General features: G+C 44.8%; 2 protein-coding genes and 1 long non-coding RNA gene across 3 annotated transcripts; all 3 read right to left on the bottom strand.

Annotated features, from left to right (window-relative positions):
- Positions 1–25,230: 25,230 nt before the first annotated feature.
- Positions 25,231–29,599, bottom strand: LOC149276484 (uncharacterized). The gene is made up of 2 exons (XM_089503592.1): positions 29,487–29,599; positions 25,231–26,164 (listed from the first exon to the last, which is right to left on the bottom strand). Exons 1-2 carry the CDS (start codon positions 29,518–29,520, stop codon positions 25,599–25,601), a joined length of 600 nt encoding a protein of 199 aa, XP_089359718.1. The 5' UTR covers positions 29,521–29,599; the 3' UTR covers positions 25,231–25,598.
- A 12,787-nt stretch (positions 29,600–42,386) lies between these two features.
- On the bottom strand, positions 42,387–46,531 carry LOC149276483 (uncharacterized). The gene is made up of 2 exons (XM_089503597.1): positions 46,501–46,531; positions 42,387–43,828 (listed from the first exon to the last, which is right to left on the bottom strand). The coding sequence occupies exons 1-2, from the start codon at positions 46,529–46,531 to the stop codon at positions 42,747–42,749; spliced, it is 1,113 nt and encodes a 370-aa protein (XP_089359723.1). The 3' UTR covers positions 42,387–42,746.
- An 11,987-nt stretch (positions 46,532–58,518) lies between these two features.
- LOC149276482 (uncharacterized) lies at positions 58,519–59,487 on the bottom strand. The gene is made up of 3 exons (XR_016279347.1): positions 59,275–59,487; positions 59,094–59,159; positions 58,519–58,972 (listed from the first exon to the last, which is right to left on the bottom strand). It is a non-coding gene; the product is annotated as an uncharacterized LOC149276482 (long non-coding RNA).
- Between the last annotated feature and the right edge of the window lie 11,779 nt (positions 59,488–71,266).

Raw genomic sequence — 71,266 nt, 5'->3', positions numbered from 1 at the left:
ATTCCTCAGGATGGAGCCAGGAGAGTTAACACAGTTTCGAACTGGAATATTTCTGCAGTGCAGACACAGCCTGAGCTGGTTGTAAAAGGTTAGAAGCGCCCAAGTCTGGTTTTTTTCCTCTCTTAATAATGCTTTTACTTTCAAAAACTAAGCGCTTTGTTTTGTTATTTTTGTTGTTGTTTGTTTGTTTCATTCTTGGTAATATGAGATGGTCTGGTTTGTCAACTTCATTCATGCATTAAAATCTCTTAATAATAAAACTGAAGAGACTTTTAAAACCTCCCAGAGGAGCTACTTTTAGCCTTTTGGCGGGGGGGGGGGGGATCCTCCTCTTAGAAGCCAAAGCCTGATGTTATGAAGAATAATAATAATGCTTGTATTAAAACTATCCTCTCCATTTCTGATCCCCTTTAAAACCCATGTTCCCCAGAAGGAGCAGAGCTGTGTCTATTTGAAAAGACACACAAAACACACAAAAATAAACACACTTCCTTCCTTTTGGCCCAAGGAGCCTGGCTTCCTTATCTCTCTAAAGCCTCAGGAGAGAAAGAGAGACCTCTGTTCAACTGAGGCCTCAGAGAAGGTTCTGGAACATTATTCACCACAGTCACAAGCAGCACAAAATGGCCGCCAGAACACAAGGAGGCAGGGACTGGGATTCCAGCCAATCAGGGCCAGGGACACAAAATGGCTGCCAGAAAACAAAATGGCCTCCGGAACAGAAAATGTGAGTCTGGGGCAGGGGGTGGGGTCTTCCAGGTCCTCTGCCCCCATTGGCCAGCCTCAAGAAGAGGAGGAGCTTCTGCTTCTCTATTTAGCTCTGCGTGCGGAAAAATGACCGAGGAGAGAAGCAGAGTGTCAGAGGGAGAAAGAGACAGATAGAGAGACAGGAAGGAAGGAGGAGAGAGGAGTAGAGTGTAAGAGAGATAAAGAGACAGACAGGAAGGGAAGAAGGAAGGAAGGAAGGAAGGAGAGAGGAGCAGAGTGTAAGAGAGAGAAAGAGACAGACAGAGAGGGAGGAAGGAAGGAAGGAAGGAGAGAGGAGCAGAGTGTCAGAGGGAGAAAGAGACAGATAGAGAGACAGGAAGGAAGGAGGAGAGAGGAGTAGAGTGTAAGAGAGATAAAGAGACAGACAGGAAGGGAGGAAGGAAGGAAGGAAGGAGAGAGGAGCAGAGTGTCAGAGGGAGAAAGAGACAGATAGAGAGACAGGAAGGAAGGAGGAGAGAGGAGTAGAGTGTAAGAGAGATAAAGAGACAGACAGGAAGGGAGGAAGGAAGGAAGGAAGGAGAGAGGAGCAGAGTGTAAGAGAGAGAAAGAGACAGACAGAGAGGGAGGGAGGAAGGAAGGAAGGAGAGAGGAGCAGAGTGTCAGAGGGAGAAAGAGACAGATAGAAAGACAGGAAGGAAGGAGGAGAGAGGAGTAGAGTGTAAGAGAGAAAAAGAGACAGACAGGAAGGGAGGAAGGAGTGAGGGGAGTGAAGCGACAGCAGAGGGACACGGCCTGGAACCACTAGGCTTCACTGATGCACTGAGGTCTGTCTGGGCCTGGCTTGGGTCTACTGCTGCTGCTTTTCTTTGGCCACTGCCATTAAGGAGGGGAGGAAGGAGGCCCAGCAGTCCTTCTAGGCATGGCCCACTCTCTCTGAAGTCCCAAAGGGGATTCCAGTGCTTTTAATGGTGACACTCATGCTGTAGCAAAGATGATGATGATGATGATGATGATGATGATGATGATGATGATGATGATTTTATCAGGCCTAGGGGGGAGGATAGAGCTGTTGCCAGACCTTAATCATCATTAATGTCACCTTCCTGTGCCTTCTTGCTTTGCACCACTGTAATGGCCATGGCTCAGTGCTATGGAACTCTGGGAATGTTCTTTTGGTTTGGCATTTTAGGTGTTGTTAAGGTTTGGAAATACTGTTTGAGGACCCTTCCGACTTTGGGGCCCTTTCCTCCTCCATTATGGCTTCCCTGAAGGCCTCAAACTGACAACTGCCAAGCGCTGAGCCAGAGGCATCCATTTTGTGTCCCAGCGGCCATTTTGTGCTGCTTGTGACTGTTGGGAATAATGTTCCGGAACCTTCTCTGAGTCTCAGTTGAACAGAGGCCTCTCTTTCTCTCCTGAGGCTCCAGAGAGAGAAGGAGGCCAGGCTCCATGGGCCAAAAGGAAGGAAGTGTGTCTCTTTGTGTGTCTTTTGTGTCTCATTTCTGAGAGGGTTTTCTTATTACACAGCTCTGATCCTTCTGGGGAACATGGGTTTTAAAAGGGATCAGAAATGGGGAGGATACTTTTAATATAAGTGTTATTATTATTCTTCACAAACATGGGGCTTTGGCTTCTAAGAAGAGGCTAGTCCGCCAAAAAAGGCCAAAAGTGGCTCCTTTGGGAGGTTTTAAAAGTCTCCCCAGTTTCCTTATTAATAGTTTTTGAGGCAAGAAGGAAGGAGACAGACCAGAATAACTCATATTACCAAGAATGAAACAAACAAAAAGAGAAACAAACAACAACAAGAAGAATAAGGATTAGACAGAAAAACAAACTGCTTATATTTTAAAAAAGCAAAACCATTTTTTACAGGATAAAAATTTGACTTGGGTGCCTCTATTCTTTTACAACCAACTTAGGCTGTATCTGCACTGCAGAAATAATCTGTTTCGAAACTGCTTTAACTCTCCTGGTTCCATCCTATGGAATCCTGGGATTCGTAGTTTGTTGTGGCATGAGAGCTCTCTGGCAGAGAAGGCTAATGTCCCAAAGGTAAAATCCCAGGATTCCATAGCACCGAGCAGTTAACGCGGTGTCAAAGTGTCTTATTTCTAAGTGCGGATGCAGCCTTCTTGGGAAAGGGGCTGATGCTGAGGAAAAGAGGAGGAATGCAGAAGGAAAGGAGGATGGACGGACGGACGGAGGGCCACCTGCAGCTGGACTGGCCTCCCTGAGCGGTGAAGACCTGAGCTGGGTTGCGGACGATGGGCACTCTTAATATCAATATTAATATCTTTCACTATTGATTGTAATTAAGGAGGGGATCAGATTCCTCCTTTCAATAGCATCAGGAAAATGTCTAGGTGTTGTTAAGTTTGCAAATCCTGTTTGGGGTCCCTTCCGACTTTAGGGTCCTTTCATCCTCCATTTTGGGTTCCCTGAAGGCTGCCAACTGCCAAGCACTGAGGCAGAGGGAGCCATTTTGTGTCCTGGCGGCCATTTTGTGTCCCGGTGGACTTTTTCATTTCTGTCAGCCATTTTGTGTTCTGGTGGACATTTTGTGCTGCTTGTGAATGTGGGGAATAATGTTCCGGAACATTCTCTGAAGCCTCAGTTGAACATGTCAGGGAATGAAATGGATGTGGCCACTAGGTGGAGCTGTTGTGCACGTTATATACAGCTCTAGTGGCAGTTATATGTGTCAGCATTCGAACAGTGCATCATCGGAATGTTGATGCAACTGTCAACTGTCCTTCCTAACTGTCACTGAGAGACAGAGTGAGACAGTTGGTGTGTGAGAGCAACTGCCTCTCTGTGGATGGTATTACTGTGGCTGCGTCACAGGTTGTGTTATTATTGTTGGTTGGTGTAAATAGTGTGTATTAGAGACAGTTGTCCAATACACTGTGTATATGTGTGTGTGTGTGTGTGTGTATATATATATATATATATATATATATATTGTAAATATTGCAAACGAAGATTAAAGTGAAGAGTGAAGGCTTGTTCTGTGGTTATTTCTCAAGCCTGGAGCTCATGTCCGTTTGTAGTGGTGAAGGAATATTTCCTTCTTGACTAGAATACCTTTGCAGACATCTCCACAGATTCCTTCTCCCTGGCGTCCTGTCGATGTGGTTCAACTCAGCAGGTGGTCGTGGTGGACAAAGCACGTCTTTCCACACGCCCCAACAGAACAGAGGTTCCTCTTTCTCTCTCTGAGGCTCCAGAGCGAGAAGGAGGCCAGGTTCCTTGGGCCAAAAAGAGGGTTGTGTGTCCCTTTGTGCCTCTGACCCTCCATTTTGGGGGGAAGGAAGGAAGGAAGGAAGGAAGGAAGGAAGGAAGGAAGGGGCCTGTGGGGGTCTGAGGAAGGGAGGCAGGACCAGTGGAGAGGCTGGGCTTTGGGGGCTGAGAGAGAGAGAGGTGGGGAAAGAGACCCTCCCTTTGGGCCCTAGCTGGGGAGGGTCCACCGGTCCTTGCCTCCCCCTTTGGGAAAGGAGACCCCCTCAGCCCCTGGACTAACTCCTGACACTCATTCCTAGAATGGCTGGGACTCAGAGGAGTTTCCTAGGCATTGTCACCTTCTGCCCTCCATGGCCATTGGCACTGACCTTTTCCCCATTGCCTTCCCTCTCTCAGCCCTGTGGACCTCCTCCTCCTTCGCACTCAGAGCAACCCTTCTCTACGGCTGAGGAGACGGCCTCTGACCCAGGGAAGCTCCGGCCATAAAGGACTGCAGAAGAGGCCTTTCTGGGGCTGAAGAAGTCAGTGTCTTTGTACTGAAGGTAGGCTTTTATTCCTGGAGCTGAAAGATGACCTTTGCTTAAATGTTTCAGTCCAGAATTGTATGGAAATGTTGCAGCTGAGAGAGTGAGCCCATGCTTTGCAGGCATAAAGCCCCAAATTCGCTCTCTAACAGCATTGTCTTCCCAGAAGGTGGAAGGGAGATTTCCAGACCTCAGACACACAGTGCACAAGTGAGTCCTTTTTATGGGAACTGTGTGTGTATGTGTTGTTTACTAGAACTTTGTGAGATATTAGTTTCACTGGGTTTATAAAATGAATTTATATACGTCTTCACTTACCCCAAATGAGCATAATCCAGGGTGCAATATTCAAGTCATAAACCTATACATTTATAGATATTTGTTATATCAAGTGCAACGTATTCAGCAGTTTGCATCTTTTTAAAAAATATTCAAGGAAAAATGAAGAAATTGTGATTTTAACAATAGATCCATTCAGAAACAATGCACACAAATGTATATGCCTCAATTTCTATGTGGCTTTAGCAAGAAGAGGGAGGAGGTTCATACTTCATGCTCCTGCTATGACTGACATAGGAAACACAGCAGTTAAGCTTAGAAAAATAGTCTCATCTGCAAAAATAAAGTAATTATTTTGACCAGTGTCTAAATGGGAAGGAGGCCATGATGATGGGAGGACATGGATTAGATCTGTAAGATCATGCCCAAGAGCTAGAGCTTCTCCACCTGGGACATAGAGCAGGTGCTCCCCCTCCTCCTCTGTGTGAAAGAGAAGTCAAATTCTCATCAGTGATGATGACACAGCATGACAAATTTGTATTCCTGAATTTAAAAATCTGAGGAGTCCGGAATCCTATTGGTTAACCCTAGAGAGCAGACCCACTGAACCCATAAGTGACTGGTGAGTCAACTTATAGATAAATCCCACTGATTCAGTGATTCTACTCTGATCAGGTTAGGCACAAGATAGAGGCTAGGATTTAGGTCTGCATGTGGCTGGGACAGGATATTCCCAAGACAAGATGGACAGGCAACAATGTGGAAAATGGGCACTCTCCACATGGGCAAAGACACTATCAGAATTGTGACTTCTCTGCATGCAGAAGGCTGCCATGGGAATTGGGTGCTCCCTTTCCATCAGCTCAATCCTCTGGTGCCCCCTGATCCTGGGAGAAGGGCTGGATCCCATGGAAGGGGAGCAACCTGAGAAGAGAGAGCTCCTTTCCTGCCCTTCTTGACTGAGGGCCTCCCTGGGGAAGGGCCATTTTTAGACGCATTCCACCTAGAGCAACACTGGAGCATAGAGAGTTCTGCTGGTTTGGCCACTGGGAGAATGAGGAACCACCAGGCCAGACAGCCTGACCCAGCACAACCCTCTATGCTCCAGTGTTGCTCCGAGTGGAATCAGACTACAACTGGCCATTCAGTGACCCAGGTCCTACCATACAGTTGTGGAAGGCATCCCACATGGCCATTCCATGCCTGTTGAGAGTGTTGCTGTGAGGTATTAGAGAAGCATCCAGCTGTGTTTCTGTAGTCAGAAGCAAAATGAAGAAATCTTCCTCTGAGGGCATTGTGGACCTCTGCAGGTTTCAGCAGATAATGCACTCATTTCACATCCAGCTATGAGGACATAGTCAGGACCCTTTCCAATTCCCCATCCCCTGATCCCCAGCTACTCTCACAAGGCATGGAATAACTGTTGTGTAGGGGAGCTGCAGTGAGTCTGTGCTAGGTCCAGGGGGTTTTGTTTGGTGCAGAGGGAGGAAGGGGATATCCACCTCTGCATCGTCCCATCGGCATATGTCACCTGCATATGTCACCAGCAGGATGCTGTTCTCAGTGTCTTTGAGTGCTGCAGGGTTTCTTGCTAAACCAAGCCTTACCCTGGTCTCTTTTCTCAGGAACTTCATCGCGATTCCCTTGTACACAGCATTGGGACATTGTTTGCTGGAAGTGACCAAAGTGCAGGGCCACCAGGATCCCCCTGCCCACCTGATGGCCAACAGAAAGGCCAAGCAGACGGAGCTGGGCTCCAACAGAAAGAGGCTGCCGAGAGTTAACAGCTCTTTGGTAAGTTGCCATCCTGACTGTTATTTTCATCTGTGTCTGGGCTGGATCATGAAAGCAAGCGAAGAAGATACTGTCCCAGTTTGGCAGAGAGAGTCTTGGTTAATTCTCTGTCTCCTCATTTTTTCAGGGGCTTAGGAAATGTCCTATTTCACTCTCCTCCTCCCATTTCCTCCTTTCTCCTCAGGTCAGTTCAGTTGCTGCAAAGTGCATTCCAGGTTCAAAAGAGTCTACAGCCCATCAATGCAAAACAGGGGAGAGGGGAGGAGAGAAGGGGGCAGGGTCTTGCCCTTGCCAGGAGTCTGAGCCAAAAGCAAAATGCTGTACCCTTTCTCGCTTGTGTGATCTTTATCATTAACAACTTTGGCCATCTTGACCCACTTCTGGTGTTGCTTGTCCACATGTGTGTTGCTTTCCCCATCTGTGAAATGCTGGATGATATGGAAGAATATCTCTGGACTTAAATTGAGGGTGGGCCCAGTGGCCCTCAAGCCCAGAGTACTCCCCAGAACTGTTTTTTAAAAATGAAATTTGCCTCTGAAATTAGGTGAAATATGGCTAAATGAAAACTAATATACATGTTGGAATAGCCAGTATGTTAATCAATCAATAATATTCCAGAAATGGCCGAAATTATATTGTTTATCATATTGTATATTATATTGAAAGGATTCGAGACAAACTGGATCTCAAAGGCTGTAGCTTTTTGCTTTCTTGCAGAATTTAAAGTTTATTTCCTGGACTGAATTCTGAAGTGTTGAAATAATATTTGCAATGCACCATGTGCTTTCCTCCCCTTTTCTTTAGTCACTCTCTGGATCAGGGCTGTTTTCTATTGCAGGTGACCTTTGCGGATGTGGCTGTATATTTCACTGAGGAGGAATGGAAACTGTTAACGAAGAAACAGAGACTGATGTACAGTTATGTGATGATGGAGAATTATGGAAATGTAGCCTCTGTGGGTAAGGAACCTGAATCCATTTCACTTCCTTTGAAGACTGAGGGCCCTTTCATAATTCACTGTCAGAGTGCTATGATTCCACTTTAGAATTATAAAATCAAAGAGTTGAAATAGACCACAAGGAGCATCCGGTTCAATCTTCTGCCATGCAGGAATAGACATTCAAAGCACCCCCAAGAGATGGCCATCCAGCCTTTGTTTAAAGACCTCCAAAGAAAGAGACTCCACCAAACTCTGAGGGAGTATATTCCACTTTTGAAGAGCTCTTACTATCAGGAAGTTCCTCCTAAGGTTTAAGTGGAATCTCTTGTCCCTGTGGCTTGCATCCATTGTTCCATGACCATTAATTTGAAATTAAGAATAATAATAACCATAATGCGATGCCACCATTCGCTGATGGAGTACATTCCACTGTTGAATAGCTCTTATTGTCAGGAAGTTACTCCTAATATTTTGGTGGAACCTTTTTTCCTGTGGCTTGTGTGATCGAGTTTGGATTTATATAAATTTTGGGTACCAAGCGATCAAAAATCATGACCCCTGACTGATCCCATCACAGCCGCCATTATCCCAAAAGCGAGCTGACCACGTAGCCAGACAAGCCTAGCAGGCCATGGCTAAAGCAGAAAGGTAGATTTAAACCTTTAAAACCAGTTCTGGGAGTTGCCATTGTCGCAGGCAACATGAATGAGGACAAAGGAAGTTTGCCTCACCTATTGATGGTATTAAGTACCCAGCCATCTACATAGTAGTCTTCTCCCAAAAAGTGGCAGACCCTTTTGTGTATCCATTGTTTAACTTTAGTCTTAGTCAATAGATAGCCATGAAGACCTTTGTTCTGCAGGTAGCTATAGCCTGAGGATACGTTTCACAGTATAAATAAAACCCAGATTCCAGCCCTCCTTTGGGCTTTCTGAGCTACAGTTCCAAACCTCAACTCTGTTGAGCAATCGCTCCAGAGCTCTCTTGGGCACTGTGCCCTGCTGAAATCACTTAGGCAAGCCAAAGCCCACTGTCTCTTTCGGGCCTCTTGTTAGCTTAGCCCGCTGGAACTTAGCTCCTAGCCATCGCGGTTGCCGCTTGCTTTCTGTTCCCCGCTGCCGTGTTCACTTACCAACATCCCTCACATCTGTCGCTTGGAGAAGACTCCTAAGGTAAATATTTCAACGGTGCCTCTATCCTTTCTCCTTTACCCCCAACTCTTCCCTCCCTTGCTTTAACATTGAATGTGCGTGTGCATGTGTGATCCCTTTTTGGTTGTGTGGCTTTAATAAATGTTTATATTTTATTTGCAACTCATTGACATTGCAGTCTCTGTTTCTTGGGGTTGGACTATATGACCTCTGGTATACACATAGGGACCCAATCCGCTGCGTGCGTTGTTAGGACACGCCTCTTGTAAAGTTGAGCTAATTAAATTCCTCTGATTCGATCCTTCCTAACACTTGCGTCCATTGTTCTGTGTCCTTTGTTCTAGAGCAGCAGAAAGCAAGCTTGCTCCATACTCAGTATCTCTTCAAATACTTGAACAGGGCTGTCATATCCACTCTTAACCTTCTCTTCTCCAAGCTAAACATACCCAGCTCCCTAAGTCATTCCTCAGAGAGCATGGTTTCCAGACCATTCACCATTTTGGTTTCCTTCCTCTGGACATGCTCCAGTTTCTCAACATCTGTTTGAATTGTGGTGCCCAGAACTGGACACAGGATCATTGCAAGTGAGCCCTGACCAAAGCAGAATAGAGTGGAACTATTACTTCCCTTGATCTTGACACTATACTCCTATTGATACAGCCTAGGATCACATTGGCCTTTTTAGCTGCTGCATCACACTGTTGACACATGTTCAACTTGTGCTCTACTACCATTCCTAGTTCCCTTTCACATGTAATTTAATTGCCATAACAACTTCCTGTGGAATCTTGGAATTTCTAGTTTTAGTGAGGCACTATTGTTCTCCACTTTGTAAGGATTCTCAATATCCAATCGTAAACTGCCAATTCTGCAATTTTGTGGGAAGGAGCCATGGAGATTAATGCTTTTTGCCCCTAAATGGTCCTCAGCCCATTCCTGAGCAAGTTTCCTGGCCTTTGTGGCCCCTCTTCCAGCCTTTTGAGGCTCTGGAGAGGCTTCATGGGAAAAAGGCCTCCCTTGGCCCTGCAATGGATCAGAGAGGGCCCAAGAGTGGCAAAATGGCCTCCACTTCCACAAAGGGATGCTGTGGGATATTGAGGGGCAAAACATTATACCATATTTTTAGGCAACACAATTTGGGGTTTCCCCTGAGATCCCCTGGGGTCCAATGTGACCACCCCACTTCCGAACAGTAGTCCATCTCTGTCTTAGAGATGCCTTAAGGTTGTTTTAAGGCTCATCCCTCACACTTGACCCTCACTAATATCAGAAACCAGGTCCCAGACTCCTTGTTCTGCCTTTCCTAATGCATTAGTTGTATATTGATTGTCTTGCCTTTCTCAAGAAATGAGCCTCAAAGTGTCCCTTTTGTGCATCACACTCTGTGGATGTGTGTCTGTGATAGAGAGATGGAGGCAATGTGAAAAACAGAAAGGCAGGGAAGAGATGCTGAAGGTCAAATTGTAAAGCAGTGCAGATGGGCAAGAGGCAGGGTTGGAGAGCGGAGGGAGAAAAGGAAGGGGATCAGGCCTCTGGGATCCAGGAGGGGAAGGCAGGAGCAAAGCCAGGATCGCCTAGCTTGAAAAACACACAAAGCATCACAAGAAGTAATTTGTATTGTAGCAATAAGGGTAAACATCAATCCATAAAATGAAATCCTAAACCTGGCAGGTAAAAATTGTCCCAAATAACTTTGAGACATATAGACTTAAAATAGTAGCTTTGGCACGGTTGCTTAGAAAGTTGTATCCTAATCGAGTATCTCCCAAGCTGAGTTATATAACATTTCAAGCAGAATACAAGCTGCACATGGCGTGTTTATAGTGTTTATAGTGGCAACCCACTCATTAACTTCAAACTTCTAAAATGATTCATATAAAACAGAACAGTCAAATGGATATAGTGCAGAAAACACCGTATACAATCCTATTGATTCCAAAATGGAAGTTGTATAAAAATGTAATAGCCTGACTCTGGGTCATAATTATTTCAAGATATTACATGGGTGTTTCTACATCTGTTCCAAAAAAAATCTGCTACAAATAAACGCAGATGCACAATATCTGGCAACTTTAACAGTTACCTGCTCCTAATAATACAATTATTTGCAAGCTCTCCTCTCCGACTTCCATCAACTTCACCATCCCTTGTACACACAACTCTAATCCACACCAATCCACATGTGAGCTGTATACTGTATTGGTTGTGAGTCATCTCCTGGTGCCACACAGCATGAAGGGACCTCTGCAGTTAGCTTCCATCATGCCTTGGTCTCTGACTCAGGACTTTATGGCAGTCTCACAGGATATAATGCCACTTGCCAATCGAACTATTTCTCCACATGTTTAATAGAATATTTTTGCAACATTCCTTTTTCTGACTATCTGCTTCCAGTGATTCCCTTAAGTCCCCCTCCAATCTCTTCTTTGTTAACTCCTATAAATAAGGATACAATTGTTCCATGGATTTAGGGGCATAAGTAGTACGGTCATCCTTGGGTTACTAACAGAAACTCTCTTAATTTAATCTCTAATAAGGAGGGGTTAATGAGGGCTAAATCATGGGTAACACCCTCCTCTCTTAACACTGATTTTCAGTCTTATCTGTCACTGTGCTTCTTTACAGAAAAATATTTGAGTCATGAGAGAATCCACACAGGAAAGAAGTCACATAAATGCCAGCATTGTGGGAAACATTTTGCTTACAAGTCAATCCTTGTCATGCATCGAAGGGTCCATACAGGAGAGAAGCCATACAAATGCCAGCATTGTGGGAAATGTTTTTCTCAGAAGTCAGACCTAGTGAAACATCAGAGAGTCCACACTGGTGTTACCCATGCTGCTTCATATAAATTTTGGTATAAATGATAACCCTTAATGACCCCTAGATGAACTCTAATAGCCTGTCCACCATTGCCAGCAAGGCATGAGGACATGTACATACACCCCTGAGGGGCACCCACATCATCATATCTAGAGAGTCGCATAAGAGGATTATCATATGACCAGGAAGAGCAAATGTTTGCCTTGCCTGAGGCTCTTGCCCCCTCCCCAGGGTCTGTTGTCCGAGCAGCTTAAGACCACTAAGACAATCAGACAGGGACATCCAGGTGAAAAGCAAGTAATTCAACACCTTTGTTCTCACCATCAAGCACCTTTGCCAGAAGCAAGATTTTGCCTATAAATACTCCCAGATTTGCTTGTTCACTGGGCCAGTCTGGATTTCAGGGGGAAGCTCTGTCCCCTTGAACCCTGACCTGGCTCCTGGCTCCTGGCCAGTCATTCCATGGCTGAGCCTCATGCCATCCTCATCATATTCCATTTGGATTCCTGGAGGGAGTCTACATTCTGGTACGTATCACCCCAGTGATGCCTAAAATCCTATTCCATGCTAACCTATGCTTTTCCTGAGCCTTGTATATGTGTGTGTATGCTAGTGAATCGCATGTGTTTTTCCCCTTATAAATAAATTGGTTATTAATTCTAGAAGTCTGTCTCAGCTCCATTTATTGGTCAAATCCCCTGGTCTGCTCCGTATACATATCGGGAGACGATTCTGCAAGGGCCGTCGTAGCAGGCCCTCCTCTTGCAATATTTGAGCTAATAACAATAACAATAAAATTCCCCTACGGACCCTTGGCTACACTGGAGAGAAGCCATACAAATGCCAGCATTGTGGGAAATGTTTTTCTCAGAAGTCACACCTAGTGACACATCAGAGAGTCCACACAGGAGAGAAGCCATACAATTGCCAGCATTGTGGGAAATGTTTTTATATGAAGTCAGTCCTAGTGAGACATCAGAGAGTCCACACAGGAGAGAAGCCATACAAATGCCAGCATTGTGAGAAATGTTTTACTTGAAAGTCAAACCTAGTGACACATCAGAGAGTCCACACAGGAGAGAAGCCATACAAATGCCAGCATTGTGGGAAATGTTTTTCTCAGAAGTCACACCTAGTGACACATCAGAGAGTCCACACAGGAGAGAAGCCATACAAATGCCAGCATTGTGAGAAATGTTTTACTTGAAAGTCAAACCTAGTGAGACATCAGAGAGTCCACACAGGAGAGAAGCCATACAAATGCCAGCATTGTGGGAAATGTTTTTATATGAAGTCAGTCCTAGTGAAACATCAGAGACACAGGAGAGAAGCCATACAAATGCCAGCACTGTGGGAAATGTTTTTCTCAGAGGTCAAGCCTAGTGACACATCAGAGAGTCCACACAGGAGCAAAGCCACACAAATCTCAGCAGTAAACTAACATTATTTTTGTCAGTAAGGAATATAAAATATTTTCAATCCAACGGTGCTAAGAAAAGGCCCTTGTGATTTTGTTTGTAAGGTTTCTCTGTCCATATGTCTGTTTGTTTTAAAGTTGTATTTTGTTAAGTTTAGGTTTTATTTGCTAATAGTATAGATAGTTGCTATGGGTTGTCTATTTGGCTGGGGATTGTGGGTCATGGTATCGGTTAGCTAGATGAGGGGCTGGGATTTGTTGCAACTGTCTAGAATATTTATGGGAATGATAGCTTTTGCATTGTGTGGGATGTTGGCTGAAGAAAGTCGGAGGCTGGTATTAACAGAAAGGGCTAGTTTCTAGGGATGGCAAAGGGGGGCTTGTTACCTGTGGAGCATAGACTGTAGGAATTGGAGGGGGGAGCTAGGCTTGGAAGAGGGAGGAGTTTTAGGTGTTTGGGGTTTTAATGTATTGTTTGCTTGGAATGGGCAGTTCTGGCTTAACCACTGAATTTTTGACTCTGTGTTCTTAATAAAGTTCTTTACTATTTCAACACACTGGACTCTTAAATGCACAGAAGTTGTGAATTTGTGCTAAACTGACCCTTTATTCCCTCCTCAGTTTTCTGTTCCATTCCCAGCCATAAGAACAGCAGAGGCAAACACACACAAACACAAACATAGAAGATACACAGAGAGAGCTTTATTTCCAAAGCAGAGCCTTCCTTTCCTGCCTTTTCCTCCTGAGTCCAGCTCTGCACCTTGGGCTCGCCTGGAGTCTCCTCAAAGGAAGAAAGAAGGGAAGAAAGGGGAGACTGCTGAATCCCCAGCGCATACCTTCCTTTCCCGCAAAGGCCACCAGTGGAATAAGCAGCAGCAGCAGAGAGGCCCTTGCAAATCCTGCGCATGTTGAGGAGGGGCCTCGAGGGGGATGTTGAGGTCGCCCAGGACCAAAAGCCTAGGTGACTCCAGCAGCATCTCAGAGACCAGTTGTGTCAGCTCCGCTAGGGAGTCTGTTAAGGAACGGGGTGGACATTAAACCAACAGAATCCCTAGACTTCGCCTAGTCTTTAAGCTGAGGCAAATACATTTGATGTGGTCGATCATATGGATAGGTATCCTGCTCAAGGCAAGATTGTCTTTATGGACCAAAGCGATGTCCCCTTACCTGCTCACTGGAGGAGAACCCAGCTGGTAAGGCCTGAGCCCAGGTGGCTGAGCTATCATCACCCAGCCAGGTCTCCATGAAACAAGCCAGGTCAGCCTCTTCGTCCAGTAGGAGATCCTAGACTATCTGCGTTGTATTTTTGACTGACCTGGCATTACACAAGAGCAGGGAAAGGTTCTGTGGTTGGTTTGGTATGCTCTACAGCCCTTTTGGGATAGCAGGGAGAATGGAAGGGGAGAGAGATATCTGTCAGGGTCCTAATTGCAGCCCATCTTGCAACACAAAAGGCAGTACTTTGAAAAAGGAATAGCTTTTATTGAAGAAGAAGTAATGGAAGTGACTTTTTTGTCAGGAATTAAAGAAGGTATAAACATATCCCTTTTATAACCATATGAATCCACCCCACTCCATTTACCAATGAAGCTAATTAATCGGGTAGCCCTTTCCCACACAGCGTTCTCCCGCCCTTTTAGGTGCAGTGTCCTCCCATCCGGGATTCTGGCAGCTTTCCTAAAAGCAATGAAGCTCTCATGTGCCTTTTCTCAACCACTGCACCTGTGGCCTTGGACCACAGAACTCAGCCACACAACGGTTTTAATTTACATTATGGCTTAGCAATATATATAGCTATCTATAATATAAAACCCTATCAATCTCCACATAATATGATACCACATGAAAATATAATATGCCTAAACCCATAGCAACATAATATAATATAAAAATATCCATAACTCTCTATGTTTCCCCTCCTTTTCCAGAGACCAGTCTTTTAAACTCAAGCCTCTGTTAGAAGAGTGATTCCCACACATTCCAATCCTAGCAAAGAACCACATTCTTTAGCCATGATCTCCCTACCTCTTTCTAGTATCTTCTATTAAAGCACATATTAAAACATATTATTTTAACCTACCATAAATCCCATCTATCTTAACTCTAACCTAAACCTAAACCTATAACCCTTATGACATGAATCCCTAAATGAATAGATGCATAAATAAAGGTATTCATGACATAATGTGACCTCAGGCTGGTGCTCCTTACCTGAATGAGACTGGCCCATTGCGACCTCAGGCTGATGCTCCTTGCCTGCAGCAATGAGATGGGACCATTGTGAATTTAGGCTAATACTGCTTATCTGAAGGTTTGAGATGTGACCATTGCAACCTGAGGCTGATGCTGCTTGCCTGAAACACTCAGACTGGCCCATTGTGATCTCAGCCTGAGTTTCCTTGGCTGAAGCATTGAGAGAGTACTATTGTGACTTCAGGGTGGTGCTCTTTACCTGAAAGATTTAGACTGACCCATTGCAACCTCAGGCTTATGCTCCTTGCCTGAACGATTGAGATGGGAGAATTGTCAATTCAAACTGGTGGTGTGTCCCTGAAGGATTGAGACTGGCCCATTGTGTGTCAGAGTTCTGTCATAAAGGGTAAAAATATTAGGGTTTGGTTATTAAAGTAGGAGTTATAGTTGCAGTCCATAGTAGGCAGTGTAGAGTGATGGATTATAGAAAGCCCGTAATGGAAAATGATAGAAGGGCAGATGGAGTGGCTTTTAGATGAAGGAGGGTGTTTGGAGAGAGGGATGGGGTTGCAGGTGTAGATGGTTATCAAGGAGGAGTGAAGCTGGCTTGGGAACATCGCTCTTCAAGGTGAGGCTGTCTGGGAGAAGGGAAGGGAAGTATACACAACCTTGGTATCTATGCAACCTCCGCTTGTGTTGCTTTAGCTTGGGAATTGGGGGCTGGCTTAGGGAGGGATTGAGCAAGTACCTTTGGACTTCAGACTTTGCAAAAAGGTGTTAATGGGTGTTTCTGCCTGGATTCATCAATAACGCTTCTTTTGTTTCAAATGAGTTTTATTTTCTGAGCACAGGACTGACTCCAGATCTCACTGTTTGCAAAGTCTCACAGTTTTACCTCCAATGGAGACCCAGGAACAAGAAGAGTTCTTAGGGAACGTGGTGGTTCTGGAGATCCCGGTGGTGGAGGAGCATGCCTTCTTCAGAGGAACTAGGGCCAAGCCCAAGACTGGGAAACCTCCTGAAGCTCACACCATCCAGGCCACCACTGGAGGAATTGGGTTTCCGGCCCCAGACTGGGGAAAGGAAGGCCGTTGGGGGGCAGAGTGACAGCCTGGGACCTGGCAGTGGGGGAATCGCTTGATAGCCGCCCCAGCACAGAAGAACCCCAGGTAGACGTTTATCGAATGGAGGAAGACATAAAGGAATTAAAGGACCTTATGAAGTGGATGGTGTCGAAATTAAAGATATGGAGGAGGATGTCAGAGGCGAACCGAGGGCAGCTGATGCTCATTGCCTGAAGCACTGAGGATGTCCCATTGTGATTTCCAAATCCTTCACCATTTTAGTTGCCCTCCTTTGGGTGTCCTCCAGTTTCTCAACATCCTTTTGAATTGTGGGGCCCAGAACTGGACACAGTATTCCATGTGGGGCCTGACCAGAGCAGAATAGAGTAGTACTATTACTTCCCTTGATCTAGGCTCTATACTTCTATTGATGCAGCCTAAAATCGCATTGGCCTTCTTAGCTGCCACATCGCACTGTTGACTCATGTTCAACTTGTGGTCTACTTGGACTCCTAGATCCCTTTCACACATAGTTTCATTCATCAAGGTGTCCCCCATAATCCTATATCTGTGCATTTCATTTTTCTGCCCTTAATGCAGTACCTTACATTTCTCCATGTTAATTTTCATTTTGTTAGCTTTGACCCAGCTTTCTAGTCTATTCAGGTCCTTTTGAATTTTGATCCTGTCCTTTGGGGTATTAGCTACTCCTCCTAATTTGGTGTCATCTGCAAATTTGATAAGTATGCCCCCAATTCTGTCATCCAAATAATTGCTAAAGATGTTGAATAGCACTGGGCCCAGGAAAGGACCCCACTGGACACAGCACTGGTCACTTCTATCCAGGATGAAAAGGAGTCATTGTTGAGCACCCTTTCGGTTCGGCTGGTCAACCAATTACAATTCCATGTAACAGTTACCTTGTCTAGCTTGTTTCATGTTTTTGTTTTATATACCGTTTAATTTGGTTAATTGCTATTAGTGAATTGCCCAGAGTGGCCACCAGATGGCGCTCCAGGATAGAAGTTGGGGAGAAGCCCAAGGAGGCTGCAGTGCCCTGAGTATCCACAAGAGGGCGGCGTTGTATTAGGAATGTTCTTTATTGATAAAACAGAAGTCTATGGGGACTAATGTGATTTTCCCATTGGCTCCCCATTCCTGAGGGGGCGTGGCCTCCTTCCCTTTACCTGGACCTTCCTCTGCTCCCATTGGCTGCCTATTCCCCCCCCCCCTTGGTTGCCCTGAAAGAGAAAGGACCACCGGAAGGAAGTGGGGGGAATTGCAGCGCTGCATCATGGGAAATTTGCAACCGGGGGGTTCGCGGTGTTGAAACAGAGCAGAAGCAAAGCTGCATTCCACACCAGACCAATTCGGAGTGGAATCAGAGTGAGCTTGGAAGCAATTTCTGAGCATTCGCTTGTTACCTATTTCACCAAAATGGGGGGTCACTTTGGAACCACTGCGGAAGCCCCATGGAAGGAGCCCCCATAGAAAGGAATCCTGTGTGATGACACTCACATTTTCGCGTGGATTCGCATCGTTTGACCCGCAGTGGCTTCGGATCTGAGCTGCAAAGAGCTGCAAAAACCTCCGTGTGATAAACACAGTCTTTCGGATTTCAGAAAACTCTGTGGTTTGGGGAATAAGAAACTAATTACCATAATTGTTGTTGAAATTCAATGCCCCAATAATATGGAAGTCACAGTCTGTCAAAGTTTACATGAACTGTGTGAAATGTGGTTTTTGTTTTGCTGTTGTCTGTCCTGAATTTCCCATCTCCACTAAATGACCCCAAGATCAAGCAAGAAGAGAGAAGGAGAAAACTGTGTCTCCTTCCACTTTTTAAACCTCATGCAGTAATGTATGAACCTCTTTCATGGCCATTCTTAGAGACAGTTTGGCTCCTTAAAAAACACAAGGCTTGTAATCTTTCACAGAAGACGTATTATTTGGGAGGCAGTTCAAGAAAAATCCTGCCAGGAAGGTGCCCTCAATTTCTTTTCTAGGCATAGAGGCTGGTGGGCTTTTTCATCCACAGTTTTATGGTGGAGGTGGCCTATGACAAACCTCCTTTGAACACAGACTAATGAAGAACTGCCTTCAACTTGACCACTAGCGAACCTGTTAAACGTTCACATGATGAAGAGAGTTCTGCCTGATATATCCTATGATGCTTCTTCTGAGTTTCACTTAATTTCTTCAGGTAAAATTGTATTTATTTGTTAGACTGTTCTTATACTTTAAAAAAATCTTCTCCAGACAAAGGACTTGGAAAGAAGAAAGGTCCCTCCACAAAATTGTCTGGCCTTAAGATGAATGACAAAGGCATCATGCGAAATGAAGAAGAGACGGCGATCGTGAACCAGACAATTATTTCTGACCCAGAGGAAGGGAGCCAAGTGAGTCTGGGACACTTTTATGCAAGAGGTTCTTGGCCTTAGGAGAAAAGCCGCAATATGGAAAAGGGGCACCAGCTCATCTTTCTACTCTTTGTTCAAATGGACAGGTTTTCTCTGACCTACGGAGTCAAAGCAGCCCATTTGGATGTTGAATGCGGATTGGAGGATGACTCACATTTGCCGCTGGGATCTTACTGGCATGGCTACAGGAACATGGATCTCATAGAATCAGAGGACGACCTGGAACTAACTGACAAGGTACAGAAGAAGCCTATGCACTTTCCATGGGGTTTTAGAGTTGGGCAGAAGGTTCGCATCTGGCTGTCTTGCAAAGAGAGTTAGTTATTCCTCCCCACTAAGAATTTATCCTTAAAGTAACGGAGGTCAGGGCATTAAATCCACCCCAAACTTTTTACTCAACTCTCTTCCCCCCAATAAATTCAATGTCTTGGACAGTCAAGATTAAAACCAACATGGATTCACTGTCCCACTAAGATGGAACCCACTAAGGAGGTTGGATATAATGGGACACAGACCTTTGTCTTTAGTGAGAGCCATTCAATGAATTTTATGAGGCAAGTCAGGTTTATTTACATACCACCTTTCTACTGTAACAGTGAACAGTGACCATATTATCAATGGGGAATTTAATTAGCTCAGGGTCACAAGAGGAGGCCTGTTGCTACACCTCAGGGATCGGCCCTTCGATCTGGATACCAGGAACTAGAAATCCAGAAATGAGGCAGAGGCTCCAAGTACAATCAATGTCTCTTTTATTGGAAACAGGAGTTCAAACACGCACAGGCGCATACGCACATGCATTCATACAAGGCTCAGGAAATAACCTGGTAGATGTGGGATAGATAATAGGCTTTTCTTATGGTAATACTCACCTGATGTAGAGGTTCTATCTTGGGAAGTCCAATTTGTGTGAGGGTTTGCAAGTCTGCTTAATATTCAAAGCTTAGCAGACCAGGTCAGAGAGACTTCAAACTGACATAGATGTTGGCTGCAAAATGACCTGAGACTGACCTGGGTGAGGGAGGCAGCTGAGAGTGGCTGGCAGCAGCACATCCCTAAATTTAGGAGACCTTTTAAGGGTTTAACAGGGTCTCTAGACAAAGGGCAGTCAGTCTGAAACTGTTTGAAGTGTATTTCACATCTTAGGTCCATGTTTTGATCTCACCAAATGTTTCTGCTAGAGTAGGGACCCAAAATGGCTATGCAAATGCCATTCCTTTGATTCGAATGGCTCCCCCTCAATCACAAGAGAGAAACACTGCCTTAAGACATCTGCCTGATAGCAGCTAAGCAGCTCCTCTTCAGAGCTGGGAAAAGAAATTCGTTTACATATCAAAACCCATGGCTTCCCCTTGTTTCAGTGGGAACCTGTTATTTGGATCCCATGCTAGGGCCATACAGCTACTCAGGTCAAGATGCACTTTTGATATCAAGGTGCAGGTCAGAGCCTATCATTTAGATATATTAAAAGGTGCAGATCAATGCCTATCACTACTGGGGGGAAAAGTATATAAAGTGAATTCCTTACCAAAATAAACACACAACTAATAATAATAATAGTTTACTTATGCCCCGCTCTTCAACCAAGGCTATCAGAGTGGCTTACAAATTGTTAATTAGACATTTCCCAGATACAAGAGAATATTTCACTATACAACATTTTTGTTGGAGATTTGGGATATCTGCATTGCATATGTAAACAAAAATAGACACATCTCCCTTTAAACCTCCTGCATCTATTTGTAGAAAGGTACACAGGTCCAAATGATTTGTCTTGCTGGGTTTTCCTATCTGACATGATTTGGAAATCGTTGTCGAAACTCATTTGTTTGTTTATTGCATCATTACCTTTACGCGTCTGTTATTTCTCAGTGTTATGTTTATTAATACAGAATGAGAAGGAGAAAAACTGCAGTCAAAGAACATGCATTGTTGTTTTCCAATTACAAAAGAACAACCAGTAATACCATGATGACCATGTGAACCAGATGTGCCACCTACAACTTGCCCCCAGAAAACAATGTTCACATCAGGTTCAGAATCTCACATTCCAGCTCTTGCTTCTCCTGCTCCGGCAGGGAATTTTTATTAAAAAATAGGTGAGATTTTCTTTTCTTTCCTTTCCTTTTCTTTTCCCATCCAAAGGTCATGTTAGTTGAGAGATACAAAAGGCCACAGGAGAAGCAGCTCCAAGCCCAAGTTGACTACCTGCTGAATTTAGTCCAGAAATGGAGGAGAAAAAGGAGTGTGTGAAAGATAAAAGTGAGGCCAGTTGTGCCAAAAACCCAGTGTAGAAGCCAAGAGGAGCTGGACCAGGTCTTTTGCCTTGGAAAGAAGTTTTAGCATCTGCTTTTGTAGACTTGATCTCCTTCGGCAGATGCAAGGAGTGAGAGGGTGCTCAGGAAGGATCTTAGGTCTTTCCTGGGCACCTGCTGACTCCATGGATCTGAGGACGGAGACCAAGTCTACAAAAGTTTATGCTTCAGCTTCTTTTGCTCAGTTAGTCTCACAGGTGCCACAAGATGGCAAAGCAATTTAAGACAAGAGTGATTTAAGTGGGCTTAATCTGTATTTTAAATTATGGCAAATTAAAAGAGAAGAGCCAACAGCCTTTTAAAACAATTTGAAGCGAAACACATGCAGAAATTTGAATCAAATCCAATGGTCCCTGGAAGTACACCTCAGGACTGGCAAAGCCTTGCGGGGGGCAGCAGAGGCGCGGGCCCATTGCTCCTCCCCACCACGGGCCCCTACTCTCCCCCAGCTGAGAGACAGCTGGAGGCCAGGGGAAGGGCAGGAGGAGCAGGAGCAAAAGCATCTGCCCATCACCCCCCTAATTTCCCCCGGCTTCCAGCTGTCTCTTCCTGCCCTGGAAGCCCCACCTCCGATGGTGGAAGCCCCGCCCATGGATGGCAGAAGTCCCACCCACAGAGGGCAGAAGCCCCGCCCCCAGCGCGCGGACCTAGAAATGTTCAGCATCACCGCAAAAGAGGCCTAGGCAATGCAAAATGCAGGATGTTATGGTGACCCCAAGGTGAACCTATCATGGGGGTTTCTTGTGAGATTTGTTTAGAGGAGGTTTGCCATGGCTTTCCCTTGAGGCTGAGAGCGTATGACTTGCCCAAGATCACCCAGTGGGTTTACATGGCCGAGCGGGGATTTGAACCCTGGTCTCCAGATCCATCATCCACAACTAGAGGCCAGAGGAAGGGCAGGAGGAGTCCACTACTGCACCCTGGCTCCCGTCGTCTACCTTGCCAAGCTTTATTGTCTTTTTCTAGTGATTCAGGTCTTCTCGTGGCATGTCCAAAGTATGACAGGCTCAGCTTAGGATGGGTGACACCTTGCTTGAAAGGAGCACTTGTGAAACGGATCTTGGGGTCTTAGTAGACACCAGGCTAAACGTGTCAACAGTGTGGAGCAGCAACCAGAAAAGCTAGTATGATTCCAGGCTGAATCAGCAGGACTCTAGATCATAGGAAGTAATAGTGCCACTGTATTCTACTCTGGTCAAGCCTCCCCTGGAATGCTGTGTCCAGTTCTGGACACCAAGATTCAAGAAGATGTGGACAAGCTGGAATAATGTCTCCAGGGAAGGATGAGTGAAGATGATTAAAGATTTGGAAACCAAGACTTGTCCACAATACAAAATATAACTTTATTGGCCTCCCAAAATGGGGAAAAAGTTGCATCGTGCAAACTTTCAAAGCTTCACTGGCTTCTTCGTCCGGCAGAGATGCTAAGATATTGACTTATGTGACATTGGTAGCCAGAATCTTAATAGCATCGAAATGGAAAGAGAGTTCAATCCTTTTGGTGCAAGATTGGTCATTAAAACTATTGGAAATGGCTGAAAGAGACAAATGGATATGTCTCATGCATTTGTTTATTTATTTATACACCGCCTTTCTCCCAAGACGGCTCTCAAGATAAAACGCCTTTAAAACAATTTTTAAAAAACCAATTTAAAATAAGACCATTAAAACAGTATAAAATTAAGGTTAAACACTTACAAAAGTGAAAACGCATTATTTAATACATTTACCCCATATAAAAGCCATGAAACCCGAAAGCCTAGGGAAACTTGTCAGTATTTGGGAACTGGAAATGAAATATTTAAGTAACATGTTGGGAGAAATGTCAACTGTTGGTTTTCAGGATTAAGTAAGAGAAGCTGTTATATAGTTATTCAGAATTTGTGATGATCTGTATATTTAAGATAGATCCAAAAATCATTTGTATATAAGTAACAGCATTGATTCTACATTGTAGGTGCAGCCTTTATTATTATCTATTATCATGTGTATATGAGGAAGGAACATTACCAAAAATATGTATAAACACCAAGCATAGATATCTTAGGAAGGAGAGAAAGAGAATGAAAGGAATTCTTATGATATATTTTATGTCATTTTGTATGTCATGTCATGTTTATGTTATGTTTTAGGTTAAAATAAACGAATAACTGTTGTTGTGTGCCTTCAAGTCATTTCTGACTTATGGCGATCCTATCAGGAGGTTTCTTGTCACATTTCTTCAGAAGGGCTTTGCCTTGATCATCCTCTGAGGCTGAGAGAGTGTAGCCTGACTACGGCCACTCAGTGGCTTTCATGGTTGGGCTATAATTCGAACCCTGGTCCCCAGAGTCATAAACCAGTGCTCAAACCACTCTGTGATGGAGCCACAGGCCTACATGCTGCCTCTGATTCTATTCAGGCCCTGTACACACCGGCCATTAAGGCCGGCATAGGGACGGTGTCAGGGCATAGTGTCCTCAAGTTTCATGCCCAACTCTGCTTCCCAGGACGCTCTGATGCCATGTGCTGCTCCACATGACGCAGCCCCAAAGAAGTGCTGCATAGCTGTGGCAATGTGGCTATGGTGCCCTTTTGAGGGCGCAAAAAGGAGCTGCTTTTTGCGGCTCCTTTTCGCACCCTTGACAGGCCAGATCAGGGCCACGGGGTGAGCCTGCCGCAGCCCTGATCCATCGCAAAAAGGGGCGACTGCAGGCCGTCCCTTTGGGGTGGTCTGTAGAGCTTCTCAGTTAAGATGATAGTGAAGGAACTCAGTGCAGGCAGAGGCCATTCCCCTTCTTGCTCATATGGACAAAGGGCAATAAAAGACAGATAATAAAGCTGCACCTACACTGTAGGATTAATGCAGATTGATGGCTCCATGCTTTGGAATTCTGGGGGCTATTCTGTATACACTCATAGAATCATAGAGTTGGAAGAGTCCCCAAGGGCCATCCAGTCCAATCCTATTATGCCATGCAGGAAATCTCAATCAAAGCATCCCCGACAGATGGCCATCCAGCCTCTGTTTAAAGACCTCTGACGAAGGAGACTCGGCTGCACTCTGAGGAAGGAGTGTGTTCTGGTGTCAAATAGCTCTTACTGTCAGTTCCTTCTTCCTAATGTTGAGGTGAAATCTCTTTTCCTGGAGCTTGCATCCATTGTTCCGGGTCCAAGTCTCTGGAGCATTAGAAAACAAGCTTCCTCCCTTCTCAAGATTACATCCCTTCAAGAAACAGGGCTATCATATCACCTCTTAACTGTCTCTTCTCTAGGCTGAACACCCCCAGTTCGCTAAGGTGTTCTTCATAGGGCATGGTTTCAGACCCTTCATCATTTTATTCACACTCCTTTGGACATGCTCCACTTTCTCCACATCCTTTTAAAATTATGGTGCCCAGAACTGGACACATTATTCCAGGGTCTTTCCTCTGCTCCACTTTCCAGGAGGGAGGGGGCTCCTCAAAGACCTTTGTATATTTGGATCATGATCCCCTCCATGGCCATGCCTCTCTCTAATGGACCCCCGCCCTCTTTTCTCACAATAACCCCCTAAGTACTTGGGCCCCAAGAAGTCCTCCTCCGAGGAGGCAGGGATGGAAAGAGAGAGAGGAGGCCTGGCACCCCCCCCCCGCTGCCTTTCTTTGAGGAAAAAGGGGCTTCCTTCCTTCTTGTTATCCCCAAGCCCCCCCCCCCCCCCCCCCCCGCCAGAAGATCCTCAAGCCATTGTTCTAAAGGAACGAGGGTTGTCCCCCATTTCCATCCCTCAGAACAGACTGTGAGGGCAGCAATGGCTTCAGGTCTGAGACTGCGCATGTGCACATACATCCAAAGGCCCCTTCTGATCATGTGCAGGGATCACCAGGACCTTACTGCTGCTGCTGTTATTCCACTGGCGGCCTTTGAGGGAAGGGAAGGAGTGTACTGGGGTCCAGCAGCCTCCCCTCCCTCCCTTCATTCCTTCCTTCCTTCTTTTGAGGAGATTTTGAAGAGGCTGCAACGGAGCCCAGGAAAGGCAGGAAAGGAAGGCTCTGCTTTGGTAATAGTCTCTCTGTGTATAGTGTATATACACAGATAGATAGATAGATAGATAGATAGATAGATAGATAGATAGATGTTTCTCTCTGCTGTTCTTACAGCTGGGAATGGAGCTGAGGATTGAGGAGAGAAGAAAGTGTCAGTTTTGTGCATATTCACAAATTCTGTGCATCAAAGAATCCAGTGTGTTGAAACAGCAAAGACCTTTATTGAAAACACATATCAGAAATATGTTTAAGCCAGAACTGCCAGAATATATTGAAACCTCAAAACCTAAAACTCCACCTTCTACCAAACCAAGCCCCCACCTACAATTCCCATCATCTATCCCCCACTATGAGCCCCACTTTGCCATCCTTCTCACACACACCATCTCTCCCTGCCCCAGACATTTGAAGAAACTAGCTCCCTTTCTGTTACTACCGGTCCCCAACTTTCTTTGGCTAAAATCCCACAAATTCCAAATGCTATCATTGCTATTCTAGATAGCTGCAACAAATCCCAGCCCCCCTCTAACTAACCTAAACCACAGTCCATAATCCCCAGCCAAATTTATAACCCAAAACAATTGGCTATACTAGTAGCAATTAAAACCTAAACTTAACAAAACATAACTTTAAAACTTTATTTGAAATTTTGTCAATCTTCTTGTTTTCTGTACTTTTTATTGTAAAATTTAATAAAGATTATTAAAAAACAAAAATAATGTTCCTTCACTGCTTGGATGTGTGTGGCTCCTCTCCTGTGTAGCCTCTCTGGTGATTGAATAGGCCTGACCTCCAAGAAAAACATTTCCCACAATGCTGGCATTTGTATGGCTTCTCTCCTGTGTGGATTCTCTGATGTTTCACTAGGTCGGACTTCAAAGAAAAACATTTCCCACAATGCTGGCATTTGTATGGCTTCTCTCCTGTGTGGATTCTCTGGTGTGTCAGTAGGTTTGACTGCTGAGAAAAACCTTTCCCACGATGCTGGCATTTGTATGGCTTCTCTCCTGTGTGGATTCTCTGGTGTTTCAATAGGTTTGACTGCTGAGAAAAACCTTTCCCACAATGCTGGCATTTGTATGGCTTCTCTCCTGTGTGGATTCTCTGGTGTGTCATTAGGCTTAACTTCCAAGAAAAACATTTCCCACAATGCTGGCATTTGTATGGCTTCTCTCCTGTGTGGACTCTCCGATGCTTGACAAGGATCGACTTGTATGCAAAATGTTTCCCACAATTTTGACAGTTGTATGGCTTCTCTGGTGTGTGGGCTCTCTCATGACTGACAAGTTCTTCTGTAAAGAAGGGTAATGATAGACAATACTGAGTTAAGAGAGGAAAGTGTTAGCCCAAGATTTAGCCCTACGTTCAGGCCTCCCTATTTGATATTAAATTAGTAAAGTTGGAGTGGGTGACCTGAGCAGGACCCTGTTGCAGATGCCTCAAATCCATGAAACGATTATATCTTTACTCACAGGAGCTGGCAAAGAAGAGATTGTGGGGGAACTACCTTGAGGTAATCAATAGAAGCAGATAGTCATACAGACTGTTGAATAAAGATTCTTTAAAACATGTGTAAAATATTTTGATTGAAAAGTGGCATCATTTCCTGTGAGGCGGCCAGAGAGTGCTGTGTCTGAGCACATGGCATGATGCAAGCTAACTGCAGCGGATGCTTCATGCTGTGTGGCACCAGGAGATGAATGACAACCAATAGAGTATACAGGACACATCTGGATTGTTGTGGATAGGATTGGATTGGAGTTGTGTATACAAGAGATGGTGAACATGATGGAAGTCAGAGAGGAGAGCTTGCAGATCTTTTTATTATTTTGCATCTCCATTTATTATTTTGAGCCTCCAAAGATTCGGATGAAATCAACTGTGTCTGTGACTTATTTTTAAGTGTGAAATGTGGTCAGTGCATTGCCAAAACCTGTATCTGGAAAGTTGTTTCCATATTGTGCTATGTTATTGTTGAGCTGCATCTGGGAGCATCGTGCTCACATTGTGCTGTACATTGGCTTGTGAATGGGACTGGAATTCAGAGCCAACAAGGACCTGAGGACCAGTGTGCTAATCTCTTATGTCAGAGGTATTTGCACCAAGCACCCATTGCATTCAATTTGATTTTGGACCATATTTTCTCCACCCAGAAAACATTCTAAAATGATTTAAACCTTATAGAAAACTTGGGTTCTGCCCACTAGCAACAATTTCACTATAAAGATCAGGCCCAACTGACTGTTCTTCAGCGTCAGTCCAGTTGCAGACAGACACTTTCTTGGTTTACACTGCTAAACACCTCACTACACTGGCCAGCTCCACTTGTCATGGGAGTTACTGGTTTCTTTCCCCATTCTGGACCCTCAGCAATTGGAATCAAGGTCCATCTAGGTTATTTATTACCATTAGGAAAGCCTAACATCTATTCACCACTCCCACCTTTGTTAGCTAGTTTTTTTGTGTGTGCGTGAACACCTATATGTGTGTGTATGCATGTACAGTGCACCTGTGTCATAGGTGGGCATGCCTTACGCGGATTTCAGGATACACAAAAATGCACACTGGGAAAAGGGGCAGTTTGCCCCATAAGGGTTAATCACGCCTGTGGCGGTGGCGTGTGCAGCTGCTCCACTGCGCGGAGCCCTGTTCATTTATATAGGGCTTGAGAATGCATGTAATCCCCCTAACAGAACGGGATGACTCCCGATGTCACTGTTGCCTCAGTCTCTCCTCTGAGCTAAGTATGAAATTCCCTTAAAAGCATAGCACTTGGCAGTGTCCTCCCCAGACTCCATCATTTCGGGTAACAAAGAGCCTCTGGAATCAACCATGGAGCTAAGGAAGCTCAGGTATGAAAATAAACATTAGAGAAAAAGGAATTTTTCTGTCACACTTTCCTTTCTTCATAGACATTGCTCAAAATTTCTAAATGGAACCCATTAATATGTTTGAAAACAAGGCCCTGAGCTGGTTCTCATCAGTTCAGTTCTTAAAATCTGTCATGTTCGTGGCTGTCTCCCAATCCCCAAGGCCCCTCTCCTGCCCCTTCCCAGAGGTCCCTTCCTCTCCGGACAGAGCTAGGCAATCCTGGCTTTACTCCTGCTTTCCCCTCCTGGCTCCCATCTGCCAGATCCCCTTCCCTTTCTCCCTCTGCTCTCCTTCCCTCTTGCCCATCTGCATCACTTCAGCATCTCATTTTCAGCATCTTTTCCCTGTCTTTATATTTTTTAACTTTCCCTCTGTCTCTCCATCACAGACACATACCCACAGAGTGTGATGCATAAAAGGGATACTTTGAGGCCCATTTGTTGAGAAAGGCAGGATAATCAATATACAAATAACTCATTGGCAAAGGCAGAGTAATGGGGCTGGGACCTTGACTCCAATTTTGGTGAGGGTCAAGCGTCAGGGAGCAGCCTTAAAACATTATAAGACAGGCATGGACTACTAATGGGATTTGGGGGAGATCCCGGGGGGGGGGGGGGGGGGGAAGGGATGAAATAATATTTTGCCCCTCAACATCCCACAGCATCCCTTTGAGGAAGTGGAGGCCATTTTGCCACTGTTGGGCCCTCTCTGAACCATTGCAGGCCCAAGGGAGGGCTTTCCCCCAAGAAGGCTCTCCAGAGCCTCAAAAGGATGGAAGAGGAGCCAAAAAGGTAGGAAACTTGCTCAGGGATGTCCTGAGTACCATTTGGGTGAGAAAAGCATTAATGTCCATGGCTCCTTTCCATAAAATCCTAGAATTGGCACTTTAGGATGGAGTATTTAGAATCCTTAGAAACTGGAGAGCAGTAGTGCCTCACTGAACTACAGATTCAAATATTCTACAGGATGTTGCTATCACAATTAAACTAGGCTTGAAAGGGATCTAGGACTCCTAGTAGACCGCAAGTTGAACATGGGCCAACAGTGTGATGCGGCAGCTAAAAAGGCCAATGTGATTCTAGGCTGCATCAATACAAGAATAGTTTCTAGATCAAGGGAAGTAATAGTGCCACTCCATTCTGCTTTTGTCAGTCCTCACTTGGCATAATCCTGTGTCCAGTTCTGGCCCCACAATTCAAAAAGGATGTTGACTAATTGGAGCATGTCCAAAGGAGGGCAACCAAAGTGGTGAAGGGTCTGGAAACCATCAAGCTCTATGAGGAGCAGCTTAGAGAGCTGGTTATGTTTTGTCTGGACAAAAAAAGTTAAAGAGTGGATACGATATCCATGTTTAAATATCTGAAAGGGTGTTATGTTGTGCAAGGAGTAGGCTTGCTTTTTGCTGCTACAGAGAAAAGGACACACCGCAGTGGATGCAAGCCACAGGGAAAGAGGTTCCATCTAAACATTAGGCGGAATTTTGTGACAGTAAGAGCACTTTGACAGTGGAATATACTCCCTTAGAGTTTGGTGGAGGTCTTTAAAGAGAGGCTGGATGGCCATCTCTTGGGGGTGATTTGAATGTGTATTCCTGCATGGCAGAAGGGGGTTGAACTGGATGGCCCTTGTGGTCTATTCCAACTCTATGACTCTATAATTCTAGTGGAACCAAAGCGACATGATAATATAGTATGAAAAGGCCCTCAGTCTTCATAGAAAGAGCAATGGATTCAAGTTCCTTACCTACAGAAGCCACATTCTCATAATTGTCCATCATTACATAATTGTACAAAAGTTTCTGTTTCTTCGTCAACAGATTCCATTCATCTTTGGAGAAATATACTGCCACATCTGCAAAGGTCACCTGAAATAGAAAATAGCCCTCATCCAGAGAGTGACTAAACAAAAGGGGAGGAAAACACATGGTGCATCCAAATATTATTTCATCACTTCAGTATTATTCTAGGAAATCAACTTTAAATTCTGTCAGCAAGAAAAAAGCTACTGACTTTGAGATCAGTTTGTCTTGAATCCTTTTAATATAATATAAAATATAATTAAAAATTTAATTTAAATCATGGCTGGGATATTCAGGATGGATTCAGATACTGAGAATCCCAACACATATAGTACATTTAGCCACAAAAGAATTATGGTGCATTTAGCCATTTCTTGCCAAATTTCAGAGGCAAATGTCATTTTAAAAAAACAGTTCTGGGGAGCACTCTGGACTTGAGGGCCACTGAGCCCACCCCCAATTTAGATCCAGAGATAGTCTCCCATATCCCCAACATTTTACAGACAGAAAAAGCAAGGCACATGTGGACAAGCAACACCAGAAGGTGGTGAGGATGGCCAAAGTTGTTTATGAGGAAGATCACACAAACTAGGAAGGGCACAGCAGTTTGCTTTTGCCTCAGCCTCCTGGCAAGAGAAGACCCTTGCAACTTATCTCCTCTCCTCGCTTTTGAGTTGATGGGGTGCAAACTCCTTGGTAGTCATTTTTGAGCAACTCAAGAGAGCTGAAGATAATGTGGAAAGTAGGAGGAGGAGAGAGAAACCTACACTTTTGAAAGCCCCTGAAAACATCAGGTGACAGAGGATTAACTGGACCTAGCATATATTCACTGCAGCTCCCCTACACAACAGATACTCCATGTTAAAACACTTTTGATGTTGCTATGTTGAGCAGCACGTGAGGCAACACGTTAAGTAAGGCGCCAGATTCTGCACCTTGACTGTAGTCAGTAGCTTGTGAGCTGAAGAAACACCTGTCGCTTTCTCAGTGAGCAAAGAGACACTGTAATCTTCTCTCAGCTGAGGCTTTTATTCCTATAAGAGGTTCCACTGTGTACAACACTATACACATCAACACCCTCCACCATCGACACCAGTAACAACCCACTCTGAGGCACACACTGTCTGACTCTTCCTCAGTGACAGTTGAGAATGACAGTTGACAGTTGCATCAACCTTACAATGGCGCACTGTTTAAATGCTAAGACATCTAACTGCCACTAGAGCTGTCAATGACTTCCACAACAGCTCCATCTAGTGGCCACATGCATGTCGTTTCCTCAGACCTGTTCACCATGGTCCTGACACTCCATGCCTTGTGAGAGTGGAGGGGGGTCAGGGGATGGGGAATTGGAGAGGACCCTGGCTATGTCCCTGTAGCTAGATGTGAAATGAGCGCATCATCTGCTGAAACCTCCTGACCTCCCCAGTGGCCCTCAGAGGAGAAGGCCTTCCTTTGGCTTCTGGCTAGAGAAACACAGCTGGATGCTTCTCCAATGCCTCGCACCCAACACTCTCATCAGGCATGGAATGAACATGGAGCATGGCTTCCACAATTCCCATTTTGCATTTTGTAGTCCTTCTAATTCCACATCTATGTTAAACCTCTCCCTCATTTGACGATAAAGATACCAGTGACAATCTAGGATTTAGGTTCTTCTTGTGTTTTGATCTCTAGTTTTCCTTGCGATTCTTTCAGTACATCCTTGTATCTTAACCATTTAGTTTTCTGGATACCTTTCCTCCCAAAAAGAGCCTCATGCGGCAAACACCATAAAGGTATTTTTGGACATATTCTACACTTGTTTTCCCCAGATCTTTAATAGAGCTTTTCTTACGAAATGATTTATGCTTTCTTTATGAACTTTCTCTTTACCGTAAATTAGGAATCCATGCCACTCAAATCTTAAATGTTCACCCTCCGGACATAACAATTGTTCATTCTCTGACATAAACCATTCTCTAGTCCAAACTAAACAACAAGCAGCATAATAAAGTCCTCTTCTACTTTTGTCATCACAAAGTATTTTCCTTTTTATCCTGGCTCTTTTTTAAATTCCAAATACATTTTGAGATTTCCTTTTGCCATAGATTCAAGGGTTTTTCATTCTGGATGATGGGTATCGCTTGGAACAGAAACAGTGTTTCAGGAAGGAAACTCATTTGGATCAGTGACATTTTTCCTAATAGCCATAAGTGTAATTTCCCCATTTTTCTAGGTCTTTTCTGATTTCCTTCCTTGTGTCTCATAGGCCCCATTCATACTGGTCTAAAAGACCTGGAAGGAACTGGGCTGATCCGGATGCCCCTCCCCCGAATCGCTCCGTTAGCAAGTGCCCACTACAAATTTGAAATCGAATGCATTTTGACAGAAATCGAATGCATTCTGGAGGTGGCTGCTGCCAATCAAGCTATCGTCATGGTGACGTTTGCAGGGCATCGGGGGAAGTGTCCTCCCTTTTTAAAGAGCCAGGCACAGGGGTTTCAGCGGCTGAAGCAGGGAGAGAGATGCCTCTCTCTCTCTCTCTCTCTCTCTCTCTCTTTTTATAAACCTGTGGGCTTTTGGGTCAGATCTGCCCCTGTCCCAGGCAAAGGATGGGATTGCCATGCATTTTTTTTTATGCTTTTAAAAGCAACATTAGCTTTACCTTTGCTTCCCTTGCTGTATCTCCTCAAGAAGACAAATCATTCGCATAGTTGCTCAAAAAAAAATTGTTAAAAATGTAACATTGATTGTTTGCAACATTTGTAGCTTCTCCCTCTGCAGAAAGCAAGGAGATCCAAGGATATCCAAGTGCAAGCCTAGCTCCATCTGCCTCTGGAATATAAACCATGCACATGTTCGCTCAAAAAAAATTGTTAAAAATGTAACATTGATTGTTTGCAACATTTGTAGCTTCTCCCTCTGCAGAAAGCAAGGAGATCCAAGGATATCCAAGTGCAAGCCTAGCTCCATCTGCCTCTGGAATATAAACCATGCACATGTTCGCTCAAAAAAAATTGTTAAAAATGTAACATTGATTGTTTGCAACATTTGTAGCTTCTCCCTCTGCAGAAAGCAAGGAGATCCAAGGATATCCAAGTGCAAGCCTAGCTCCATCTGCCTCTGGAATATAAACCATGCACATGTTCGCTCAAAAAAAATTGTTAAAAATGTAACATTGATTGTTTGCAACATTTGTAGCTTCTCCCTCTGCAGAAAGCAAGGAGATCCAAGGATATCCAAGTGCAAGCCTAGCTCCATCTGCCTCTGGAATATAAACCATGCACATGTTCGCTCAAAAAAAATTGTTAAAAATGTAACATTGATTGTTTGCAACATTTGTAGCTTCTCCCTCTGCAGAAAGCAAGGAGATCCAAGGATATCCAAGTGCAAGCCTAGCTCCATCTGCCTCTGGAATATAAACCATGCACATGTTCGCTCAAAAAAAATTGTTAAAAATGTAACATTGATTGTTTGCAACATTTGTAGCTTCTCCCTCTGCAGAAAGCAAGGAGATCCAAGGATATCCAAGTGCAAGCCTAGCTCCATCTGCCTCTGGAATATAAACCATGCACATGTTCGCTCAAAAAAAATTGTTAAAAATGTAACATTGATTGTTTGCAACATTTGTAGCTTCTCCCTCTGCAGAAAGCAAGGAGATCCAAGGATATCCAAGTGCAAGCCTAGCTCCATCTGCCTCTGGAATATAAACCATGCACATGTTCGCTCAAAAAAAATTGTTAAAAATGTAACATTGATTGTTTGCAACATTTGTAGCTTCTCCCTCTGCAGAAAGCAAGGAGATCCAAGGATATCCAAGTGCAAGCCTAGCTCCATCTGCCTCTGGAATATAAACCATGCACATGTTCGCTCAAAAAAAATTGTTAAAAATGTAACATTGATTGTTTGCAACATTTGTAGCTTCCGCCTCTGCAGAAAGCAAGGAAATCCAAAGATATAAACTGCAAGCCTGGCTCCGTCTGCCTCTGGAATATAAACAATGCGCATAGTTGCTAAAAAAAAATAAATGGTTTGAATTTGAAAAGGGGGGGGGGGTTGCCTGACGTGAGCTCCGTTCGTGACCTGAATTTTTTCCTCCTGCAAGGGAAGGAATGCCCAGTGACAGAGGGCTTTGGGCAGAGGATGCAGGGAAAAAAGGGCTTTGGGCAGGGGATGCAGGGAAAAGAGGCTCCTAAAGAATGCCTTCCCTTGCTCCCTTCTTCCCAGGGCTCTTTCCTCCTCCCCCTCCCCTCCGATGAGGGGAGGAAATGCCTTGCCCTTTGCCCACCCTCTGACCTAAATCCCTCCCTCAATTTGCCTCGATCGTGATCGAGGCCAAAGTTCTCATTCCCAGGACCCGGGGTTTTTAAAAAGAAACGGCATTTGCGCCGATTTCAAAAGACCCGCGCTAGGGGCCATTTAACACGGAACGGGTGTGCAAGCCCCGGATTCGCTTGTGTGAGATTCGGGGTGAGTAGGAACTTCACGTGATTGAATCGGTTTCAGAACCGATTTTTTTTGGTAATGTGAATGGGCCCAGAGTTATTCTGGAATTGATCTGACCTTGTTATAGGTATTTGTACTTTTTTGTTGTTGTAGCTGTATTTGTTATGCAAATGTCTTGCTATTTTTTTCATTTTTGTTTGCAAAGGATTGTTTATAAATAAATTACAAAAGAAAAAAAGTGGTTTCCAACCGGATTATTTCTGTAGTGCAGACACAGCCTCAGTCGGTTATAAAGGATAGAAGAACCCAAGTCGATTTTTATCCTGTTAAGAATGGTTTTGCTTTTTTCAATAAAAGCAGTTTGCTTTTCTGTCTAATCCTTATTTTTGTTGTTCTTGTTTGTTTCTATGTTTGTGTGTTTAATTCTTGGTAATATGAGTTATTCTGGTCTGTCTCCTTCCTTCTTGCCTGAAAATCTATTAATAAGGAAACTGGGGAGACTTTTAAAACCTCCCAAAGGAGCCACTTTTGGCCTTTTTTGGGGGACTAGCCTCCTCTTAGGAGCCAAAGCCCAATGTTTGTGACGAAGAAGAATAAGGCTTGTATTAAGGCTATCCTCCGATTTCTGATCCCTTTTAAAACCCTTGTTCCCCAGAAAAAGCAGAGCTGTATAATAAGAAAACTTTCTCAGAAAAGAGACACAAAAGACACACAAAGAGACACACTTCCTTCCTTTTGGCCCAAGGAGCCTGGCTTCCTTCTCTCTCTGGAGCCTCAGGAGAAAAAGAGAGGCCTCTGTTCAACTGAGACTCAGAGAAGGTTCCAGAACATTATTCCCCAGAGTCACAAGCAGCACAAAATGGCCGCCAGAACACAAAATGGCCGCTGGGACACAAAATGGCTGCCTGTGCCTCAGCACTTGGCAGATGGCAGTTGGAGGCCTTCAGGGAACCCAAAATGGAGGAGGAAAGGGCCCCAAAGTCAGAAGGGACCCCAAACAGCATTTCCAAACCTTAACAACAGCTAAAATCTTTCCTGATGCTATAATATAGAGACTCACTGAGATACTCTTTATAAATACGTCTTTACATAAATTTAATAATACTAATGCTACTACTAATAATAGAAATAATAAGTTACAACCAGGAGCTTTCTCCCGGTGGCTTCTCCCCCAGAGGCCTCTGAGTATGCTCAGGAGCCCCTTCTTCTTCTCCTTCTTCTTCCTCTGCAGAATCCTCCAGAGGCCTCTCTGCTCCTCCTCCTCCTCAGGTCCTTCTTCTAAGCCTTCCTCCTCTTCCTCCTCCTCCTCAGGTCCTTCTTCTAAGCCTTCCTCCTCTTCCTCCTCCTCTTCCTCAGGCTCTTCCTCTAAGCCTTCCTCCTCCTCCTCCTCAGGTCCTTCTTCTAAGCCTTCCTCCTCCTCCTCCTCCTCCTCAGGTCCTTCTTCTAAGCCTTCCTCATCTTCCTCCTCCTCTTCCTCAGGCTAAGCCTTCCTCCTCCTCCTCCTCAGGTCCTTCTTCTAAGCCTTCCTCCTCTTCCTCCTCCTCTTCCTCCTCCTCTTCCTCCTCCTCTTCCTCATGCCCTTCCTGTAAGCCCTTCCTCCTCCTCCTCCTCCTCCTCAGGTCCTTCTTCTAAGCCTTCCTCCTCCTCTTTCTCAGGCCCTTCCTATAAGCCCTTCCTCTTCCTCCTCCTCCTCAGGACCTTCCTCTAAGCCTTCCTCCTCCTTTTCCTCCCAGACTTTGGGGGAGAATTGTGTGCCTTCAATTCCTTCCTGGGGATCCTAAGGCAATACTGTCACAGGAGTCTCTTTGTAGGGTTTGTCGAAGGGTGTTTACCATTGCCATCCTTTGAGGCTGAGAGAGTGTGGTTTGGGGGCTGGGGGTGTGCTGCGTGCCTTGAACTCGTGACTAGTGACCCTATTCCCAGGGTTTCCTTGCCTTCAAGTTTGCCTTCCACTTTGCCCTTTGTCTTCCTCTGAGGCTGAGAGAGTGTCTACTGCCCAAGGTTCCCACGCAGTGGGTTTCATGGCCCAGAATGAATGCCATTTTCATCATGTAGATGTGTGTTTGTGTGTGTGTGTTGTATGCCTTCCAGCTGGCCATTGGTCTTCCTCTGAGTCTGAGAGAGTGTGACTTACCCAAGGTCACCCATTTTATATAATGGGACTTGAGCACCCATGGATTTTGCTATCCAAACTAAATCCCAAAGGATACCAAGGGCCCATTGTTTTTCCATCTTTTTTTGCAAACAGTAAAGCAGATCTTGCTTGCCTGATCTTTGCAAGTTCAAGAGCAGTGTTGGGCAAATGCTAAGAGCTGCCTTGTGAGGTTAGGAAGAGGGCCCTGGAAAACAGTCCTCTTCCTCTGGACCCACAGACTCAGAAAGACATGGGCCCCCCATTCAATGGGAACCCTTTCTTTGAGGGTTCTAGGTCCAGGAGGGTCTCTCAGGAGAGATTGGGAAAGTCAGCCTTTGAGGAATTCTGGTCCTTAAAGGTTAATATCTCCAGGCTTTGCTGAGAGGGCAATATTTGGCATTTGGACAGATCCAGGCTGCAGGGCTCTCTCAGATCTGGTTCAAATAACACTGCAGAAATTATAATGATGATGATGATGATGAATCTTCCCTTCAAACCCACAGAGCCTTGTGGATGCTCAAATAGTAACAGTGGTCATAAACACATTGCAGAAATAATCCAATTTGCAGAAATAAACCACTTCAACTGCCCTAGTTCAGTGCTCGGGAATCCTGGGAATTTTAGTTTATTATGGCATCTGAGTTGTCTGACAGAGAAGACTAAATATCTCACAAAACTACAGTTCCCAGAATTCCCTAGCATTCATCCAGACAAATAAAGCAGCCCTGAACTTGGACCATTGTTAGCGGTTGGCTTGGAGCCTGAATAGGGTTCTAGAAGGCTGGTGGCTTTGGTCGTTGGCTGCTTAGGAAGAAGGGCTCCTTCTGGGTTTCCTTGGCAGGAAAGGAATGGAAAGGTGGGTGCCTCAAGATGCCTTTGGGAGACCCCTAAATTTGGTTCCTTTGTGTGAAGGCTGACTGAGGGGGGAAGAGAAGGGAGATGGATTTGGTCCCCAGGGAGGCCCCAGGGCAGGCAGGGCAGGGCACACAACATTCGCTAACTCCCAAGTCAAATCCTGGTTTCCCTTCTTTTGCCCAGGACCTAAACCTGGACTAGAAAGGATCAGGTTTTATTTGCTTTCTTTTCCTGTGACAGGTGTTTTTCCTTGCTCTTTTTACATGTGGCAGTAAAGATACGATACAGCAGGGCCTGGCATTGAGCTTCCAGTTTTCATGCATGATCTTCAGACAGGAGATGAGGCTGCCTCTTCTCCATTTTGGAGAGAGACCAATTCCAGGAAAGAGGAAAGGGCTCTGTGCAAACATCCAGATCGGATGTGAGAGCAGTAGCTTATTATAATTTGCGAGGCTTAGGTCATTGGTTTCTTGAACTAGAAAAATTGTTCACCATAGAAATTCACTGGCTGACTTTGGGCAAGTCACATCCTCTCAGCTTCAACTCCAACTCCTAAGTATTCCTTCATGGTAGGTTTTATTCATGGCAGAACTCTTGCCATCGCACCCCACTCTGCTCCTTCTTGAGGATTCCTGCTTGGCAGAAGAGCATTGCCACTTGGCATCCGACCCCTCCCCTTCTCATCTGTGATGGTCACACTGTCTCAGCTTCAGGGTCATCCCATGGCAAAGCTCCTCTTCATGCCAAGAAAACCCTCAGTTTGTCCCATCTTCCAGTGTCATCCTCCTGATGTTGAACAGGGGTCAGACTACATGCCCTCTAGTATGCCATGTATTCCTATGTATTACTTCATAGCAGAAGGGGGTTGGACTGGATGGTCCTTGAGGGTACCCCAACTCTAGCCTCCCAGTTCAAGTGTGTACTTGAATTTCTTGGCCTTGGAGAACCCAAATGTCTCCACTGCAAGGTAGTCTCCAGATCATAGTGATGTAACTGTATTTCATCAAAGTGATTAGTCATTTTTTTATCATCAAAATGCCTGTCTTAATCCAAAAAACTGTGGCCAAGACCTTTCCTGCAAAGTTTTGAGATTTGAAGTTCTTCTCTTCTGGGAGAATTTGAATGTCAGAGCATGGCATAAAGGGCAGAAGCCTCACCTTTTGTTCTCTTTTGTTTTTCAAAGCAAAGCTGTTAATGAGCAAAGTTGGAGGGGGAATCAGCCTAACAAAAGAAATAGCCTCCAGGTTGAATGGTAGCTTTTCTTACACAAAATATGCAAATCCTGGCCATCCGAGAGTCAGCTGAAAGTTTTGTCTCTTCCCCTCATTTCTAAATGACTAACATTCAAGATTCTTACTCATTGATCGAGAACTGCTCAGAATTTCTTCTCTCTAAAATGTTATCGAAATTGTCGAATTAGGCATATTTCTCCTAATTTTCGAATTTTGGAGAATATTCTTTACATCCCTACATAAGAGTATGAAACTTAGCACCAGTCATGGAGATTCAGTCTTTTTCTTAATGGAGATACAAAGCAAGTGTTCCAGGATCCCCACTCCTGGCGTAAGACCTGGCCCAGTTCATTGCAGATATTTGACATACTTAATGTTAGAGCCAGACTGGGAGGATTTGGGAGTCCCTGTCCCTCCAAAAGTAACTTTCCCAAGAGCAGTCTAGGTCTCCCTTCCAAAGATCAGCAGTGGATGAAGAAGGAGGCCTTGGGAAGCAGAGGAGAGCTTGGCTTGACCCCCAAGGACTCTCCCTTGAAGGTTTCCATCTCTCTAGGAAACGGTGGAGCCTGGAAGGGAGACTGAGGACTAGGGCATGCTGGGAAAAGCTTCAGGGGGAGCTTATGGGAGCAAATGTGGGACTTTGCTTTCTCCTCCCGATTACTTTCCTGCTCTCTTTTGACAAGGTAAGCTCAATGGTGGAAAAGGCTGCAAAAGCCATCTTCCCTGTACGTTCCATGCTCACCTCCATGGCACCTTAGGAGTAAGTAAGTCTCCACTGAGGGCAGCACAGTCAAAAAACAAAATCCAAAATGGGGAGTGGTCTTTGAGATCCTGATGGTCCTCTGAGAGGAAAATGCCAGACCCTGAAACCAATCCTGGACAGCTTTTGGGAAAGTGCCCTCAAGGTTTGGTCCAAGCGGTTCTCAGCCCCTGGCAGACTGTCCCTTCCCTGAGTCTTGCTGTCCTGGAGGATCAGAGGAGATTCTGGGGGCCTGAGCACCTCCTCTTCTTAGGGACCCTGAGCCCCACGTTCAGCTGACAAACAGTAACCCGCCCCTGAGGAACCCCCCCGTTCCCTGCTCTGACCTGGCACATGCCTTAGAAAACCTCTTCCATGGACATTTGGGAGCTCCTAATCTTAGTGGAAATGGAAACTTCTGGAATCCTCCTATTCTTCCCAACCAGGAAAGAAGGGATAGTTGTGAATCTCTTCCAATGAAAAGAGGGGTTGTTGTTGTTGTAATAACAGGGCTCCAGGCAATGGAGGTCTTCTTCAGGCAGTAAAGGGAGGTTTATGCAAATGCAGAGTGACATCACTGCTACAGAAGGCTCTCTTGACCAATCAGAGAGCAAGATAAAGGTTCTTCTGGAAGCTTCCGTCAGAAGGAGATATAAGGCCTGAGAGACTAAGAGACAGTTGGGGGAATTGTGTCGGTTGGAGACCGAGAGAGAGAGTTAAAGAGCGGATCTTGGAAGTTAGTCTCAGAATTGGACGCTTAGGTATATTTATTATTTTAATAGCTTGTGTGAATTGAACATTATATACTTACAAATATTGTACCTGCAAGACTTAATATCTTGTATCTCTTACATTTCAGTTATATTTTGCTATTTATAATAAATATCTACTACTGAACACTCCTTTTACATGTGTTTTGGCTTCAGTTGATGCTTGGGAAGATCAGTAAAGAAGGAGAAATAAGGTTCCTTAACTGGTCCCAGTGTAGGTTAAGGGAAACCTTTTATAATTCACTGGGTGAAGGCAGCGGGATTTAAGGAAGTTAAGGGTCTGCTGGGCTAAGAGCCATAACAGGGCTGTGGTTTGGCTGCTTGGACCCCAGGAGATCATCCCAATCTCTGATCCCACGCATTGTGCAGGTCATACTCTCGATGTGGTCTTCTGTACGGAACAGGCACATCCGTGGGTGGAGGTAGTCCATATCTCCGCATTGTCATGGACCATGGACCGTTTCCTGGTCAAGGTTGGGCTGAAGGTCACTATTCCCTCCGTTGGGGGCAGAGGACCTATTAAAATGGTCCCACATAGAAGCTAGTAGAGCAATGGCTGTGAGATCTATTGGAGCAATCCTTAGATCCTACAACCAGGCAGGGGGTCATCTGGTCGCACCAGCTCTAAAGTTATAGCTCAGATCCTATATGGCGCTCTGTGTGGGGATGGGATGATTCCCAGTTGGTGAAACTGGAGGCCATCCAGAATACATCTTTCAAGAAATTGCTCCTACTTTCACCTGAAACACCTGCAGCTTTGGTTTGGGCTGAGATCTTCCTCCCTTCCATCAGAGCTTGTATTCATTTTGCTTTATTTAACTACTGGAGATCTGTAATAGGTTCTCCGGTTAAGGTTTTTCCTAAGTTGTGTTTCCAACATTTACCAAGATGCAAAGTCTGGAGTTTAAGATACAATAGGTTGCTTGAATCATATCCTGCTCTAACTGAAAATCCTTCTACCCGGAATTCAAGAGGGAAGGTTCGTGAATACATTTTTAACCATGATGTGTATCTGGATAGACTGGCTATTAACAATTTGAAATTTTCCAAATGGTTTAGATTATATAAATTGGACCATCAGAGGGCTGTTTACCTAGGGAAGCTTACATTCCCAAAGCTTAGGCAGGCTTTTACAGCTCTTCGTTTCCAAACAATGCCTCCAGCCATGATCGATGGTATATATTCACACACACCTACGGATTCCCGTTTATGTATTTGTGGAGCTCCAGAAATCGAGGACTTGCCTCATTATCTGCTTTTTTGCTCACTATATACTGATCCAAGAACTAAATTTATGGGATCTATTCTGTTCAATTTACAGTCTAATACCACTTCTGAAAAGATTTTTTTTCTCCTGTCTGATATTGATTCTCAGGTAACTTATAAAGTTTCACTGTTTGCCTCAACAGCAATCAAAATTCGGGCAAGAGTAATAGTGGACATAGCAGTTGATTGTCATGGGGATGATCTTATCTAAACTTTGAAGTTCATGTTGTTTTATTTAATTGTCTGTATTTTATTATGTATAAAATTTGGATGTTAGTTATTTTATGGAGCAATTTATAATTCTGAATTTCTGTCACCGATTTTACATTGTAATCATGCAAATGGCCTTTGGCTTAAGCATTAATAAAAAAAATTGATTGATTGATGTAATGCTATTGAAGCCTATGCTGTGTGATGTTCTTTATTTGGCACAAAAATCTCCCCCAAATGAGACATCAGAAGGGAGGGTCTCTCCTCTGTCCCACTTTCCAGGAGGAAGGGGGCTCCTCAAACCCCTTTTTACCTTCAGATCCCCCTCCCCTCCATGGCCATGCCTCTCTCCAAGGGTCCCCCCTGCCCTCTTTTCTCATAATAACCTCCCAAGTACCTGGGCCCCAAGGACCCCCTTCGAAGAAGGAGGCAGGGAAGGGAAGAGGAAGAGGTGGACTGGCAAGTCCCCTGCCTTTCTTTGGGGTGAGATCAGGGTTTCATCCCTTCTTACAACCCCCCAACCCCCCAGAAGACCCTCCAGCCAATCCTTCAAACGAACAAGGGCTCTCCTCCACTTCCCTCCCTCAGAGCAGGTTGTGAGGGCAACAATGGCTTCAGAGGCTGAAACTCTGCATGCACCTTAGCAACCAAAGGCCCCTCCTGAGTATGCGCATGGATCGCAAGGCCCTTGCTGCTGCTGCTTATTCCACCCTCGGTCTTTGGAAGAAGGGAAGAAGTACACCCTTCCTTCCTTCCTTCCTTCCTTCCTTCCTTCCTTCCTTCCAGAATGGAGCCCAACCAGCGGAGCTGGACTCAGGAGAGAAAGGCTAGGAAGGCTCTGCTTTGTACATATAGCTCTGTTTCTCTGAGTATGTGTGTGTGTGTGTGTGTATCTGTGTGTGTGTCTGTGTGTGTGTGTTTGTTTGCCTCTGTTCTTATGGCTGGGAATGGAGCTGAGGACTGAGGAGAGAAGAAAGTGTCAATTTTGTGCCAATTCACAACTTCTGTCCATCAATGAGTCCAGTGTGTTGAAACAGCAAAGAACTTTATTAAGAACACATAGTGAGAAATTCAGCTTTTAAATCACAGCTGCCCTCCCCAAGCCAAAGAATACATTAAATCCCTAAAACCAAACACTCCAACCTCTTCCAAAACTAGCCCTCACCTCCAATTCCCACAGTCTACGCCTCATAGGTAAAAAAAGCCCCCTTTGCCATGCCCAGAAACTAGCCCTCTATATGTTAATACTGACTACCAACTTTCTTCATCCAACATCCCACAAATTCCAAAAGCTATCATTCCCTTAACTATTCTAGCCAGCTGCAACAAATCCCACCCCTCTATCTAGCTAATCTACTCCACAACCCATAATCCCCAGCCAAATTTATAAACTAAAGCAAAGACATATACTAATAGCAATTAAAACCAAAACTTAATAAAAAATAACTTTAAAACTTAAACAGACATATCGACAGACAAACCTAACACACAAAATCACAAGGGCCTTTTCTTATCACCAGTGGATTGAAAATATATTCTTTGTATTCCTTCTTGAGAAAAATAATGTCATTTCACTTCTGGAATTTGTGTGGCTTCTCTCCAGTGTGGCCTCTCTGATGTCTCACTAGGTTTGATTTTGATGAAAAACATTTCCCACAATGCTGGCATTTGTATGGATTCTCTCCAGTGTGGATTCTCAGATGCATAACAAGGACTGATTTGTAGGCATAACTTTTCCCACAATGCTGGCATTTGTATGGTTTCTCTCCAGTGTGGATTCTCTGATGTATCACTAGGTTTGATTTTGACGAAAAACATTTCTCACAATGCTGGCATTTGTATGGATTCTCTCCAGTGTGGATTCTCTGATGTATCACTAGGTAAGATTTCGACGAAAAACATTTCCCACAATGCTGGCATTTGTATGGCTTCTCTCCTGTGTGGACTCTCTGATGTTTCACTAGGTGTGCCTTCTGAGAAAAACATTTCCCACAATGCTGGCATTTGTATGGCTTTGCTCCTGTGTGGACTCTCAGATGTATCAGTAGGTATGATTTCGACGAAAAACATTTCCCACAATGCTGGCATTTGTATGGCTTTGCTCCTGTGTGGACTCCCAGATGTATCAGTAGGTATGATTTCGACGAAAAACATTTCCCACAATGCTGGCATTTGTATGGCTTTGCTCCTGTGTGGACTCTCAGATGTATCAGTAGGTATGATTTCGACGAAAAACATTTCCCACAATGCTGGCATTTGTATGGCTTTGCTCCTGTGTGGACTCTCAGATGTATCAGTAGGTATGATTTCGACGAAAAACATTTCCCACAATGCTGGCATTTGTATGGCTTTGCTCCTGTGTGGACTCTCTCATGTATCACTAGGTATGAATTCCAAGAAAAACCTTTCCCACAATGCTGGCATTTGTATGGCTTCTCTCCATTGTGGATTCTCTGATGTCTCACTAGGTGTGACTGCCAAGAAAAACCTTTCCCACAATGTTGGCATTTGTATGGCTTCTCTCCTGTGTGGATTCTATGATGTATGAGAAGGATTGACTTGTAAGCAAAACGTTTCTCACAATGGTGGCATTTATATGACTTCTTTGCTGTGTGGACTCTCTGATGACTCAAATGTTGTTCTGTAAATTCTTCTGTAAAGAAGGACAATGACAGATAAGACTGAAAATCAGAGTTAAGAGAGGAGGGCGTTACCCCATGATTTAGCCCTCATTAACCTGTCCTTATTTGAGATTAAATTAATAAATTTGCTGTGAGTAACCCAAGCATGACCCTGCTGCTTATGCTCCTAAATCCGTGGAATGATTGTATCCTTACTCATAGGAGCTATCCAAGAAGTGACTGCATGGGGACTGCCTTGAGGGAACGAGTAGAAGCAGATAGTCAAAGGATTGTTGAAAAAATATTCCATGAAATATGTACAAAAATACTTTGATTGACAGGTGGCATCATATCCTGTGAGACTGCCATAGAGTCCTGAGTCAGAGCCCAAGGCATGATGCAAGCTAACAGCAGAGGTCACTTCTTGCTGTTTGGCACCAGGATATGACTCACAACCAATACCGTTTACAGCTCACATGCAGATTGGTGTGTATTGGATTGGAGTTGTGTGTGCAAGAGATGGTGAAGTTCATGGAAGTCGGAGAGGAGAGTTTGCAAATATTTGTATTATTTTGCAACTCAAGATAGAGAACCTCCAAGGATTTCAATGAAATAAACTGTGTTTGTAACTTACTTTTAAGTGTGAAAAGTGGTCAGTGCATTGCCAATATCTCTATCTGGATATTTGCTTCTTTGCTTCTGTACTCTGCTATGTTATTGTTGAGCTGCATCTGGGAGTGTCACCCTCAGATTGTGCTGTATATTGGCTTGTGAACACAATGGGAATTCAGAGCCAAGAAGGACTGAGAGCCAGTGTGCTCATCCTTTTTGTCTGGTTTATTTGCTCCAAGCACTCATTGCATTCAATTTAGTTTCAGACCATTGTTCCCCCCAGGACACATTCTAAGGCGATTTAAACCCTTTTGGACACTCGGTTTCTGCCCACAAGCAACAATTACAGCATATATATCTGTCCTGATTGGGTGTTCTTTGACTTCAGTCCAATTACAGACAGACAGTTTGTTGGTTTACGTGGCTAAGCACCTCAATGTAGTCACCAACCCCACTTGTCGCATGAGCTCCTGACTTCTCTTCCCATTTCGAACCCTCAGCAATTGGAATCAAGACCCGCTTAGGTAAAGTATTACCATTAAGAAAGTCTTACATCTCTTGACCACTCTGACCTGTTATCTAGTTCTTGTGCGTTTGTGTGAACACTTACGTGTGTGTGTGTGTGTATTATGCTTTTCTGCTCAACAAAACAAAACAAAACAAAACAAAAAACTATTTCAAATGCCTTTGGAGTTCTGGGTGCTTCCAGGCCTGGTATAGTTAAGCTGAATCCCACGGTCGCTCTTGCCCCAACCAAACTTTATATCTCCTTTCAGCTAAGTAACAAATTCCCCTAAAAGCACAGCACTTGCGGCTGTCCTCCCCAGACTCCAGCATTCTGGGTAACAAAGGGCCTCTTGAATCAACCATGGAACTAAGCAAGCTCAGGCAGGAAAAGAAACATTAGAGAACATTGCCATTGTTCTCTAAGCTATTGCAGGGCCAACAGAGGGATTTCACCCAAGAAATCTCTCCAGAGTCTCAAAAGGCTTGAAGAGGGGCCAAAAAAGCCAGGAAACTTGGTCAGGGATGGGCTGAGGAGCATTTGGAATCAAAAAGCATTTATCTCCATGGTTCCTTCCCACAAAATCCTAGAATTGACAGTTTAGGATAGGATATTTAGAATCCTTAGAAAGTGGAGAGCAATAGTGCTTCACTAAACTACAAATTCCAAGATTTCACAGAAAGCTGCTACGACAAACTATGTGTGAAAGGGATCTAGGAGTCCTGGTAAGCCACAACTTGAACCTGGGTCAACAGTTTGATGCAGCAGCTAAAAAGGCCAATGTGATTCTAGGCTACATAAATATGGATATAGTGTTATGGCAGGGGGTTGGACTGGATGGCCTTTCTAGTTTCTTTCAACTCTTTGATTCTGTGTTATAGATTAAGGGAAGTAATAGTGCAATTCTGTTCTACTTTGGTCAGACCCTCACTTGGAATACTGTGTCCATTTCTGGTCATCATAATTCAAAAAGGATGTTGAGAAGCTGGAGTTTATCCAAAGGAGAGCAATAAAAATGGTGAAGGGTTTGGAAACCATCAAGCCCTATGAGGAGTGGTTTAGGGATCTGGGAATGTTTAGCCTGGAGAAGAGAAGGTTAACAGTGGATAGCCCTGTTCAAATATTTGAAGAGATACTGAGTATGGAGCAAGCTTGCTTTCTGCTGCTCTAGAGCAAAGGACATGGAACAATGGAAGCAAGCCACAGGAAAAGAGGTTCCACTGAAACATTAGGAGGAACTTCCTGACTGTAAGAGCTATTCAACAGTGGAATATACTCCCTCAGAGCATGGTGGCATCTCATTATTATTATTATTATAATTATTAATTTCTAAAGCACTCCTTCTTTGAAGGTCTTTAAAGGTCTTTGAAGGCCTTTAAAGGTCTTTAAACAAAGGCTAGGTGGCCATCTGCTGGTGATGCTTTCAATGTGTATTCCTTCATGGCAAGGGGTTGAACTAGATGATCCTTGTTATCTGTTTAAAGTCTTTGATTCTATAATTCTAAAGTGGAATCATAGTGCCATGATCATGTAGAATCAAAGGACCCTCAGTCTTCATAGTAAGGGCAATGAATTCAGCTTCCTTACCCACAGAGGCCACATTCTCGTAATTCTCCATCATCACATCCTTGTACATAAGTCTCTGCTTCTTCGTCAGCAGTTTCCATTCATCCTCAGTGAAATATACTGCCACATCCGCAAAGGTCACCTGCAATAGAAAATAGCCCTCATCCAGAGAATGACTAATAAAAGGGGAGGGAGAAGCACATGATGCATCCCAAAAATTATTTCATCACCTCAGAATTTAGTCCAGGAAATAAACTTTAATTGCTGTTAGCAAGAAAAAAGCTACTGCCTTTGAGATCCAGTTTGTCTCAAATTCTGCCAATACAATATACAATATAATAAAAAATATAATTTAAGCCATTGGTGGGATACTGAGGATGGATTAGGATACTGACTATACCAAAACGTATCGTACATTTAGCCTCCAAAGATTATAGTGCATTTAGCCATTTGTTGCCAAATTTCAGAGGCAAAGGTCATCTCTAAAAAGCAGTTCTGGGGAGCACTGTGGGCTTGAGGGCCAAGGAGCCAACCCCAATTTAGATCCAGAGACATTCTCCCATATCCCCCAACATTTCACAGATGGAAAAAACAAGACATATGTGGATAACAGCAGAAAGTGGTGAAGATGGACAAAGTTGTTTATGAAGAAGATCACACAAGTGGGAAAGGGCACAAGTTTGTTTTTGCCTCAGACTCCTAGAAGGGCAAGTCCCTGCCCCCTTCTTTCTTCTCCATCCCCCACTTTTGAGTTGATGGGCTGCAAACTCCTTGGCAATCATGCAGAAATTGAAATGAGCTGAAGAATTGGGAAAGTGGGAGGAGATAGAAAGCAGGACATTTTAAAAACCCTCAAAATATTGGGATGACAGAGGATTAATCAGGACTGTCTCTGCCAAACTCGGACAGTACTTTATTTGCTTCCTTTCATAAACTGGCCAAGCAGTGACCCAGATGAAGCTAATAGAATAGTGACTCACCAAAGAGTTGTTGTACCTCAGCAGTCTCCTTCTCTTGGAGCCCAACTCCCTCCGGTTGGCCTCTGTGTTGGCCATCAGGTGGGTAGGGGTCCTGGTGGTCTTGCACTTGGGTCACTTCCAGCAAAAGGTGCCCCAAAGCTGTGTCCAAGGGGGCCGAGATGAAGTTCCTAAGAAAAGAGACCAGAGACTCAAAAAAGGACGCAAACTGGATCTCCTATAAAGAATCAATGCAAATAGATAGAACTGGTTCTAGAATAAAGACACGAGAAGATCCTAATGATCAAGGTTATGATCTTTCATGGTTCTTTTACAGACAATTAAGAGAGCTCTTCCTAAAGGATAAAAAACAATATGGTATTTGCAAATCAGATTCTGTAACAGGAAATAATGTTAAATAAAGATGCCTTATTAGCAAGACTTTATAATTGTATTCTTAAAAAATCTATACAGAAGACGAAGTTAATAAAGAAAATATGATCAGATGGTCTCAAAACTTTGGTTTTGCAATTGATTTAGACCAGTGGGAATACACTTGGAAAAACAGATTGAACTATACTTGCAGCCAAAACATCAAAGAGAGTTATTATAAAACATTTTTGATGGTATTTAACACCAAAGAGAATAAGCAAGATGTATAAGAATTGCAGTAATTCGTGTTAGAAATGTGAAAAGGAGCAGGGCTCAATCTATCAAATGTTTTGGACTTGTGGGAAAGAGATACAACTCCTGGTGGTCCTGTGCTTGGGTCACTTCCAGAAAGAGAGGCCCCAAAGCCGTGTACAAGGAGGCCGAGATGAAGGTCCTGAGAAAAGGGGCCAGGTTAGGATTGGCTTGGCAAGAAATATTTTATTTTATTATTAAAACATATATACAAACAAACATATATTAATCTTCATATTCAAACATAACACACATACCTACTTATGAAATTCTATCTTACATATTAATCTTTCATCCTTTATTAATATATTCTAACAAAAATATTCTAAAGAGGGGTCACTTTTCTCTTGCCTCAACTCTTACTCTAACCTTTATCTCTCTACTTTAATCCTTTCCAAAACTCTCTCTCTCTCTCTCTCCACCTCCCAGTGAATCATAAAAGGACTTCCCTTAACCTACACTGGGACCAGTTAAGGAACCTTATTTCTACTTCTTTACTGATCTTCCCAAGCATCAACTGAGCCAAAACACGTGTAAAAAGAACATCAAGTAGTAGATACTCTAAGGAGGTATTTATTATAGCTAACAAAATATAAGTAAAACATAAGTCATACAAGATATTAAGAATCTTGCAGGTACAATAATTGTAAGTATATAATATTCAGTTCATACAAGCTATTAAAACAATAAATAAACCTAAGTGTCCAATTCTGAGACTAACTTCCAAGATCCGCTCTTTAACTCTCTCTCTCTCGATCTCCAACCGACACAATTCCCCCAACTGTCTCTTGGTCTCTCAGGCCTTATATCTCCTTCTCACGGAAGCTTCCAGAAGAACCTTCATCTTGCTCTCTGATTGGTCAAGAGAGCCTTCCGTAGCAGTGATGTCATTCTGCATTTGCATAAACCTCCCTTTTCTGCCTGAAGAAGACCTCCATTGACTGGAGCCCAGTCATTACACTTTCCCAAGGCAAGGCTTGCCCCTATTTCCCAATGTTGCTCTTGGTGTCTGCCTTCCAGTTGTTTCCAGGTCTTATGGTGACCTTATGGGAGTCTCTGAAGGGGTTTTCTTGGCAGGTTCTTTCAGAGTGGGTTTTCCATGGCCATCCTCTGAGGCTGAGAGAGTGTGACTTGCCCAAGGCTTCAGTTCTTTTGGAAGCCTTTTTGCTTTATCTTCTAGAAGGCATCTGAAGTGTTGCTTCTTACATTGAAGAATGAGAGGAACCTTGTGGCATCCAAAAGGCTAACATTCTCTGGAGTTATGTCTGTTAATATGTATATATAGGATTGAAATACATGTTCATTTATTAAAAGGTTTTTAGTGCACCCCATGTCATAGAATCTCATAGCTATGTCCCTTAATAGCCGTTAACCAAATTAAACAAAAACATGAAATAAGCTAGACAAGAGGCCTCTATGCTGCACCTGGCCCTTTTGCGTTGGCGGTGGCAGTGGAGCTGCGGCTGCAAGGAGGCCAACCCTCAGTCTCCTCTCCACCGTTGGCGCTGGCACCTCCTGTGGTGGTGATGGTGGCGGCTTAGAGGAGGCTGAGGAGAGCGCCAGAGGCCCCCTCTCCGCTGCCGCTTCTGCCTCTGCGTGAGGGCCGGGTGCCAGGCTGGAGGCTTCTTGGCCTCCAACACCCGAACCTGGCCCTTTTGTGCTGGCGGTGATGGCGAGGAGGCTGAGGAGGCATCTGGTGTTGCTCCTCTGCCACCTCGGCCTCCTTGTTGCCAAGGCCAGGGGAAAGGCCAAGAGGCCTCCAACACCCCCACGCAGCCTTTCCCCTCACGGTGGCAGCAAGGAGGGAAAAAGTTGGGGAGGGGAGGACAGGAGAGGGACTTTTGTCCCCAATGTCGACGCGTGTGGACTTGAGCATACGCGGATTTTGGTATATGTGTGTGTGTGTCCGGAACGGATCCTCCTCGTATACAAGCAAAGGAGGGTCAAGAGAGCCCTGGAGAGCCTTGCCTTGGGTGGCTATGGATCTCTGGTGCCCAACAAACTACAAATCCCAGGATTCCACAGGATGGAGCCAAGAGAGTTAATACAGTTTTGAAATGGAATATTTCTGCAGTGCAGATACAGCCTGAGCTGGTTGTAAAAGGGTTGAAGCACCCAAGTCTGGTTTTTACCCTCTTAATAATGGTTTTACTTTCAAAAACTAAGCACTTTGTTTTTCTGTCTAATCCTTATTTTTGTTGTTGTTTTTTTTGTTTCTATATTTGTTTGTTTTATTCTTGGTCATATGAGATGGTCTGGTTTGTCAGCTTCCTTCATGAGTAAAAATCTCTTAATAAGGAAACTGAAGAGACTTTTAAAACCTCCCAAAGGAGCTACTTTTGGCCTTTTTGGGGGGACTAGCCTCCTCTCAGAAGCCAAAGCCCAATGTTTGTGGAGAAGAAGAATAAGGCTTGTATTAAAACTATCCTCCCCATTTCTGATCCCCTTTAAAACCCATGTTCCCCAGAAGAAGCAGAGCTCTGAAATAAGAAAACCCTCTCAGAAAAGACACACACATCCTTCCTTTTGGCCCAAGGAGCCTGGCTCTTTCTGACTCTGGAGCCTCAGGAGAGAAAGAGAGGCCTCTGTTCAACTGAGGCTCAGAGAAGGTTCCGGAACATTGTTCTCCACAGTCACAAGCAGCACAAAATGGCCACCAGAACACAAAATGGATGCCTCTGGCTCAGCGCTTGGCAGTTGTCAGTTTGAGGCCTTCAGGGAACCCAAAATGGAGGCTGAAAGGGCCCCAAAATCAGAAGGGTCCTCAAACAGGATTTCCAAACCTTAACAACACCTAAAATGCCAAACCAAAAGAACATTCCCAGAGTTCCATAGAACTGAGCCATGGCCATTACAGTGGTGCAGGACAAGAATGCCCAGCGATGGTGGCATTAATGATTATTAAGGTCTGGCGGCAGCTCCATCCTCCCCCCAGGCCTGATATCATCATCATCATCGTCATCATCTTTGCTACAGCGTGAGAGCCCCCATTAAAAGCAATGATATCCCCTTTGGGGAGTCCCACTCTCCCACCTTCACAGAGAGTGGCTCATGCCTAGAAGGACTGCTGGGCCTCCTTCCTCCCCTCCTTAATGGCAGTGTGGCCAAAGAAAAGCAGCAGCAGTAGAACCAAGCCAGGCCCAGACAGACCTCAGTGCAGCAGTGAAGCCTAGTGGTTCCAGGCCTTGTCTCTCTGCTGTCTCTTCACTCCACTCCCTCTCTCTCTCCTTCCTGTCTGTATGTCTGTCTCCTTCTCCCTCTAAAACTCTGGAGATTATCGCACTGCGTTCTGGGAAGGCAATGGCAAACCTCCTCTGAACAGCTCTTGCCAAGAAAACCCCAGGAGAGGCTCCCCAGAAGTCGACAATGACTTAGAGCCACTCCACAAAAAACGACAAAGCCTCAAGAAAGAGCCAACATGGTTTAGTGGCTGGAGTTTTGGACTATGACCCTGGAGCCCAGGGTTCGAATGCCTTCTTAGACACGGAAACCCACTGAATGACCTTAGGCAAGTTACACTCTCTCAGCCTCAGAGAGAGGCACTTACAAAACCACTTCTGGACAAATCTTGCCAATAAAAGCCTGCGAAGAGCTTCCCTTAGGGTCGGCATAGGTCAGGAACAACTTGGAGGCACACAACAACAACAAGTCCAGTAACACCACTAACACAAGGCAGCTAGGGAGAAAGAAAGAAAGAAAGAAAGAAAGAAAGAAAGAAAGAAGATGTGGGAGTTGTAGTCCTTGGTTCAGAAGTATTGGAGGGGCCTTATTGCAAGGCAGGACCCCTCCTCTCTCTGGCCATGTGGATGCTGGGAGATCCAGTCCAGGAAATGCACTTTAAATCCCATTGGCAAGAGAAAAGGCTACTACTGCCTTTCAGGTCCAGTTTGCCCCAAATCCTTTATGAGGCCAGAAACCCCTTTGTTAAGAAGTGAACACCGAATATCTCAGGAAGGCCCTATATCTCCCAAGGCCCCCTCCCTCCAGGACCTCTTTCCACTCTTCCCTCTGTCTCTGAAGATTATCGCACTGCGTTCTGAGAACGTTCCATATCATCACGTGATGAGAACGTTCCTGGAACGGATATTACCGCATTAGCAATCAAAACGTGATGAGAACGTGATCAGAACGGCAGTTTACCGCACTGCGATTCCTTTTTCTTGAAACCGTTCTCAGAACGGTTTGCTATAGCGCATGCGTATTAGATCTTGTGGGCGGTGTACCAATGACGTCGCCACTCGGTGGTTGTTTTTAACCGGAAGTCGTCAGGTGACTTCCTTGTGGGGTGTAAAGATGGCGTCGGAGAAAGCATTTTTTGATCTTGTGAGCATGGTAGAGAAAGAAGAAGAGCGAAGAAGGAGAAGAATGAGTCGCATTGCTAAATCGCTTGTCCTCATTTCGCGCCGGAGGGCTGCTCTGAGTAAGATTGCAGTTATGGCTGCCAGCGGCAATCTAGATATATCCAGTTGTCTGGCATGGATGGCGACCTGGCCTCGCATCCCACGTTGGTGGCAGCAACCCCGGGAGCGGACCAACTGGTGGAGTGACGAAGTTCTCCAGAGATGGGATAACGACATGTGGGTTTCTAACTTCCGCATGTCTAAAGAAACCCTTTTTGATCTGGCCAGCATCTTGAGACCAGAGCTGGAGCGTGGGGAGTCTAGATTCCGGAGTCCTATCCCGGTGGAGAAGAGAGTGGCCCTAACTATTTGGTGGCTCTCAAGCCCTCTGATGTATAGGAAGGTGGCTTCCCGTTTCGAGGTTGGAGCATCCACAGCTGCAGAAATCGCCATCGAGGTGTGCCTTGCCATGGAGAAGCTGCTGCTGAGGAAAACTATCCAGCTTGGAAACTACCACACGGTGTGTATCAATATTACTTTTAAACCTAAGACTTCTGGGTGCAAATGCATTAATGCATATCTAAAGATATATAGGTTTTGCTTATGTAATACCATTAAGATATGTTTACATCCTGCCTTTTCCTTGTTTGGGAAAAAAAGAAAGGCTTTCAATTACCTTTGCAATTATGGGGGTGGGTTAATGGTCCTGGGCTTGGGGCATGGATTTAAAAGGTGCATCTCTGCTGCTGGCTTCTCTGTTATCCAGCTGTGCTGGGGGGTGGTGGTCCTGGGCTTGGAGCATGCACTTCGGAGGTGCATCTCTGCTGCTGGCCTCTCTCTTATCCAGCTGTGCTGGGGGGGGTGGTCCTAGGCTTGGAGCATGCACTTCGGAGGTGCATCTCTGCTGCTGGCCTCTCTCTTATCCAGCTGTGCTGGGGGGGTGGTCCTGGGCTTGGAGCATGCACTTCGGAGGTGCATCTCTGCTGCTGGCCTCTCTCTTATCCAGCTGTGCTGGGGGGGTGGTCCTGGGCTTGGAGCATGCACTTCGGAGGTGCATCTCTGCTGCTGGCCTCTCTCTTATCCAGCTGTGCTGGGGGGGTGGTCCTGGGCTTGGAGCATGCACTTCGGAGGTGCATCTCTGCTGCTGGCCTCTCTCTTATCCAGCTGTGCTGGGGGGGTGGTCCCGGGCTTGGAGCATGCACTTCGGAGGTGCATCTCTGCTGCTGGCCTCTCTCTTATCCAGCTGTGCTGGGGTGGTGGTCCTGGGCTTGGAGCATGCACTTCGGAGGTGCATCTCTGCTGCTGGCCTCTCTCTTATCCAGCTGTGCTGGGGGGTGGTCCTGGGCTTGGAGCATGCACTTCGGAGGTGCATCTCTGCTGCTGGCCTCTCTCTTATCCAGCTGTGCTGGGGTGGTGGTCCTGGGCTTGGAGCATGCACTTCGGAGGTGCATCTCTGCTGCTGGCTTCTCTCTTATCCAGCTGTGCTGTTGTGGTTTGCAATTCTGAAAAAATGTATCTTGATATATTTGTAAGAGTTGATATGTGAACAAGTAACATCTGGATTCCCCTTCAGTGTGTTCTAGGTATATATATAAACCATAATAATTTCTATCGTCCTTTTTATGCTTTTGTCTCTTTGATCCCAGTTTCATATACCAAAAAATAACAATAATAATGCATCATCTGATATGAAATATGTTAACCCACTTTTTTGATATCCCAAATTTATTATACCTTTGCCTTTTTTCAGATTATGGATGGATTTCAGAGACTCGGATTCCCACACTGCATAGGAGCTATTGATGGCACTCATATTTCTGTTTGCCCACCGCTGGGACGCAGAGAGGAATACATCAACCGCAAGCAGGGATTTTCAATTGTTCTGCAAGCAACTACAGATCACAGTGGGAGGTTTATTGACATAGAAGTAGGGAATTGTGGGAGATCACATGACAGCCACATATTTACCAATTCCGCTATCTGTCAAGTGATGGATGAAGGCTGTTTTGTGCCCGGAAATCCCACCCTTCATGTCCACGATGTAGCCATTCCACCACTGATTATAGGGGATGGTGCCTACCCAATCAGGAAATGGCTCATGACACCATATCGTGGAGAATTAACACCTGACAAACTTGCTTATAACTCCGCCCATTGCAAGGCAAGATGCGTGGTGGAAAGATCTTTTTCGCGATTGAAATCTAGGTGGGGGTGTCTGTCTGGTAGACTAACTGTGAAAGAGGAAAATTTCATCTCTGTTGTCACAGCATGTGCCATACTGCACAATATTTGCGAGACGAGGGAGAAGTGCTTGATCCCGATGTAGAGCCACCTGCGAAAATTGTCCTCCCCGCTTTAGCGAATAACATCAGAGGACACTCTACAAATCACAAAAAAGAGGGTCAAACTGTTAGATCTGCAGTAACTAACATTATTTTGGGTCGTTAACACCAGAAACTGACATTATTTGATGTTTCATAACATCACCTCAGTTATGGCAACAGCATTGATCTGATCAAAACGTTTCTTCTTGGTTTACCTTTGTATCAGTCTGTAAATGTTGATATACATGTGTTTGACAACATGTCATGTACAACATGTGAATAACTTTACCAGACGGCAATGTTGAATCACGGTTGTTTAGATTCTTTTTTCTTTTAACTTTTTTTTTCCAATCAGGTTCTGCTAGTGGTGTATATATTATTGTGGGGTATAAATACCTGACTGTTATAGATTAGCTTCATGGTTTACCCAAATTTTGGAAATCTATTTTGAAGTGTTATACAATTGCTATATTGATGTTTCAAATATCCTTTTTTGGGAATATAGGAAAACAATGGTGTAAAAATGGCTTGTTTATATTACATTTATATTAATACATCATGTTTCCTACCTTGAAAACCAAAAGGAAGGCTGTTCTAGAAACCATTGCTGAATAATGTTGCTATTGTTGTGGAAATGTTTAGGTATATTAAGGACGGTAGACCAATTTCTGAGAACACAGTTGTATTTTATCAACAATATAACTTAACATTTTAAAACACAATTAAATATCCTTTTTCTTTTGGAAAAAAACCGTCTGGTGGCTTGTTTTCCATTATGTCAAGAAAGCATGCATTTATATAAACTGTATATACATTATGTGAGAACATATCCATATGCACATGGTGACATACAAACGTTTTTCTTAACATGAAAACGAAATTTTAATTTGGTTCAAGGAGAAATGGTTTAAGTCCCTCTTTATCGGTCACAAAGGGCACGTAACAGGGTAAACATAGAATGCTGAAACATATCTGAGGTTTCAAAACAGAACCTTTTCCCTATATGTTTCCCTTATGGGGAAAATATTTTTTTTTCTTGATTATCCTCCCAGTACGAGAACTGCATGGTTTATTTTGTTTTGGAACAGGTGCAACTGCGTCTTGCAAGGAAGATGTTCCTGCATTGCTCACACATTGCACGGTTCCAATGCAGCCTTCATTTTCTGGGGGATCAGTGACTGCAACAACATTCTGAACATAATAATAATAATAATATGTTTTATTTATAGACCGCTATTCCGCGATGATCATAGCGGTGTACAGTAAAATCGTTAATACAATAAAAATACAGTTAAAGGAGGGAGAAGTCTCATCCTTCAGGCAGTCCAAGATGTTGCTGGTCTGCCTGATGGCTCCCTCTGAGGCCGAGATGACAGTTGAGGAGGGAGGGGCCTCTTCCTTCAGGCAGTCCAAGATGTTGCTGGTCTGCCTGATGGCTCCCTCTGAGGCCGAGATGACAGTTGAGGAGGGAGGGGCCTCTTCCTTCAGGCAGTCCAAGATGTTGCTGGTCTGCCTGATGGCTCCCTCTGAGGCCGAGATGACAGTTGAGGAGGGAGGGGCCTCTTCCTTCAGGCAGTCCCCGATGTTGCTGGGTCTGCCTGATGGCTCCCTCTGAGGCCGAGATGACTGTTGAGGAGGGAGGGGCCTCTTCCTTCAGGCAGTCCAAGATGTTGCTGGGTCTGCCTGATGGCTCCCTCTGAGGCCGAGATGACAGTTGAGGAGGGAGGGGCCTCTTCCTTCAGGCAGTCCCTGATGTTGCTGGGTCTGCCTGATGGCTCCCTCTGAGGCCGAGATGACAGTTGAGGAGGGAGGGGCCTCTTCATTCAGGCAGTCCAAGATGTTGCTGGGTCTGCCTGATGGCTCCCTCTGAGGCCAAGATGACAGTTGAGGAGGGAGGGGCCTCTTCCTTCAGGCAGTCTAAGATGTTGCTGGGTCTGCCTGATGGCTCCCTCTGAGGCCGAGATGACAGTTGAGGAGGGAGGGGCCTCTTCCTTCAGGCAGTCCCCGATGTTGCTGGGTCTGCCTGATGGCTCCCTCTGAGGCCGAGATGACAGTTGAGGAGGGAGGGGCCTCTTCCTTCAGGCAGTCCCCGATGTTGCTGGGTCTGCCTGATGGCTCCCTCTGAGGCCGAGATGACAGTTGAGGAGGGAGGGGCCTCTTCCTTCAGGCAGTCCAAGATGTTGCTGGTCTGCCTGATGGCTCCCTCTGAGGCCGAGATGACAGTTGAGGAGGGAGGGGCCTCTTCCTTCAGGCAGTCCTTGATGTTGCTGGGTTTGCCTGATGGCTCCCTCTGAGGCCGAGATGACAGTTGAGGAGGGAGGGGCCTCTTCCTTCAGGCAGTCCTTGATGTTGCTGGGTTTGCCTGATGGCTCCCTCTGAGGCCGAGATGACAGTTGAGGAGGGAGGGGCCTCTTCCTTCAGGCAGTCCAAGATGTTGCTGGGTCTGCCTGATGGCTCCCTCTGAGGCCGAGATGACTGTTGAGGAGGGAGGGGCCTCTTCCTTCAGGCAGTCCAAGATGTTGCTGGGTCTGCCTGATGGCTCCCTCTGAGGCCGAGATGACAGTTGAGGAGGGAGGGGCCTCTTCCTTCAGACAGTCCCTGATGTTGCTGTGTCTGCCTGATGGCTCCCTCTGAGGCCGAGATGACAGTTGAGGAGGGAGGGGCCTCTTCCTTCAGACAGTCCAAGATGTTGCTGGGTCTGCCTGATGGCTCCCTCTGAGGCCGAGATGACAGTTGAGGAGGGAGGGGCCTCTTCCTTCCGACAGTCCCTGATGTTGCTGTGTCTGCCTGATGGCTCCCTCTGAGGCCGAGATGACAGTTGAGGAGGGAGGGGCCTCTTCCTTCAGGCAGTCCCTGATGTTTCTGGTTCTGCCTGATGGCTCCCTCTGAGGCCGAGATGACAGTTGAGGAGGGAGGGGCCTCTTCCTTCCGACAGTCCCTGATGTTGCTGTGTCTGCCTGATGGCTCCCTCTGAGGCCGAGATGACAGTTGAGGAGGGAGGGGCTTCTTCCTTCAGGCAGTCCCTGATGTTTCTGGTTCTGCCTGATGGCTCCCTCTGAGGCCGAGATGACAGTTGAGGAGGGAGGGGCCTCTTCCTTCAGACAGTCCCTGATGTTGCTGGGTCTGCCTGATGGCTCCCTCTGAGGCCGAGATGACAGTTGAGGAGGGAGGGGCCTCTTCCTTCAGGCAGTCCCTGATGTTGCTGGTCTGCCTGATGGCTCCCTGTGAGGCCGAGATGACAGTTGAGGAGGGAGGGGCCTCTTCCTTCAGGCAGTCCAAGATGTTGCTGGTCTGCCTGATGGCTCCCTCTGAGGCCGAGATGACAGTTGAGGAGGGAGGGGCCTCTTCCTTCAGGCAGTCCAAGATGTTGCTGGTCTGCCTGATGGCTCCCTCTGAGGCCGAGATGACAGTTGAGGAGGGAGGGGCCTCTTCCTTCAGGCAGTCCAAGATGTTGCTGGTCTGCCTGCTGGCTCCCTCTGAGGCCGAGATGACAGTTGAGGAGGGAGGGGCCTCTTCCTTCAGGCAGTCCAAGATGTTGCTGGTCTGCCTGATGGCTCCCTCTGAGGATGTTCCCTGTTGATGTTCTCTAATGTGTTGTCACCATCTCTAATTTCACTACTAGGAGTGACAGGACAACCATCAGGAGCATAAGCAGGAGGAAGTTCATCAAAGAGTTCAGGGGAATTGTTCCCTTGACATTTCCCACCAAAATACGATGTGGATGGCTGCTCCTGGAAATCTGTAAAGACAGCTGGGCCTGGTGTTGAAGGAGGAATATCACACGGAGATGCCCTGAATGATGTGTGCATAGTTCCTTGGGCAACAGTATCATGTTGCCCCGTTGGAAGTGCACATTCATGATCTACTTTCCTCCGGTACAGTTCAGTCATGGTCTCCATGTACTGCAACATTCTCTGTCTGTCCTGTGCACTTCTCCTTACATCTTCCTCCATAATATTTACAAGTTCCATTTCTGTCCTCCTACAGTCTTTCATGCTGTCGTGTACAATTTCCATGAACCGTTCCTGTGTTCTCCGGGTAAGTTGGGCCTCTCGACTTGCACTCTGCATTATAGTGCGCGCAATATGTTCTCCTCTTCTGGCGCGACGATTCCTGTTCCTGTTTGAACGCAGTCTTGTTCCAGGAGACAGCAATACATTGGGTGGTTCGTCCTCTGGATCGTTAGGTACTGAAATTTAAAAATTAGTGAAAATAGATTAAGCCCACAGGAAGGAAATTTATTTCTAATGGTAGCATCATGTAAAGGGTTGTAGACAAAGAATTTTCTTAGAAAAGCAGATGCTACCTACCATCGCTTCTACCGCTTGTATCATCTGCACGTCTTTCCAAGTCACCCAATTGTTCTCCAGTCGCACCTTCAAAGTGGAGCATTAAACACCAACGTTATTTCTTTTGAACACATATACAGGTTCACAATATTTATGAAGAAAACAGAGATCCAGAAATTGACATAAATTTATATATGACTACCTGCTATTTGCGTAGGTCCACTTTCCAAAATTGTGACAGGTATCGTAATGACTGTGTCATCGAGACAAGTGTCATCAGAATCTGAAAAATGCAAGGGGAAAAAAAGAGTAAAGCCTTTGTTATTTTAACAAAATAATGTTGTCACGCACATAGCAGAAATCTTCAGGCATTACAGATGGGCAACTTGCCTTCATCACTGTCTTGTCTGGTAGTTGTTTCTTGGGTGCTTCCTTTGCCTGTGTTAGCCATGGAGGTGGATGCGGTTTCTTGAGTCACATTTGTGGTTTCACCCTCCCTTTCAAAATCAAGACTTCGGGATAACCTATTAGGGGTGATGCTAACATCCCCATGAAAGATTTCCTCTAGTTCCCTATAAAAGGGACATGTAATAGGGTTGCTTCCACTTCTCTGATTGTGTTTCACAACTTTTCTGTACTCAAATCTCAATTTTTTTGATTTAGATCTGCATTCCTCGGCAGATCTGACATGGTTCCTCTTTGCCATTTCATCAGATACAACTTTAAATTTATCCAAATTTCTGTAGTTCTTTTTTAATTTGGTCTGCAATTTTTGTTCTTTCCATATCTCCAATAAGGCCAAAACTTCATTGGCACTCCACACCCTCCCCCTTGCTTGTGCGGAGGCACTGCTTTCGGTCACTGCATGGCTATCCATGGCTTTCCTAATTACAGAAAGTATAAAATAATACTGTCTGCAATTTAATTATAGAGGCTGTGAAATAAACTTCTGCGTTAGCACTTAGCTGCTGATGCTGGCTCTCTGCACTCCCAAACTCCCGGCACTGCAGTAAAAGCACTAGAGGGCGCAAGTCTAGTTTTGGCGCCAAGAATCCCTGCACAGTGATGACGTTGCAAATCCCTCTTCCCGCTGGACTTTTCGGAGTGGCCGAAGTTATTGGGAAGCAGTGATGGCGCGTAGTAAGGGTTCCAAATGGGTCAATAAGGAGATTGATCTGCTCCTGAGAAGTGTTAGGGGGAGCGGAAAATTAAAGACGCTCATGAGGTCCCATTCTATACCCATTCTTCCTGTGCATAGAGAGGTAGCAGAGCAATTAAAAATGCATGGCTACAACCGCACCGCCGAAGAGGTATTCATGAAGTTCAAAATGACGCGTGAAAAATTTTTGGCCAGTCTAAATAGTTTTGGGCCATCACCCCACAAAGAAAAACAACCACCCTTTTTCCCCCTAATGAAAGAGCTGTGGCTTATGGCGGGGAACAGTGGCTCCCAGGAAAAAAATCCCTCGGGTAAGTTTGTAGCTTTACAAGTAAAGGCTCATTGTTGCATAGTATGCCATGGAATTCCTCCAGTGTTGTAGCCATAAGGAACAGTTGCTAAAGACAGTCACTATATCAATATCATATTAGGCTACTTCCCTTATCAGTTTCCAAAAGAAAAAAACACTACAATGGACTACCAGCCCTGAGGTCGCCATACTTTTCCAACATAGGAAGGGATAGATGGGTGTACATATGGAGGATAAAATTATTAGACAACAGCATTGCCACTCTGTTTTCTTACTTTTTTCTAACTGCAAAAAGATGGAGAAATTTTAATGTCCTACATTTTTAGTTGTATTATCAACCTGCAGTTTTCCTAGAGTATTCTTACTATGATCAATGCACAATTTCTGATCTAGTTATCTCTTTAATTTTTTTATATGGATCAACATGCAGATACTATAGATGAACCTTGCTGTAGTGGAATCCAGTCGGGACCATCGGCAAGAGACATCTTGCCAGAACCCCAAACTCTTGTACCCAGCTACATAACTGAACTTCAACAGTCAGGTGAATTTAAATAAATATGCATTGTCTTTTTCAAAATAGAGTGGTGGTCATATAAGGATTAAGGTTTATATTAATAACATACATCTATATACCGGAGAACTGAATATCACGAAAACTTTACTTTCAAGACAGTAAATAAAAAGAAATATATGAACATATTGTGTTAAACAGAGAATACATTTCAATAAACTGTCTTATTAAAAGCTTTTTGTATATATCTTTTGTCTGTACAGTGCAATCTTCCTTGAAAACCCAGGAAAATATAAATAGGAAAATTGTGGGAGTACTACAGAAAATGAATGGAAGATTAAAGAAAATTGAGAATATAATTGAATTGCATCTGCAGCAAACATCCACCACTTAAATGTATTCACACATGTTTTTATTACTGCATTGTTATTGAATACAAGTTTAGAGGTTGGACACAGTACTGTACTGTTAAAATAAGATGGCTATTATTTAGATGTCCAATAACATGCATCGATCGATGATAACGATGTATTGATTGTCCTTTTTTTTAAAAGGGTATTTCTGTGTTTTTTATAAAACCTTTTTTTGACTTGCATCCAAAGTTGGATATGGTACATATATGTTGTTCCAAGGGAACCAGACTTTATTTTTAACAAGTGTGATTCCCCAATTTCTGGGTAATCATTTGTTTGTTATTATATTACAGATTGAGAAGATTGTTTTGTTGTATTGCGGCGCAGTGTAATAAATGCAGTTTGTAATTAATAACTCACATCTGTTGCCATGCTTAACAGTAGTGTCCTTTACTTCTATATAAAAATAGCTGTTCAGACTGGCAGATTGATAATTTCTTGAATACCATGCCACCAAGTACAGGAAATACACACTGCCAAGAGCATCAAAGGTACATAGTTTCATAAAGATAGAGGTAACATAACAACCTTAATCCAGATATCAAATTCGCTTAGCTGTGAAAAGCTAGCATTCCAAACAGTCAAGGTAGATGCAGGTATGACGTATTACCAGTAGGCCCCTGTAAAGTTAGCCCACATCATACCGCTTCTGTTTGACAGCCTTTACATGTACTTTGTGACCAAGAAGTGTCTTCATTCAAACAATACAAAATGCATGGTAGAGTGGCCATACATGTTGTTTTATACATGCAAGTAGAAATGTTCTACAAAATAAAAATCATCCCAATTAAAAGCAATGGAAATACATTGCTGTGTAAACTTTCAGCACTTTGCAAATAAAGCTTAACAGTAATAATAGTAATAATATTCAGGCAGAGAGTATTGATATACATGTTTGCTTCATGATCCATCAGCAATGGTAAGTTTTGAGTGGCAAATTGTGCAGTACTATAAACAAATTCTAATATTAGTTAAATTCTGAATATGAAATAATTTCTCAAATGCATAACAGATTACAGATGAAAAAGAACATAATTCCTGAAATCCAGAAATGATCCCTTTTGTAAAATGCTGGAGGGAGAATAGTTCTTTGAAAATAAGTTTACCAGCCAGCAATGAAAACCATGGTCAACATTACACATAAACCCACTTCCTCAGATGTAATTTTGGCTTAGTTAACACTCTTCTTTGGGCTGCTCATGCTGTTCAAAGAACCAGATCCATTTGCATATTAGCCAGCATGCTGCCAATCCCCGGCACACCCTCCATGGATGTCTATAGTGTGTGAAACTCTGCCTTGCATGCATTTCTACATGGCCCCCACCCTTTCTCCCAAAATGGAAGAGACCTTCAGGGGACACTGGGGAGGGAAGGTTTTTTTTTTCTATTTCTTTTCTTTTACCAGAATGTGAGGCGGGGAAGTTCCCCGCCTCTTTGTGCAGGCCGAAATATACTGTCATCCTTGTAGGTCACACAGTATCAGAACAGGATCATATTGGCCAGCGGTCTTCTGGCAGCCCATTAAAGCATCTCATGAGATGCTTTAATGCTGCTCCAGAATTCTGCCCGCTGCAGGCGACTCCTTTCTTTTCTGTGTCACCCACAAGGATAACAGCATACAGCGGCATGTCGAGCTCCCATGACAGGAGCCACGACTGAGCAATTTGGCATCAAGAGCAACCCAGACCCCACACATTTCCACTGTCTTTCGTGTCATGGCGAGTATCACCGTTCCTTGCTCTATGACATCTCTTTCTATATGGTCGATCCTATACCGTTTGTCCTGCTGCCCACAACCCGCTCCTTTTGCTGTTATGAGCTCGTTTTGTCCAAAATTTAAAGCTAATTTGCATATATTTCCCAGCATTCCAGCACCCCTCATCCATTATGGCCTCCATGGCTTCAATACCCAAAACCCGGCCATCCAATAGTCTCCTTGCCTCCGTACATGTGACCCCAAACAACCAATCCCCAGTCTAAATTTGCCCCTAAATGCCTCCCTTTCCTCTGTCAATCATCTGCAAGGGGAGGAGAAGCCCCAAAGCCGAGCTGGAAAAAGCCCAATCTGTCATAAGCACGCAGGGAGGCCAGCCCCAAATCCTCAGAGCCCGACAGAGGTTTTTAAAAGACAAAAAACTGAGAAACCTCCAGGTTCCCCCCCCCCCGCTCAGAAAATTTCCCCCCTTTTCCTAGTGCTGCCCTCGGTGTCGCTGCATCCGCGGACCCCAGATGTCCTTTAAACACCAGCCCCCGGATATCATGGTGTATTGTGCTTACACACAACAGAGATGGGTCACTTACACAACTCCAGAGATAAATATGTCTAGACACATTGCAATATGCTGGCGACAGAAGTCACTCTGTGACAATTCCGGAGACACTTGTATCCTCTGCTTTTGCGCCTCGGTAACAGCTTGCAAACATTCAACCTGTGATACTTAGTGCTATGCATTATGTCTATGTAATGTCTCCATTTCTGCTTTTTTGTGCCCATGCACAGAAAAAAAACCTCACACACGTGTGTGCATGCAGAGAATAGGATAAAATCCTTTTGTCAAAGACGGGGGCACGTCATACATGGGAGAGCAAAGAAAAAATTAGTACGCTCTAGGACTTTGGAGGACTAAAAGGGAAGGGCATTCTTTCAGCCAATCAGGAGACGGAGGAATGCGAGAACGGATTTGAGAACACATAAGAATACCGCACACACCTCTGTTGGAACGTTCTCATCCCGTTTCAGCTCTCTGGGAACACATTCATATCTGTACCCTCCTGGAACACATTTGGAACACATTTAAGCGTTCTGAGAACCCGATTGGAACACATACGTGCGGTATACTCAAATGCGTTCCGTTCTCATCACGTGATGAGAACGGTCTCAGAACCCAGTGCGATAATCTCCCCTGACTCAGGACTCTATGGCAGTCTCACAGGATATGATGCCACCTGTCAATCAAAGTATTTTTGCACATGTTTAATGGAATGTTTTTCAAACAGTCCTTTGTCTGAATATCTCCTTCCAGTGATTCCCTTAAGGTAGACCCACTCCAATTTCTTCTTTGTTAACTCATATAAGTGAATATACAATAGTTCCATGGATTTAGGGCCATAAACAGCAGGGTAATGCTTCAGTTACTCACAGAAACATTCTTAATTTTATCTCTAATAAGGAAAGATTAATGAGGGGTAAACCATGGGGTAACACCCTCCTCTCTTAATTCTGATTTTCAGTCTCATCTGTGCTTGTCTTTCTTTACAGAAGAACACATGAGTCATGAGAGAGTCCATATAGGAAAGAAGTCACATAAATGCCAGCATTGTGGGAAACATTTTGCTTACAAGTCAATCCTTGTCTTGCATCAGAGAGTCCACACAGGAGAGAAGCCATACAGATGCCAGCATTGTGGAAATTTTTTTTCTTTGAAGTCACACCTAGTGAAACATCAGGGAGTCCACACTGGAGAGAAGCCATACAAATGCCAGCATTGTGGGAAATGTTTTCCTCAGAAGTCAAGCCTAGAGACACATCGAAGAGTCCACAGAGGAGAGAAGCCATACACATGCCAGCATTGTGGGAAATGTTTTCCTCAGAAGTCAAGCTTAGTGAAACATCAAGACAAATGAAAATATGTGGAAACCCTTGTTGAAATATTGTGGAAAACATTAGTCTGATAAAACATAAGATACTAGAAATAAGATAATAAGAAATAATAGTTTAAGATTTTGGGTAATATCAGCTGAGGAAACTGGTGTTTAATAACAGGAAAGAACTATTGTAGCTCGATCACACTACAATTTAGGGGAGCGGTAAAATAACAAGAAAGCAAGTAACTACTTTTTATTCATTGCATAGGCTGTGATTATTTCTAAATAGCTTCTTTTTCTTTATGGTGAAATGAGTGTGTTTAGTCTTAAGTGCAGGAATAGAGGAAGAAAAGCAACAAATTGCTGTGAAAAAGAAACCGAAAACAGATATGGGGGGGGGGGGTAATGGAGGGGTAAAATGGGGCAATGCTTACATTAAGAATTCTAAAGGGGAAGCAAGGATTACTAGAATATAGAAGCAACTATGTAACCCTTTTTACCTTATATAACTATGTAAATAAGTGTATATGAATATGTTTGTTGTAAATGCTAAATAAACAATAAAATTTTAAAAAAAGAAAGAAAGAAAGTAACATCAGAGAGTCCACACTGGAGAGAAGCCATATGAATCCCAGAAATGAACTAACACTCTTTTTGCCAGTAAAGAATGCAAAAAATATATTTTCATTCCAGCAATGCTAAGAAAAGGCTGTTGTGATTTTGTTTGTAATGTTTGTCCATATGTCTGTTTATGTTTTAAAATTATATTTTGTTAAGATTAGGTTTTAATTGCTAGTAGTATAGATAATGGCTTTGGGTTGTAAATTTGGCTGGGGATTGTGGGTCATGGTATAGGTTAGGTAAATGGGGGGCTGGGATTTGTTGCAGCTGGTTAAAATAGTTATGGGAATGATAGCTTTTGCAATGTGTGGGATGTTGGTTTAAGAAAGTTGGGGCAGGTATTAACAGAATGTGCTAGATTCTGGGAATGGCAAAGGGGGACGTGTTTCCTGTGGGGCATAGACTGTAGGAACTGGAGGTGGGGGCTAGGTTTGGAAGAGGGTGATGTTTTAATTTTGGGGTTTTAATGCATTGTTTGGATTGGAGTGGGCAGTTCTGGCTTAAACACTGAATTTCTTTTTGTTCTCAATAAAGATCTTTGCTTTTTCAACATATTGGACACTTTGATGCACAGAAGTTCGGAATTTACCCCAAAACTGACCCTTTCTTCTCTCCTCAGTCCTCAGCTCCATTCCCAGACATAAGAACAGCAAAGGCAAACACACAAACACACACAAACATACAGGATGCACAGAGAGAACTACATTTCCAAAGCAGAGCCTACCTTTCCTGCATTTACCTCCTGAGTCCAGCTCTGCACCTTGGGCTCCATTGGGGTCTCCTCAAAGGAAGAATGGAAGAGGAGGCCACTGAACCTCCGGCACATACCTTCCTTTCCCATGAAGTCCAAAATGAATAAGAAGCTGCATCTAGGCCCTGGCAATCCCTGTGCATTCTGAGGAGGGGCCTTTGGGGCCATATGCGCATGCACAGTCTCAGCCCCTGAAGCCATGGCTGCCCTCACAGTCTGTTCTGAGGGAGGGAAGGAAGTGGGGAGAGCCCTTGTTCATTCAGAGGAATGGCTGGAGCATCTTCTGGAAGGTCCCTGAGGGGGTTATAAGAAGGAAGAAAGCCCCTCTTCTCCCCCAAAGAAAGGCAAGGGGACTGTCAGGCCTCCTCTCCCTCTTTCCTTCCCTGCTCCCTCCTCGGGGATTCCCTGGGGCCCAGGTGTTTGGGGGGTTATTATGATAAAAGGGGGACCCTTGGAGAGAGGCTTGGCCATGGAGGGGAGGGGGATACAGAGGTAAAAGGGGCTTTGAGGAGCTCCCTCCCTCCTGGAAAGTGGGGCAGAGGAGAGACCCTTCCTTCTGATGTGTCACTTGGGGAAGAGTTTTGTGCCAAATAGAAAGCATCACACAAGATAGGGTTCAATAGCATTGGAAGCAACATTTGGAGGAGGGGAGTTTTCTCTGGAGTCCTGGGGGAGGGGGCTCTGGGGGGAGAGAAGAGCCAAAATCAAGGCAAAGCCAATAGGAGGGAGATGGAGGGACCTCAAAGCTCTGGCAATCCCCTGGAAACCTGGGAACTAGGCTTAGAGGCCCACAGGATCCGGATTGGGCACCCCCTCACATACTTACCTTTTCCTGTCAGGGATGATGGGAGTTGTAGCTCTTCACCTCTGGCTCTAACTCACCACCTTGTTATGCAGCAGAGCTGACCAGCTTTGGTCAGTGGTTAATGCTTTTCTTCCAAAGCAGCAGAGTTTCAGAGAATAGGCTGAAGACCCTGACAAACTCTCCAAGCCTTCTCACTCTTCTTCCTCAGATGTCTCCAAACTTCTCCAGGATTCTGCTGACTCTTGTATCTTCACTCAAGACACCAGACAACTCAGTAGTCTTATATAAAAGATCTACTTTATTCTATTATATACAAATACTATGTGCCCTACAAATCACAATCTCTACAATCTCCAAACTACCCAACAACTACCCACAAAATACATTGACGAACATAGCAATTATTATAGCCATTGTTAATCACCACCCACTAGTCAGTTTCCACCCAGTGGGCGTGTACACTCATTTTGATTGGTTCACATAGTTCAACCCATACTTAAGAGTTTCATCATTTCACCTTGTACACTTAATGAATCTCAGGTGTTTCCAATTGTACATTCTGTAATTCTGTCCTTGACATTCAAGTCTTCTAAATTACATTAGCTTTTCCACCTGTGTGACTTCTTAATTGCTCTTGCTTAGTCATTGTGTCTTTCACATACATGTTTTATTTCTTCTGCTGTATTTCCCATGTTGCATTTTCCTTAACATTCCTTCACAACAATCCTGCAGAGGAGGACCAACAGAGAGACCCACATCCCCAGAAACATCCCCCCCCAGGTTCTGGGAGCATACTGAAAGGGACTTGAACCCCCTTGAAGGGATGCTATTATTATTATTATTATTATTATTATTATTATTATTATTTCTTTATATTCCGCCTTTTCTCAAAGGATTCAAAGCCGATTACACTGGTGCCTCGGGATACGAAATGATCGGGTTACGAAATTTTCGGGATACGAAAAACGTGGATTGGAAAAAACTGTTTCGGGTTACGAAATGTTTTTCGGGTTACGAAATCCATTTCGGCGCGAAATTCAAATGATGCAAAGTGCAGCTACAGGCTTTCCAGGGATTTCCAGGGCTAACGGAAACCTAAGGGGGCTGGGTTAGGGGTTAGCTTTGGCGCGAATTTTGAATTTCGTTAGCAGCAGTGATTGGCTTGCGAAATCAAGCTGATCAACTGTATTGGCTAATGAAATTGGGGGGGTGGCTTGCCTTGAGATACAAAAGCCGGCTTCCATTGATCTGCTCCTTTGTCTGGCCCTGTGGACTGTGTGAGGAAGAGTTGATATTCTGAGCTCTGACTCTTTGGTTCCACTTGAGGTTCGGACTTTTCCTGGCCTTTGGACTTTTTCTGCCTTTGCCAGGTGTATCTTCGGATCAAGACCGGCCATCAGGAATTTCTCTACAGGTAGGTTGATGGATTTTTACCTTCTTCTTGTGGGGTGGGGTGGGGTGAGACAGTGTGACCATGCTTTTGCTGTGGGGTGCTGGGTTTTTTTTTTTTTTCAAAGTGTGGATTGTGGGTTTTGCTACTGGCATGTTCAGATTTGTGGATTATGGGCTTGAGGTGCTGGGTTGCCTTTTTTGGCTTTTTTTCCTTTTAGGGTGGCATGTTCAGATGTGTGGATTATGGGCTTGACATGCTGGCTTGCCTTTTTTGGCTTTTTTTCCTTTTAGGGTGGCATGTTCAGATGTGTGGATTATGGGCTTGACATGCTGGCTTGCCTTTTTTGGCTTTTTTTCCTTTTAGGGTGGCATGTTCAGATGTGTGGATTATGGGCTTGACATGCTGGCTTGCCTTTTTTGGCTTTTTTTCCTTTTAGGGTGGCATGTTCAGATGTGTGGATTATGGGCTTGACATGCTGGCTTGCCTTTTTTGGCTTTTTTTCCTTTTAGGGTGGCATGTTCAGATGTGTGGATTATGGGCTTGGGGTGCTGGCTTGCCTTTTTTGGCTTTTTTTCCTTTTAGGGTGGCATGTTCAGATGTGTGGATTATGGGCTTGACATGCTGGGTTGCCTTTTTTGGCTTTTTTTCCTTTTAGGGTGGCATGTTCAGATGTGTGGATTATGGGCTTGACATGCTGGCTTGCCTTTTTTGGCTTTTTTTCCTTTTAGGGTGGCATGTTCAGATGTGTGGATTATGGGCTTGACATGCTGGCTTGCCTTTTTTGGCTTTTTTTCCTTTTAGGGTGGCATGTTCAGATGTGTGGATTATGGGCTTGGGGTGCTGGCTTGCCTTTTTCGGCTTTTTTTCCTTTTAGGGTGGCATGTTCAGATGTGTGGATTATGGGCTTGATGTGCTGGCTTGCCTTTTTTGGCTTTTTTTCCTTTTAGGGTGGCATGTTCAGATGTGTGGATTATGGGCTTCACATGCTGGGTTTTTTTTTTCTGTTTTCAAAGTGTGGAGTGTGGGTTTTGAAACTTTGGCCATGGTCCCATGTGGGCCAGAAGAGTCCCACCATAGGGTGGCATTTTCAGATTTTGGGTTTCTGGCCTATGGGCTTGTGTTCTTGTGTGCTTTGGCCATGGCTGTGATGATTTGAGAGTGTGGGGTGGGACTTTTGCAAGTTTGGGCCAGAGAGTGTGACCATGGGGGTGGGGGTGGTTTCCAATTGTGGCTTTTGCTCAGTGCCTGTGCCTTTTGTCCTTTTTAGGCTTGAGCTATGGCTCCCAAGCCAAGCGGTGAGAAAAAGAAGAGGGCTCCCTTGTCCTTGGAGGACAAGAAGGACATCATCGCCAAGCACGAGAGGGGCGTGCGCTTGGTGGACATTGCCAAGGAGTATGGACGAAACCCTTCGACAATTGGCACTGTCCTCAAGCAGAAGGAGGCCATCAGAGCTGTTGTGGCTCCAGCGAAAGGCGTGACGACGATTGCCAAGCAGAGGACACCGAAGCACGAGGAGATGGAGCGCCTGCTTCTCCTCTGGATCAAGGAAAAGGAGCGAGTCGGGGACACTGTGACCACCTCGGTCATCTGCGAGAAGGCCATCACCATTTTCGAAGACCTGGCCAGCAGGGAGGCAGATGAAGGAACTTCTTCGCAGGAGGAGCCAGCCACCCCGGACTTCAAAGCATCACGTGGCTGGTTCGAGAAGTTCAAGAGGAGGACCGGGATCCACTCTGTCGTCCGTCACGGCGAGGCGTCCAGCGCAGACCACCAGGCCGCCGAAGCATTCGTCGTCGAGTTCAAGGCCATGGTGGAGGAGGAAGGCTACGTCCCGCAGCAAGTCTTCAATTGCGACGAGACGGGCCTCTTCTGGAAGAAGATGCCTCGCCGCACCTACATCACCCAGGAGGAGAGGAGACAGCCAGGCCACAAGCCTATGAAGGACCGCTTCACACTTGCGTTGTGTGCCAATGCCAGCGGGGACTGTAAGGTCAAGCCCCTGTTGGTGTACCACTCCGAAAATCCAAGGGCCTTCAAGGCACACAACATCCAGAAGGACAGGTTGCCAGTGATGTGGCGCTCCAATGGCCGCGCATGGGTCACACGCCTCCTTTTCGTCGAGTGGATCAACAGTGTCTTCGCCCCGACAGTGAAGCGGTACCTGGAGGAAGAAGATTTGCCCTTGAAGTGCCTCCTCCTCTTGGACAATGCTCCTGCGCACCCGCATGGCCTGGAGAAGGACATCCTTGATGAGTTCTCCTTCATCAAGGTCCAGTTTCTGCCACCCAACACGACCTCCCTCTTGCAACCCATGGACCAGCAGGTGATCGCCAACTTCAAGAAGATCTACACCAAGCACATGTTCAAGCGTTGCTTCGATGTGACGGAGAGCACACAGCTGACCCTTCGAGAGTTCTGGAAGCAGCATTTTGATATCGTCGTGTGCTTGAAGATGGTGGACTTGGCCTGGCAGGAGATCACCAGGCGCAACCTGATTGCTGCGTGGAGGAAGCTGTGGCCTGATGCTTCTTCCTTGGAAGGGTCACAGTCCGAGGGTGCTGAGCCAGGTGAAGAGGAAGAGGTGCACGAGATCGTCTCCATCGCAAGGTCCCTGGGACTCGACGTGGACAACGAGGACGTGGA

Source organism: Sceloporus occidentalis, unplaced genomic scaffold (genome assembly GCF_023333645.1).
Source record: "Sceloporus occidentalis isolate IW3139 unplaced genomic scaffold, rSceOcc1.0.p SCAF_237, whole genome shotgun sequence".
Lineage (NCBI taxonomy): Eukaryota > Metazoa > Chordata > Lepidosauria > Squamata > Phrynosomatidae > Sceloporus > Sceloporus occidentalis.
The sequence above is the reverse complement of the archived record's forward strand: the minus strand, read 5'-3'. Positions and strand labels throughout refer to the sequence as shown.

Coding starts and splice junctions, on each gene's coding strand:
- LOC149276483 (XM_089503597.1), bottom strand. CDS start 46,531: ATGGAGAATTACGAGAATGTGGCCTCTGTGG. Junction 43,829..46,500: donor CGAGAATGTGGCCTCTGTGG/GTAAGGAAGCTG, acceptor CCTTCTTTACAG/AAGAATTTACAGAACAACAT.
- LOC149276484 (XM_089503592.1), bottom strand. CDS start 29,520: ATGATGGACAATTATGAGAATGTGGCTTCTGTAG. Junction 26,165..29,486: donor TGAGAATGTGGCTTCTGTAG/GTAAGGAACTTG, acceptor CCTTCTTTACAG/AAGAACTTGTCAGTCATGAG.